Consider the following 72,089-nt stretch of genomic DNA (forward strand, 5'->3'; position numbering starts at 1 on the left):
CTATGTGCACTGCAGGGAAGGCAGATTTAACATGTGCAGAGAGAGTTAGATTTGGGTGTGGTGTGTTCAATCTGCAATCTAATTTGCAGTGTAAAAATAAAGCAGTCAGTATTTACCCTGCACAGAAACAAAATAACTCACCCAAATCTAACTCTTTCTGCACATGTTATATCTGCCTCCCCTGCAGTACACATGGTTTTGCCCAACTGCTAACAAAATTCCTGCTGCGATCATCTTGGAATTACCCCCATCGATTGATGTTTTCACACTGCTCGTGTATATAAGACATAGGGCCTAATTCAGTTTGGATCGTAATACGCGTTCCAACCGCAAAAACTATGAAGAGGATGGGGGCATATACGCAGGGTCCATCCTGTGCGTGTGCCTACATTTTCTCCGGGTGCCCCGCAGAAAATGCGAATGCCTCTGCCTGTCAATCAGTAGAGGGCGTACCTTCGCAGGTATATCGCGATCATGAGCCATGTCTCCCATTTTTGTCATTATAGGTGCTCTGTGAGCTGCTGGCCATGCCCCAGCCCCTCTGTCTCCCGTGAATAGACATTGAGGCTTATTCAGACCAGATCGCTTCAATTTATTTTCACCCAGCGGGCAATCTGGTCTGCACTGCACATGCGTATGCGCCACAATGCGTAAGTGCGACGGTCCGGAGATCACAAGAAGATTGACAAGAAGAGGGTGTTTGTGTGGGTGGCAACTGAATGTTTCTAGGGAGTGTCCGGAAAAACACTGGAGGGACCCGGCGTTTTGTGGGAGGATTTGTGACGTCACCTCAATGGCTGAGTAAGTGCTGAGCTGTGCAGCTCTTGTGCACATGTGATCACACACCTGCACAGCAAATTTTCCCTTCCGCTGTAGGCGGCAACTACCTGATTACAGGGATGCAAAAAACACACCCTAGCGATCAGGTCTGAATTACCCACAATGTGCATATTTGCAGAGCAACAAGCTACAGGGAGCCTTCCACCCCCCCCCCCTTCCCCATGGGAAGGGGGGGGGGTTGTTTGGGTTAGCTGGACATTCCCCAAAAAAGTGACTGTCCTGCAAAAATTGGGATAGTTGGGAGGTATGTTCAAATACATTTATTGTTTTGCATGCAGGGTAAATACTGGCTTCTTTGACATTTAGCCACAAATGCTGCACAGCTGAATTACAGTATTACACTGCAATTAACAGTTATGCTAGGACATTCCCCCTCCCAAATCTACCTCTCTCTGCATGTTACATCTGTCCCACAGTGGCGTGCGGTGAGGTCAGTGGCTAGTGAGGCACTACAGCCATAATGTCCGCCGAATCCTGCCGATGACCCTTAGCCAATGCCCGCTACTGCCTCTGAGCCGATACCCGCTGCCACCACCAATGGCTTACAAACTCGCCCACAATCAACTGACCCAGCCCTCCACCACTAATTTCTATCTCAGTCCAATGCCGCCAATGCCCGCTGCCTGCCTGCTCATTGTTCTCGTTATATATTATAAATTTTTAAAGAAAAAAAAAATGAGTGTTTGGGACTGGGAAGGGTGAGGGAGGAGGACATGAATGCAATTTTGTTGTCCAGGGCTTCCATTAACTTAAAGGAGAAGGGTCTGAATGGGTTAAAAAAAATGCGTGAGGTCCCCCCTCCTTAGTATAACCAGCCTCGGGCTCTTTGAGCCGGTCCTGGTTATTTAAATACTGGGGGAAAAATTGGACATGGGTTCCCCGTATTTAGACAACTAGCACCGGGCTCTTAGACCGGTCCAGGTTCCAAAAATACGTGGTACAATAGATGTAGGGGTCCCATATTTTTAAAACCAGCACCGGGCTCCACTAGCCAGAGAGATAATGCCACAGCCGGGGGATACTTTTATGTAGGTCCCTGCGGCCCTGGCATTACCCCTCCAACTAGTCACCCCTGGCCGGGATTCCCTGGAGGAGTGGGGACCCCTTAAATCAAGAGGTTCCTCCCCTCGAGGCACCCAAGGGCCAGGGGTGAAGCCCGAGGCTGTCCCCAGCACCCCTGGGTGGTGGGTGCCGGGCTGATAGCCATGTGTGTAAAAAAAGAATATTGTTTTTTCGTTGTGGAACTACAAGGCCCAGCAAGCCTCCCCCGCTTGCTGGTACTTGGAGAACCTCAAGTACCAGCAGGCGGGGAAATAACGGGCTTGCTGGTACCTGTAGTTCTACAACAACAAAAAATACCCAAATAAAAACACAAACACACACAGCGTGACAGTAAAATTATTGAGACAGGCTGTAGCATGTGGGTGCATGTAACCCTATAAAAGTGATGGATTGGGTGACTATTACAATACCCACTGTTGCTGTCTGAAAAATGATGGATTTATAGATTGCTCTGCCGAGACATGTTTTTTTCTAAAATGCACCACAGGTATGGATGGATAGTATACTTGACGACACAGAGGTAGGTAGAGCAGTGGCCTACTGTACCGTACTGCTATATATTATATTATTTATTATTATTATTATTATCCTTTATTTATATGGTGCCACAAGGGTTCCGCAGTGCCCAATTACAGAGTACATAAACAAATAATCAAACAGGAAAACAGCAACTTACAGTTGACGACAATATAGGACAAGTACAGGGTAAATAAACATAGCTACATCAGCAGATGACACTGGAATAAGTATCAGGTGGCAGAAGACTGCTGGATTTGGTGCAGCTGAAGATTATTAAAGTAAGAAAAGAGTAAGCACATGAGGGAAGAGGGCCCTGCTCGTGAGAGCTTACATTCTAAAAGGGAGGGGTAGACAGACAGGGGTGAGACAGATGGGGTACATAGAGAGCATGGAACAGAGGTTTAGGATGAGATTTGGCTGGGTTTGGTGAAGAAGTGGGTCTTGAGAGCCCGTTTGAAGTTTTGTAGAGAGGTGGAGAGTCTGAGGGGGAGAGGTAGGGAATTCCAGAGAAGTGGTGCAGCACGTGAAAAATCTTGGAGGTAGGAGTGGGAGGAAGTAATCCGTAGGCAGGAGAGTCGGTGTGCATTAGCAGAGCGAAGAGGACGGGTGGGAGTGTAAAGCGAGATAAGATCAGAGATGTAGATGGGAGAGGAGTGGGTGAGGGCTTTGTAAGCAAGTGTGAGAAGCTTGAAATGGATTCTGAAAGGGAAGGGGAGCCAGTGAAGGACTAGTAAGAGAGGAGAGGTGGACGTAGTGCGTTTGGTGAGGAAAATGAGCCGGGCAGCAGCATTGAGGAAAGATTGGAGTGGAGAGAGGTATTTGTCAGGAATGCCAGTCAGGAAGAGATTACAGCAGTCCAGTCTGGAGATGACCAGTGAGTGGATAAGAGTCTTAGTAGCATCCTGGGTCAGAAAGGGTCTGATCCTGGAAATATTTTTTAGATGAAAACGGCAGGTTTGTGAGAGGTGCTGAATGTGTGGTTTGAAGGAGAGGGAGGAGTCAAGGATTACTCCAAGACAGCGCGCTTGGGGGGTAGAGGAGATAGTAGTGCGATTGTAGGAGGTGAGATTATGCGGGAGGGAGGGAAGATGATCAGCTCGGTCTTAGACATGTTAAGTTTAAGAAAGTGCTGGGACATCCAGGAAGAGATAGCAGAGAGACAGTTGGAGATACGAGTGAGGAGAGTAGGGGAGAGGTCTGGAGAGGAAAGATAGATTTGAGTGTCATCAGCATAGAGATGATATTGGAAACCAAAAGAACTAATGAGCTTACCTAGTGAGGACGTATAGAGAGAGAAGAGAAGAGGACCAAGGACAGAACCTTGGGGTACCCCTACAGTTAGTGGAAGTGAGGGGGAGGTGGAGTCATGAGAGGAGACAGAGAATGAACGGTCAGAAAGGTAGGACGACAACCAAGAGAGGGCAGTGTTACGCAGACCAATGGAGTGAAGGATTTGCAGTAGGAGAGGATGGTCCACAGTGTCAAAAGCAGCAGAGAGATCAAGTAGAATAAGTAGAGAGTAGTGTCCCTTAGATTTAGCAGCATGGAGGTCATTGCATACTTTTGTAAGGGCAGTTTCAGTGGAGTGGAGAGGATGGAAGCCAGACTGGAATGGGTCAAGCAGTGAGTGTGAGGAAAGAAAGGAAGTAAGGCGGTTGTAGACAATACGCTCAAGGAGTTTGGAGGCAAAAGGGAGGAGAGAGATGGGTCGGTAGTTGGAGAGAGTGTTTGGATCAAGGGTAGGTTTTTTAAGAATAGGAGAGATGAGAGCGTGCTTGAAGGCAGAGGGGACAGTGCCTGATGAGAGGGAGAGATTGAGAAGATGGGAAAGATGGGAACAAGCAGAAGAAGAGAGGTGGCAAAGGAGGCGGGAGGGGATAGGGTCAAGTGGGGAGGTGGTGAGGGGACAGGAACGAATGAGGGCCATGACTTCCTCTCCAGATGCATGGGAGAAAGATGACAGAGTTGGTACGAGGGATGGGGAGGGTTGGTAAGGGATGGGAGAAGGCTGGTTACTGATAGTCTGGTGTGATGTGATGTCCTGACGTATGGAGTCAATTTTGGATGTGAAGTAAGTGGCAAAGTCAAGAGCAGAGAGTGAGGAAGGGAGACGAGGTGGAGGTGGGCAGAGGAGTGAGTTGAGAGTGGCAAAGAGGCGCCGGGGGTTGGAAGACTGGGAGGAGATGAGGTTCTTGAAGTATGACTGTTTAGCAAGAGAAAGGGCAGCACTGAAGGATGAGAGCATAAGTTTGAAATGGAGGAAGTCTGCCTTAGAGCGTGATTTCCTCCAGTGTCGCTCAGCAGTACATGAGCATTTTTGCAGATATCTGGTGCATTTGGTGTGCCAGGGTTGAGGTGTTAATTTGCAAGGGTGAATAGTGGTTGGTGGAGCAACAGAGTCAAGAGCAGAAGTAAGGGAAGCATTGTATGTGGAAGTGGCTTGTTCAGGGCATGAGAGAGAGAGAATAGGAGAGAGAAGTGAGTCAAACAGGGAGGAAAGGAATGTGGTGTCAATAGCTTCAATGTTACGCTTAGTGATGGTAGCCTTAGGAGGTAGAGATGGGGAAGTCGAGAGAGATAGGTTGAAGGAGAGCAGGTGGTGGTCAGAGAGGGGAAATGGGGAGTTGGAAAAATCAGAAATATCACAGCGGTGAGTGAAGACCAGATCCAGTGAGCTCCCATTCACATGGGAGGGTGAGGAGGTCCATTGGGAGAGACCAAGTGAAGAGGTGAGGTTAAGGAGTTTAGAGGCAGGGGATTGTGTGGGGATGTCAATAGGGATGTTGAAATCGCCTAGGATAATGGTGGGAATGTCAGAAGAGAGGAAGTGAGGAAGCCAGGAAGCAAAGTTGTCGATGAATTTGGAAGCAGTGCCAGGGGGGCGGTAAATGACAGCTACTCTAAGATGGACTGGTTGGAAGAGGCATATGGTGTGGTCCTCAAATGTAGAGAATATAAGGGATGGTTCTGGTGGTATGAGTTGGTAGGAGTAACTAGAAGGTAAAAGGACCCCAACACCACCCCCATGGCGACCCCCAGGTCGGGGTGTGTGTGTGAATGTAAGGCCCCCAGCAGAGAGAGCAGCAGCAGAAGTAGTGTCAGAGGGCGTAATCCCAGTTTCAGTAATGGCTAGTAGGTGTAGGGAGTTGGAAATGAAAAGGTCATGAGTGGGGACCAGTTTGTTACAAACAGATCTGGCATTCCAGAGGGCACAGGATAGGGGGTATGAGTTTGTGGGAGAGATGTGAATTAGATTTTCAGGGTTGCTGTAGCGATGAGGTGGGATTAACTTTGAGGGCAGGGATGATGAGAGAGTAGTGATGGTACGGGTGCCTGAGCTAGGAGGGGAAACTACAGGAGGTGGGCAGGGAGGGAGGTCAGTGTGATGTGGATGGGGGTGTGGGGAGGTGACAGGGAAGGGAGAGAGGGAGCAGGGCTGAGTTGTGGGGTAGCAGGACCATGGGGCAGAGGTGAATGAAAGTGGGGTAACAGGAAAGGTGGGGGAAGGAAACAGAGGGATGGAGGGGAGACAGAGGAGGGGAGAGAGGAGGAGGTGGAGGAGACTAGTGGGGAAGGATAAAGATACATTATTAGGTAGACACTGAGTGATGTGTGGAGTATAAGAAAACCTTGACATAGTGTTAAGTAGGTAAATAGGTTGAAGTAGTGGAAGTAGGAGAGGAGACTGTAAGGCAATCCGAGCAGAAGAATTGCAGAAATGCAGGTGAGAAAAGCAGTGTAGGCTCAAGGGGTGTAGATTTAGTATGAAATGAGTCAAAAGCGTAGATAAAGTGGGTGCAGAAATGTATTTGGAGTGTAAGAAATGAAAGGATTGTGAGAGGTTTAAGAAGCAATGGTAATTATGTTAGATGTTTTAAGTGTTTGCAGGTAAAATTGCATTGGTGCAGCTGTGCTTAAAAAACAAAATTACAATAATACAGATACAGGCATTTGTAGGTGAAATGGATGGTTTATGAAATGTCCAAGTAAGGTAGTTCTGTGCTATGTAATCAGATGCAACAATCAGGAGGTGAGTGATCTGAGGAGTAAGTGACTCACATTTGTTATTAGTTCTTCAGTTTTCTTTGTTTTGTTAGATTGGTGTGCTTCTGTTTTCCTTCTTTTTCACTTCGATTGAACGCTGATTGAACACTGCTGTTATGTGTCAATTTTATCACGCTTTGATAAAAATGCACGCTTAGATCAATAAATGCACAGCCAAATGGCTTTGCACAGCCTACACCATTGGACTTAAGTAGAAGACTATTACAAGTGAAACCAATAATTTAAATCTGTAACCACACCCCACCCCCTCAAATGCCAGGCAATAAATTACCTTAAAAACAACAACCAGGCATTCCACAAAGATTAAACTGGGACTATATCATTCAAAACTTTAAAAAAGTACTTCAAAATCACATACTATGCAATAATGTTTCAATTTGCATTGCCCAGCAGAATTAGCTTTGCATATATAGATATAGGCCCTCATTCCGAGTTGATCGGTCGCAAGGCGAATTTAGCAGAGTTACACACGCTAAGCCGCCGCCTACTGGGAGTGAATCTTAGCTTCTTAAAATTGCGACCGATGTATTCGCAATAATGCGATTACTAACTACTTAGCAGTTTCAGAGTAGCTCCAGACTTACTCTGCCTGTGCGATCATTTCAGTGCTTGTCGTTCCTGGTTGACGTCACAAACACACCCAGCGTTCGCCCAGGCACTCCCACCGTTTCTCCGGCCACTCCTGCGTTTTTTCCGGAAACGGTAGCGTTTTCAGCCACACGCCCCTGAAACGCCGTGTTTCCGCCCAGTAACACCCATTTCCTGTCAATCACATTACGATCGCTGGAGCGAAGAAAAAGCCGTGAGTAAAAATACTTTCTTCATAGTAAAGTTACTTGGCGCAGTCGCAGTGCGAACATTGCGCATGCGTACTAAGCGGATTTTCACTGCGATGCGATGAAAAATACCGAGCGAACAACTCGGAATGAGGGCCATAGTGCAGCAGAATATATTGGTGGTTGTAGTCAATTGTAATTACCTGGAGGTGACAAGAAGAGAAGAAACGTCAATTCACAATCGATATCAGCTGAAGATAAATTAATGCTGATTGAACACTGCTGTTATGTGTCAATTTTATCACGCTTTGATAAAAATGCATGCTTAGATCAATAAATGCACAGCCTACACCATTGGACTTAAGTAGAAGACTATTACAAGTGAAACCAATAATTGAAATCTGTAACCACACCCCACCCCCTCAAATGCCAGGCAATAAATTACCTTAAAAACAACAACCAGGCATTCCACAAATATTAAACTGGGTCTATATCATTCAAAACTTTAAAAAAGTACTTCAAAATCACATACTATGCAATAATGTTTCAATTTGCATTACCCAGCAGAATTAGCTTTGCATATATAGATATAGTGCAGCAGAATATATTGGTGGTTGTAGTCAATTGTAATTACCTGTAGGTGACAAGAAGAGAAGAAACGTCAATTCACAATCGATATCAGCTGAAGATAAATTAACGCTGATTGAACGCTGCTGTTATGTGTCAATTTTATCACGCTTTGATAAAAATGCACGCTTGGATCAATAAATGCACAGCCAAACGGCTTTGCACAGCCTACACCATTGGACTTAAGTAGAAGACTATTACAAGTAAAACCAATAATTGAAATCTGTAACCAAACCCCCCCCACCTCAAATGCCAGGCAATAAATTACCTTAAAAACAACAACCAGGCATTCCACAAAGATTAAACTGGGTCTTTATCATTCAAAACTTTAAAAAAGTACTTAAAAATCACATACTATGCAATAATGTTTCAATTTGCATTACCCAGCAGAATTAGCTTTGCATATATAGATATAGTGCAGCAGAATATATTGGTGGTTGTAGTCAATTGTAATTACTCAGCAGAATTAGCTTTGCATATATAGATAGAGTGCAGCAGAATATATTGGTGGTTGTAGTCAATTGTAATTACCCAGCAGAATTAGCTTTGCAAATATAGATATAGTGCAGCAGAATATATTGGTGGTTGTAGTCAATTGTAATTACCCAGCAGAATTAGATTTGCATATATATAGTGCAGCAGAATATATTGGTGGTTGTAGTAAATTGTAATTACCCAGCAGCAGCTCTACTGCACTCAACATCACCAGTGCTCACAATATATATAATGCTATATACTATGCCATAGTGGTGCTTACTATATAACACCTCCTACTGCGTTCCCCCTGGCAATGAGCATGACACCCAGAGAGTGAAACCCCTGGCAATGAGCATGACACCCAGCACGTGAAACTCTTGGCGTTGAGCAGTTTTTGTAAAAGTAATTAGAAGCTTTACTGTAGGGCATAGTGTATCACAGATATTGTGGTGTGTGACATAATATGTTCCAAAGGGCATTAATGTGTGGGGCTTAACATGGTGGAAATTACTGTACTTTTTTCCCTGTGGTGGCCGAGGTCTGTTGGTGCAGGGTCAAGAACTAGGGTGTAAGGTAGTCTTTGCCTGCAAGGCTACGCTCATTTTATGGAGACCATACCCATACATTTAAGTGTGGCATATACCTGCGCTTGCTCGCGGGGTGAGAACATCTCCCTAATTGAATTCAGCGATATGAATAGAGGTTGTGCAGCAGCCACAGAAAGGGTTAATCTCTGCAGCTTGTCACTAAATTACATTGTTGCAATTTTAGCTGGGAGCTGCAATAATTACTCTAATACATAACACAGCCAACACTTCTATATTCACACAATATACTGCATGGTGAATATAGAAGTGGTGCTTGCTAAACAGCACCTCCTACTGCATTCCACATCACCGCTGGTCACACTCATATCAGGCCCATAATGCTGTATACTATGCCATAGTGGTGCTTACTATATAACACCAGGTGCTGTGCAGTGGTCAAAACACACTAACTGGTCCCATGCTGTTGTTGAACTAAAGGCCTATACACACGATGAGATTCGGTCTATGCTAATAGGTTTAAAAAGGTTACATAAAAGCTACTTTATGTATTTATTCATTAAAGTTTTTAAGTTGTATTTTACAACCATACAATGATATGATATATAATGTATCATATAATCATTACATAATGTTGATGGCATTGAATTGTCTCTGCCTTGACAAGTGGCAGCAGCTTCAGCACTAGGTGGAAGTGGATCTTGATCTTTCCCTATTTTACCCTCCACCTTTTTGTTCTCCATTTTTTAATGTGTGGAATTATATGCCAGTAATATATCTGGAATTAGACGGTGGTAATGTCTGGAATTAGATACCACTAGATAGATACCAGATATCACTGTGACTGGAATGATGACATATGCACAGTGACAGGACACTACCACAGCACCCTACAGCAGCCATATGCGGCACAAGACACTGGAGTATTAGTAATGTACTGTAGTATACTGAGCACCACAAGACAATGAGCAGTGATACGGAGCACTGATGAGATTACTAGAACTGACACTGAGCAGCCAGATGCAGCACTGGACTATTAGTAATGTTCTGTAGTATACTGAGCACCACAATGCAGCACAAGACAATGAGCAGTGATACTGAGCACTGATGAGGATACTAGAACTGACACTGAGCAGCAAGATGCAGCACTGGACTATTAGTAATGTACTCTAGTATACTGAGCACCACATTGCAGCACAAGACAATGAGCAGTGATACTGAGCACTGATGAGGATACTACTGAGAACTGACACTGAGCAGGAGAGACACACTACAATTTCATCTTGCGCCTCTTTTTTTATTTATCTTTGCATCATGTGCTGTTTGGGGCTATTTTTTTAAGTGCCATCCTGTCTGACACTGCAGTGCCACTCCTAGATGGGCCAGGTGTTTGTGCTGCCCACTTGGGTCGCTTAGCTTAGTCATCCAGGGACCTTGGTGCAAATTTTAGGACTAAAAATAATATTGGGAGGTGTGAGGTGTTCAGAATAGACTGGAAAGGAGTAGAAATTATGGTTATTGAGCTTAATACTATAGGATCAAAATTACCCCCAAATTCTATGATTTTAGCTGTTTGAGGTTTTAAAAAAAAATCACCCGAATACAAAACTCGAAAGGGTGGTTTTGCCAAAACGCGTCCGTATCCAAAACACAACTGCGGATCCGAAACCAAAACCAAAACATGAAACACGAAAAATGCCCGCTGCACATCTCTAGTTAGGGGAGAAGCATGTAGCCTTGTAGACTATGCACAGCTATATCTAGAAAAATATACGATCTAATCTTTAACCAACCAATGCAAGAAAGTATTTAATGCGAAAATACGAAACACTAGACTAATTGGAGGTGCGCCCTAAAGCAAATTACAATGTTATGATTAGGGGGTTCGGAAAGACCTCTAGTGTAAACTAGAGATGAGCGCCTGAAATTTTTCGGGTTTTGTGTTTTGGTTTTGGGTTCGGTTCCGCGGCCGTGTTTTGGGTTCGAACGCGTTTTGGCAAAACCTCACCGAATTTTTTTTGCCGGATTCGGGTGTGTTTTGGATTCGGGTGTTTTTTTCAAAAAACACTAAAAAACAGCTTAAATCATAGAATTTGGGGGTCATTTTGATCCCAAAGTATTATTAACCTCAAAAACCATAATTTACACTCATTTTCAGTCTATTCTGAATACCTCACACCTCACAATATTATTTTTAGTCCTAAAATTTGCACCGAGGTCGCTGTGTGAGTAAGATAAGCAACCCTAGTGGCCGACACAAACACCGGGCCCATCTAGGAGTTGCACTGCAGTGTCACGCAGGATGTCCCTTCCAAAAAACCCTCCCCAAACAGCACATGACGCAAAGAAAAAAAGAGGCGCAATGAGGTAGCTGTGTGAGTAAGATTAGCGACCCTAGTGGCCGACACAAACACCGGGCCCATCTAGGAGTGGCACTGCAGTGTCACGCAGGATGGCCCTTCCAAAAAACCCTCCCCAAACAGCACATGACGCAAAGAAAAAAAGAGGCGCAATGAGGTAGCTGTGTGAGTAAGATTAGCGACCCTAGTGGCCGACACAAACACTGGGCCCATCTAGGAGTGGCACTGCAGTGTCACGCAGGATGTCCCTTCCAAAAAACCCTCCCCAAACAGCACATGACGCAAAGAAAAAAAGAGGCGCAATGAGGTAGCTGTGTGAGTAAGATTAGCGACCCTAGTGGCCGACACAAACACCGGGCCCATCTAGGAGTGGCACTGCAGTGTCACGCAGGATGTCCCTTCCAAAAAACCCTCCCCAAACAGCACATGACGCAAAGAAAAAAAGAGGCGCAATGAGGTAGCTGACTGTGTGAGTAAGATTAGCGACCCTAGTGGCCGACACAAACACCGGGCCCATTTAGGAGTGGCACTGCAGTGTCACGCAGGATGTCCCTTCCAAAAAACCCTCCCCAATCAGCACATGATGCAAAGAAAAAGAAAAGAAAAAAGAGGTGCAAGATGGAATTGTCCTTGGGCCCTCCCACCCACCCTTATGTTGTATAAACAAAACAGGACATGCACACTTTAACCAACCCATCATTTCAGTGACAGGGTCTGCCACACGACTGTGACTGATATGACGGGTTGGTTTGGACCCCCCCCAAAAAAGAAGCAATTAATCTCTCCTTGCACAAACTGGCTCTACAGAGGCAAGATGTCCACCTCATCATCACCCTCCGATATATCACCGTGTACATCCCCCTCCTCACAGATTATCAATTCGTCCCCACTGGAATCCACCATCTCAGCTCCCTGTGTACTTTGTGGAGGCAATTGCTGCTGGTCAATGTCTCCGCGGAGGAATTGATTATAATTCATTTTAATGAACATCATCTTCTCCACATTTTCTGGATGTAACCTCGTACGCCGATTGCTGACAAGGTGAGCGGCGGCACTAAACACTCTTTCGGAGTACACACTTGTGGGAGGGCAACTTAGGTAGAATAAAGCCAGTTTGTGCAAGGGCCTCCAAATTGCCTCTTTTTCCTGCCAGTATAAGTACGGACTGTGTGACGTGCCTACTTGGATGCGGTCACTCATATAATCCTCCACCATTCTATCAATGTTGAGAGAATCATATGCAGTGACAGTAGACGACATGTCCGTAATCGTTGTCAGGTCCTTCAGTCCGGACCAGATGTCAGCATCAGCAGTCGCTCCAGACTGCCCTGCATCACCGCCAGCGGGTGGGCTCGGAATTCTGAGCCTTTTCCTCGCACCCCCAGTTGCGGGAGAATGTGAAGGAGGAGATGTTGACAGGTCGCGTTCCGCTTGACTTGACAATTTTGTCACCAGCAGGTCTTTCAACCCCAGCAGACCTGTGTCTGCCGGAAAGAGAGATCCAAGGTAGGCTTTAAATCTAGGATCGAGCACGGTGGCCAAAATGTAGTGCTCTGATTTCAACAGATTGACCACCCGTGAATCCTTGTTAAGCGAATTAAGGGCTCCATCCACAAGTCCCACATGCCTAGCGGAATCGCTCCGTGTTAGCTCCTCCTTCAATGTCTCCAGCTTCTTCTGCAAAAGCCTGATGAGGGGAATGACCTGACTCAGGCTGGCAGTGTCTGAACTGACTTCACGTGTGGCAAGTTCAAAGGGCATCAGAACCTTGCACAACGTTGAAATCATTCTCCACTGCGCTTGAGACAGGTGCATTCCACCTCCTATATCGTGCTCAATTGTATAGGCTTGAATGGCCTTTTGCTGCTCCTCCAACCTCTGAAGCATATAGAGGGTTGAATTCCACCTCGTTACCACTTCTTGCTTCAGATGATGGCAGGGCAGGTTCAGTAGTTTTTGGTGGTGCTCCAGTCTTCTGTACGTGGTGCCTGTACGCCGAAAGTGTCCCGCAATTCTTCTGGCCACCGACAGCATCTCTTGCACGCCCCTGTCGTTTTTTAAAAAATTCTGCACCACCAAATTCAAGGTATGTGCAAAACATGGGACGTGCTGGAATTTGCCCATATTTAATGCACACACAATATTGCTGGCGTTGTCCGATGCCACAAATCCACAGGAGAGTCCAATTGGGGTAAGCCATTCCGCGATGATCTTCCTCAGTTGCCGTAAGAGGTTTTCAGCTGTGTGCGTATTCTGGAAAGCGGTGATACAAAGCGTAGCCTGCCTAGGAAAGAGTTGGCGTTTGCGAGATGCTGCTACTGGTGCCGCCGCTGCTGTTCTTGCGGCGGGAGTCCATACATCTACCCAGTGGGCTGTCACAGTCATATAGTCCTGACCCTGCCCTGCTCCACTTGTCCACATGTCCGTGGTTAAGTGGACATTGGGTACAACTGCATTTTTTAGGACACTGGTGAGTCTTTTTCTGACGTCCGTGTACATTCTCGGTATCGCCTGCCTAGAGAAGTGGAACCTAGATGGTATTTGGTAACGGGGGCACACTGCCTCAATAAATTGTCTAGTTCCCTGTGAACTAACGGCGGATACCGGACGCACGTCTAACACCAACATAGTTGTCAAGGCCTCAGTTATCCGCTTTGCAGCAGGATGACTGCTGTGATATTTCATCTTCCTCGCAAAGGACTGTTGAACAGTCAATTGCTTACTGGAAGTAGTACAAGTGGGCTTACGACTTCCCCTCTGGGATGACCATCGACTCCCAGCAGCAACAACAGCAGCGCCAGCAGCAGTAGGCGTTACACGCAAGGATGCATCGGAGGAATCCCAGGCAGGAGAGGAATCGTCAGAATTGCCAGTGACATGTCCTGCAGGACTATTGGCATTCCTGGGGAAGGAGGAAATTGACACTGAGGGAGTTGGTGGGGTGGTTTGCGTGAGCTTGGTTACAAGAGGAAGGGATTTACTGGTCAGTGGACTGCTTCCGCTGTCACCCAAAGTTTTTGAACTTGTCACTGACTTATTATGAATGCGCTGCAGGTGACGTATAAGGGAGGATGTTCCGAGGTGGTTAACGTCCTTACCCCTACTTATTACAGCTTGACAAAGGGAACACACGGCTTGACACCTGTTGTCCGCATTTCTGTTGAAATACCTCCACACCGAAGAGCTGATTTTTTTGGTATTTTCACCTGGCATGTCAACGGCCATATTCCTCCCACGGACAACAGGTGTCTCCCCGGGTGCCTGACTTAAACAAACCACCTCACCATCAGAATCCTCCTGGTCAATTTCCTCCCCAGCGCCAGCAACACCCATATCCTCCTCATCCTGGTGTACTTCAACACTGACATCTTCAATCTGACTATCAGGAACTGGACTGCGGGTGCTCCTTCCAGCACTTGCAGGGGGCGTGCAAATGGTGGAAGGCGCATGCTCTTCACGTCCAGTGTTGGGAAGGTCAGGCATCGCAACCGACACAATTGGACTCTCCTTGTGGATTTGGGATTTCGAAGAATGCACAGTTCTTTGCTGTGCTGCTTTTGCCAGCTTGAGTCTTTTCATTTTTCTAGCGAGAGGCTGAGTGCTTCCATCCTCATGTGAAGCTGAACCACTAGCCATGAACATAGGCCAGGGCCTCAGCCGTTCCTTGCCACTCCGTGTCGTAAATGGCATATTGGCAAGTTTACGCTTCTCCTCCGACAATTTTATTTTAGGTTTTGGAGTCCTTTTTTTTCTGATATTTGGTGTTTTGGATTTGACATGCTCTGTACTATGACATTGGGCATCGGCCTTGGCAGACGACGTTGCTGGCATTTCATCGTCTCGGCCATGACTAGTGGCAGCAGCTTCAGCACGAGGTGGAAGTGGATCTTGATCTTTCCCTAATTTTGGAACCTCAACATTTTTGTTCTCCATATTTTAATAGGCACAACTAAAAGGCACCTCAGGTAAACAATGGAGATGGATACTAGTATACAATTATGGACTGCCTGCCGAGTGCAGACACAGAGGTAGCCACAGCCGTGAACTACCGTACTGTACTGTGTCTGCTGCTAATATAGACTGGTTGATAAAGAGATGTCTATGTAACTATGTATGTATAAAGAAGAAAGAAAAAAAAACCACGGTTAGGTGGTATACAATTATGGACGGACTGCCTGCCGAGTGCAGACACAGAGGTAGCCACAGCCGTGAACTACCGTACTGTACTGTGTCTGCTGCTAATAATATAGACTGGTTGATAAAGAGATGTCGTAGTAGTATGTATGTATAAAGAAGAAAGAAAAAAAAACCACGGTTAGGTGGTATACAATTATGGACGGACTGCCTGCCGAGTGCAGACACAGAGGTAGCCACAGCCGTGAACTACCGTACTGTACTGTGTCTGCTGCTAATATAGACTGGTTGATAAAGAGATGTCTATGTAACTATGTATGTATAAAGAAGAAAGAAAAAAAACCACGGTTAGGTGGTATACAATTATGGACGGACTGCCTGCCGAGTGCAGACACAGAGGTAGCCACAGCCGTGAACTACCGTACTGTACTGTGTCTGCTGCTAATATAGACTGGTTGATAAAGAGATGTCTATGTAACTATGTATGTATAAAGAAGAAAGAAAAAAAAACCACGGTTAGGTGGTATACAATTATGGACGGACTGCCTGCCGAGTGCAGACACAGAGGTAGCCACAGCCGTGAACTACTGTACTGTACTGTGTCTGCTGCTAATATAGACTGGTTGATAAAGAGATGTCTATGTAACTATGTATGTATAAAGAAGAAAGAAAAAAAAACCACGGTTAGGTGGTATACAATTATGGACGGACTGCCTGCCGAGTGCAGACACAGAGGTAGCCACAGCCGTGAACTACCGTACTGTACTGTGTCTGCTGCTAATATAGACTGGTTGATAAAGAGATGTCTATGTAACTATGTATGTATAAAGAAGAAAGAAAAAAAAACCACGGTTAGGTGGTATACAATTATGGACGGACTGCCTGCCGAGTGCAGACACAGAGGTAGCCACAGCCGTGAACTACCGTACTGTACTGTGTCTGCTGCTAATATAGACTGGTTGATAAAGAGATGTCGTAGTACAGGTTGAGTATCCCATATCCAAATATTCCGAAATACGGAATATTCCGAAATACGGACTTTTTTGAGTGAGACTGATAGTGAAACCTTTGTTTTTTGATGGCTCAATGTACACAAACTTTGTTTAATACTCAAAGTTATTAAAAATATTGTATTAAATGACCTTCAGGCTGTGTGCATAAGGTGTATATGAAACATAAATGAATTGTGTGATTGTTCACACACTTTGTTTAATGCACAAAGTTATAAAAAATATTGGCTAAAATGACCTTCAGGCTGGGTGTATAAGGTGTATATGTAACATAAATGCATTCTGCGCTTAGATTTAGGTCCCATCAACATAATATCTCATTATGGTATGCAATTATTCCAAAATCCGGAAAAATCCGATATCCAAAATTCCTCTGGTCCCAAGCATTTTGGATAAGGGATACTCAACCTGTAGTATGTATGTATAAAGAAGAAAAAAAAACCACGGTTAGGTGGTATACAATTATGGACGGACTGCCTGCCGAGTGCAGACACAGAGGTAGCCACAGCCGTGAACTACCGTACTGTGTCTGCTGCGACTGGATGATAAATGATATAAAAAATATATATATATCACTACTGCAGCCGGACAGGTATATATTATATATTATATAATGACGGACCTGCTGGACACTGTCTGTCAGCAGAATGAGTTTTATTTTTATAGAATAAAAAAAACAACAACACACAAGTGAAGTCACACGACGAGTGTTTAACTTTTTCAGGCAATCACAATATAAGTATACTACTAACTATACTGGTGGTCAGTGTGGTCAGGTCACTGGTCAGTCACACTGGCAGTGGCACTCCTGCAGCAAAAGTGTGCACTGTTTAATTTTAATATAATATTATGTACTCCTGGCTCCTGCTATAACCTATAACTGGCACTGCAGTGCTCCCCAGTCTCCCCCACAATTATAAGCTGTGTGAGCTGAGCAGTCAGACAGATATATAATATATATATAGATGATGCAGCACACTGGGCTGAGCCTGAGCAGTGCACACAGATATGGTATGTGACTGAGTCACTGTGTGTATCGCTTTTTTCAGGCAGAGAACGGATATATTAAATAAACTGCACTGTCTGGTGGTCACTCACTATATAATATTATGTACTCCTGGCTCCTGCTATAACCTATAACTGGCACTGCAGTGCTCCCCAGTCTCCCCCACAATTATAAGCTGTGTGAGCTGAGCAGTCAGACAGATATATAATATATATAGATGATGCAGCACACTGGGCTGAGCCTGAGCAGTGCACACAGATATGGTATGTGACTGAGTCACTGTGTGTATCGCTTTTTTCAGGCAGAGAACGGATATATTAAATAAACTGCACTGTCTGGTGGTCACTCACTAGTAAACTCTCTGCACTCTCTACACTTCTACAGTACTCCTCCTAGTCCTAAGCTCCAGTAAATCTCTCTCTCTTATAATCTAAATGGAGAGGACGCCAGCCACGTCCTCTCCCTATCAATCTCAATGCACGTGTGAAAATGGCGGTGACGCGCGGCTCCTTATATAGAATCCGAGTCTCGCGAGAATCCGACAGCGTCATGATGACGTTCGGGCGCGCTCGGGTTAACCGAGCAAGGCGGGAGGATCCGAGTCTGCTCGGACCCGTGAAAAAAACCATGAAGTTCGGGCGGGTTCGGATTCAGAGAAACCGAACCCGCTCATCTCTAGTGTAAACACTACTATATACATTTTAAGATAGGAAGGTACAAATTACATATTCACATTGCATCTATGGGCTGGATTCAAATGTCCCTTTCCTCCCTCAATCGTGCCCGTCAGCAGCTATTCTAATGTTGCTGCCAACGGGTGCGACATGTTTATTTCAGCTCGCTACCCCCAGGGGAAACAAGCTGAAATGTGTGCAAAGAGACCCATTTGGGCAACCAAACGGTGTCTTTTCATGATCGCGCCCATTACTTTATTCAGGTTTAGGTGCTTTGTGCACCTAAACCAGAGTGTAATGGGCGCAATAATTGAGGGCATTTGAATTTCCCTTATATGTGTGTGTGTGTGATATACACACAGACACACATACTGTATTTCTTTATATAATGGACACCTCAGTTTCTATTCATTCATGTCCTGCCCCCTACTCTGTCAGACCCCTTCCCCTCTACTTTTCTGACCCCAAACGCCACTCATTCTTGTTGAGTGCTGGTGGGCCCATTCAGAATTTTGCTATGGGGCCCACAAAGGTCTAGTTACGCCACTGGGCAGGGTTGTAGAGGAGGCGGTGCAAGGCATCCTGGGAACAGTCAAAGCTTTAGCCTGTTGGTGCCTTGGATCAAGATCCAACTCTACACCCCGATGTTAGTGTAGTGCCTTTTGGGGTTAAGGTTTTACAGAAAGTTACAGGTTTTTTTAATTTAGTAAAATATGCCCCATTTTAAAGATAGGGCATTTACATTTGTTGCACCTGTGCAGTACATAGCAGCCTGCAGGGCATGTACAGTGGCTTCATTTGGGTGCACATACATTGCCGGCTCCTGGTCGCAAACTGAAATTATTGTGTGTAAGTGGAATTAGCGGTGTTTATGTCATACAGGGGGGTGGGGGAGGTTTGTGGTTGGTGGGGGGCACGCTGTGTGATTATTATCCTGCATCTATACATACATGCGCTAACACCTGGACATACACTGATGTACCCACACCTAATATCCATACATACACGCCCTGACACCTGGACATACACCAACATTCCCACACCTGCATCTATACATACACATGCTGACACCTGGACATACACCAACATACAAGCACCTGCATCTATATATACACGCGCTGACAAATGGACATACACCGACGTACCCACACTTGCATCTATACATACATGCACTGACATCTGGACATACAAGCACCTGCATCTATACATACACGCGCTGACACCTGAACCTACACTGACGTTCCCACACCTGCATCTATACATACACATTCTGACACCTGGACATACACAGACGTACCCACACCTGCATCTATACATACACGCGTTGACACCTGGACGTACACTGACGTACACACACCTACATCTATATATGCATGGATGCAAATGTGGGTACGTCTGTATACGTCCAGGTGTTAGCATGTGTATGTATAGATGTTAGGTGTGGGTACATCAGTGTATGTCCAGGTGTCAGCACATGTATGTATAGATTCACATGTGGGTAAGCCGGTGTACGTCCACGTGTCAGCATGTGTAGGTATAGATGCAGGTGTGGGTACGTTGGTGTACGTTTAGGGGTCAGCGTGTTTATCTATAGATGTTGGTGTGTGTATGTCGGTGTACGTACAGATATAGGTGTGTGTATGTATGTATGTATGTATGTATATGTATAGAGGAAGGTGTGATACATACATATAACACATACATGATAGATACATACATATATCACACACACGATAGATAGATAGATAGATAGAACACATACATACAAGATAGATACATACATACATACATGATAGATACATATATATACACACACATACGATAGATAGATAGATAGATAGATAGATAGATACATATATATTTATATATATATCACAAACATATATGATTCATACATATTTCACACACATATACATGATACATACATGAGAAAGACCTGGGATGGTGATGAGGCCAGGGCCCCCTGCTGATGTTGCGTTGAGGAAGGCAGTGTTCCAGGGCGGATGCCAGTCGGGGAGAGCGCCGCGCAGCCCGGGAAAAATACTGCTGAGGAGCTACATCTGGAAGAGCCCCTGGGAGGGAGAGTGCCACATGCCCCATCCTGCGTGGCAGACTCTGCAGGCCTGCACATGGGAAGGGAGGTCTCTGGCCACACATACTCACCCTTCTGCTGAAGCCCCGCTGCTGTCCCCATCAGCGCTCTCCAGCGGGGAGCGGGGCCAGGATGAACCTCAACCTGTGAGAACTATCTTCATGATCAAGAGATCTCATATGCAAGATAAGTATGTGTTGGGATAGGGCTGGGGAGGGCGGCTGCTCGGGCACACCCCCGTCAAGTTAAGGAGATTTAACTGAGGAAGCACAAGGGAACTCTCGTCTGGGGACAACAACTGCAGGGAGACCACATCTTTTCAGATGAACATGGGAGGGCGGAAGGCTGCCTAATACTGAAGCACCCTCAGACATTAAACCATATGCAACAACTATTGCAAGCATTCCTGGGGGAAGGTCTGCAGCAGACGGATTTGCATACGGTGATGTCATCCAAGCAGTGGGCCAAAGTTGGCTGGAACCCTCATCTGTATATGAAAAGAGAAAAGGGGCATGCAGGGCATGGCGGCCTTTTGCGGCGCTTGTATAACCCCAAGTTTGCATTAAACACCCCCACCCTCCTTCGGTGTGGGGCTCATGTTGGCCATGCCCAAGCCCCTGAAGCATTCAAGCTGATTTCTTGCAGCAGCTGGGCACTGTAACAGCTTCAGAGCTGCTCTACAAGACAAGTAAAAGGGTGTGGGCCCTGCAGCACCACCTGTAGTTTGCATACACACATATATAGGACAGCATCTCTTATATGCCCCAGGGTCAATAAAATAGTATCCTTGTCTAGGCTATCCATCCCCTCAGATAAGGTATTTGTCCATGCCGCTACAGCACTACACACCCAGGCCGACGCAATTGCCGGTCTGAGTAAGGTACCTGAATGTGTATAAATGGACTTCAGGGTAATCTCCTGTTTGCGGTCAGCACACTCTTTGAAGGTAGCCGTATCCTGGGACGGGAGGGCTACCTTCTTGGATAAGCGTGTTAATGCTTTGTCCACCCTAGGGGAGCATTCCCATCGTAACCTATCCGTTGATGGGAAAGGATACGCCATAAGAATCCTTTTGGAAATCTGCAGTCTTTTATCTGGAGATTCCCAAGCTTTTTCACATAACTCGTTCAGCTCGTGTGAGGGGGGAAAGGTTACCTCAGGCTTCTTTCCCTTGTACATACGTACCCTCTTGTCAGCGACAGGGGGTTCCTCTGTGATGTGCAAAACATCTTTTATTGCCATAATCATAAATCGAATGGATTTTGCCAATTTTGGCTGTAACTTTGCATCATCGTAATCGACACTGGAGTCAGAATCCGTGTCGGTATCTGTGTCAACAATCTGGGATAGTGGGCGCTTATGAGACCCTGACAGTCCCTGCAACATAGGATCAGGCATGGGTTGAAACCCTGACTGTCCCAAAGCTTCTGCCTTGTCTAATCTTTTGTGCAATGAGTTTACACTAGCATTTAAAACATTCCACATATCCATCCAATCAGCTGTCGGCGGAGACACCACATTCATTTGCTCCCGCTCCTCTCTAATATAGCCTTCTTCCTCAGACATGTCGACACACGTGTACCGACACACTACACACACAGGGAATGCTTTTTCTGAAGACAGTTTCCCCACAAGGCCCTTTGGAGAGACAGAGAGAGAGTATGCCAGCACACCCCCCAGCGCTATATAACCCAGGAATAAAACAGTAACTTAATGTTTGCCCAGTAGTGCTGCTGTATGTAATTTGCGAATTATGTGCCCCCCCCACCCCTCTTTTCAACCCTCTTGTCTAACGTGGTATAAGCAGGGTAGAGTCCGGGGAGCTTCCTCTCAGCGGTGCTGTGGAGAAAAAATGGCGCTGGTGAGTGCTGAGGGAGAAGCCCCGCCCCCTCGGAGGCGGGCTTCTGTCCCGCTTAAACTGTAAAATTGGTGGGGGCTTATACATATATAAAGTGCCCAGCTGTATATATGTTATATTTTTGCGAAAGAGGTTTATATTGCAGCCCAGGGCGCCCCCCCTGCGCCCTGCACCCTTACAGTGACCGGAGTATGTGAGGTGTATGGGAGCAAAGGCGCACAGCTGCAGTGCTATGCGTTACCTCAGTGAAGATCATGAAGTCTTCTGCCGCCTCTGAAGTCTTCTTTTCTTCTCATACTCACCCGGCTTCTATCTTCCGGCTCTGCGAGGGGGACGGCGGCGCGGCTCTGGGACGGACGGCGAGGGTGAGATCCTGCGTACCAATCCCACTGGAGCTAATGGTGTCCAGTAGCCTAAGAAGCAGGACCTTGCAACTCAGAGAGTAGGGCTGCTTCTCTCCCCTCAGTCCCTCGATGAGGGAGTCTGTTGCCAGCAGTGCTCCCTGAAAATTAAAAACCTAACAAAATACTTTCTGTCAGAAAGCTCAGGAGAGCTCCTGAAAAGCACCCAGTCTCCACTGGGTACAGTATCAAACTGAGTTCTGGAGGAGGGGCATAGAGGGAGGAGCCAGTGCACACCCAGAACTAAAGTCTTTCTTAAAGTGCCCATGTCTCCTGCGGAGCCCGTCTATCCCCATGGTCCTTACGGAGTCCACAGCATCCTCTAGGACGTTAGAGAAAATAGGATTTTAATACCTACCGGTAAATCCTTTTCTCTTAGTCCATAGAGGATGCTGGGCACCCGTCCCAGTGCGTACTGTGTCTGCAGTTATTAAATGGCCCTTAACTCCAGAACATTTATGTGGAGATGAAAACATCCAAGGAAGACTTGACCATCTTCCTTGGATGTTTTCCCCCTGTGTGACTGCTCTCCAGCCTCGGAGGGTTGCATCCGTGGTCCCTAGGATCCCGTCCTGGATCCCGAACCATCGCCCCTCTAGGTGGTGAGAACTGTGCAGCCACCAATGGAGTGAGATTCTGGTCTTGGAAGACAGGATTATCCTCCGGTGCATGTGTAGGTGGGATCCGGACCACTTGTCCAACAGGTCCCACTGGAACACTCTGGCATGGAACCTGCCAAACTGAATGGCCTCGTAGGCCGCAACCATCTTCCCCAGCAACTGAATGCATTGATGGATTAACACTCTTGCTGGTTTCAGAATTTGTTTGACCAGACTCTGGATCTCCAGAGCCTTTCCACTAGAAGAAAACCTCTTCTGTGTCCAGTATCACTCCCAAAAACAACAACCGCGTCATTGGGACCAACTGCGATTTTGGCAAGTTTAGGAGCCAACCATGTTGTTGAAGAACTGTCAGGGAGAGTAGATGTTTTGCACCAACTGGTCCCTGGATCTCGCCTTTATCAGGAGATCATCCAAGTACGGGATAATTGTGACTCCTTGCTTGCGAAGGAGAACCATCATTTCCGCCATCACCCTGGTGAAAATCCTCGGAGCCGTGGACAGACCAAACGGCAACGTCTGAAATTGGTAATGACAATCCTGAATTGCAAACCTCAGGTAGCTTGATGCAGTGGCTAAATGGGAACATATAAGTAGGCATCCTTTATGTCTACCAAAACCATGAAATCTCCTTTATCCCCCGGACTGGAGATCACTACCCTGAGAGATTCCATCTTGAAATTGAATTTCTTTAGGTAGAAATTAAGGGATTTCAGATTTAAGATTGGTCTGACTGAGCCGTCCGGCTTCGGGACCACGAAGAGGCTTGAATAAAAACCTTCTCCCTGCTGACTAAGGCTGATTTGAACAATCGGTGAGGGGGAACGTCTTGAAACCCCAGTTTGTACCCTTGGGACACTATTTGTAAAACCCACGAGTCCAGGTCCGAATGAATCCAGAACTGACTGAAGAGTTTTAGACGTGCCCCCCACTGGTGCGGGCTCCTGCAAGAGAGCCCCAGCGTCATGCAGTGGATTTGGCAGAAGCAGAGGACGATCTCTGCTCCTGCGATCTTGAAGAGGCTACAGACCTCTTCCCTCTTTTCCTTCCTCTACCTGCAAAGAAAGGGGAATCTTAACTTCTTGCATATCTATTGGGCCGAAATGACTGCGTCAGATAATGATGCGTCTTCATCCGTTGAGAGGGAACATAGGGCAAGAAGGATGACTTACCTGCGGGAGCTGCCGAGATCAAATTAACTAGGCCGTCGCCAAACAAGGCTTCACCTTCATAGGGAAGAGACTCCCTTTCTTCTTGGAGTCAGCATCAGCATTCCCTTGGTGAATCCACAATGCCCTCCTATCCGAGACTGCCATGAAATTGGCCCGTGAGCACTTGTGCCCGGTGTAGGATTTTTAAATATGTGTAGTTTACTGTATGCAAGGGTTTAAAACCTTTTAGGAACTGAGCTCTAAAGTGTATTACATGTAGTTTAAAAAAAACAAAAAAGGTTTATTTTATGGCAGTAGTTTCCAAACTGGGGTTCTTGCACTGGTAGCATAGTTTGGTGGTCCAGGACCAATTAAAATTATTTATACTTTATTAAATTGGCAAAACCATTCCCTCACAACATAACTGAACCTGAGGATGACATGCTATAAACACAATTTACTTAATTTTATATTTTTTTCTGAATTTCTCAATAAAAAAAACTTTGGCCTAGGGGTGCCGTGAAACAAATTTTGATACTCTAGGGCAGGGGTGTCAAACCCATGGGCCGCATGCCGCCCCCAATGCATCCTTTTGTGGCCCACAGGCCGGGGTCCGACAGGGGTCCGACAGGGGTCCTTTTGTGGCCCGATCACCTTGCTTAGAGCGAGGGCAGGAGAGTGCAGCCAGAGTCTTTGCTTTCTATGTGCGGCACCATCTTCCCTAAGAGATCACCGGGAAGATAGTGCCCCTTCCACTGGCTACAGCACAGGTATACTGGGGTGGGGTAGCAAACTGGGGGCCCCAATGGGCCCCTCCAGCAGTCCCTCTACCAAAACACGTCTTTTGGTGGTTTTGCGGTGTTGTTATAACTACATGGTGACGATACTGTAGCACAGAGATTTTCAACCATTTACAACTCACGTCACACAGAACAAGATTTAAATATTGACAAGGCACACTGAAATATAATGGTGATGCATGGTGCAGTATCGTGTCCTAGGATGTCATGTCGCAGCTTCTCCATAGGTAACGCCTGAACAGGCCCGGTGACAGGGGGGACAAAGGGGACACTTGTTCAGGGCTCCAAGTATTAAGAACAGAAATAATGGGGCCACAGTGCCAATATTGCTTTTTAAAGTGTATCCACCAACTGCTCAATTTAAGCAGGAAAACAATTAACAGGCCAACTAAACCCTCCCCCCTCCTTTTACCCCATCACTTTGTCCAGTCCCTGTGGTCCATACTGTATTGCCATTATTATGCATGTTGCTGTGCTGGCCCTTTTCTGAATGTCCCTGCCACCGCCACCGAAGAGCTGGATAGCCCAGTATGAAAACCACCTGCCGGCCTCACTGACGGTCCGAGTCAAAGGCTCCATTTTTTTTTAAAGATCCCTCTGCCAAGTTTAGGGGGGGTTGAGGGGGCCCCAGAGATATCAGTGTACTGGGCCCCGAGATTTCTGTTGCTGGCCCTGACCCTCAGGGGCGTATCTACCCCTTGGCCAGGATGGCACTTGCCAGGGGCACCATCCAGCTGTGCCAACCGTGGCTAAGGGATAGAGTTCTGCAGTCTCGAAAAGGGCGCTATGGCAATCAGCGTGGGACTGACCAATTAGACGGTGAGGGAAGGATACTGAAATTGTCCCAACCCTGTTACAGTTTGAAACGCCCCTCAACTGCTGTCCACTGCTTCACTCCTAGCTCTGCCCCTTTGAAATTATTAATCCCTACCCCCCGGTAGGCGGAGTTCTCCAGGCCCATACTCAGGAGTCACCACTGCTGTACATTATGTGCCGGTTGTAGAGGCAGAGCGGGGAACATCAGAGAACGCCACAAATTACACAGTGGGCAAGGAGATGGCTGGAGACAGCTGCACAGCCATGCCTTGCAAGTTCGAGAGAGCTGTTGAATTTCAGCACTTCAAGTCAGAACCTGCCCCCTGCTGCCCAAGCAGTCCGTGACAGTTAGTGTCGAGGAGGGGGGGATTTGTGCATGTGTGCTATCAGTGTGTGTGTGGGGGGGGTGGGGGGGTGGAGGATGTGTGTGACTGTGGGGGAGCTGTCAGTGTCAGTGGGGAGAGGAGCAGGAGGGAGTTGTCAGTGTGTGGAAGTGATGAGAGTTGTCATACTGGGGAAATGTGTGTGTGTGTGTACTAGATTTAGGAGTGTGTGTTTGTGAGAGGTTTCAGTTGGGGAATTAGAGTTCATACAGTAATTAAATGTTTTCATATTGAGAACTATATCTCCCAGCATATACAGTGTGCTGGGGATGCTAACAAGCTTTATTTAAAAGTTTAAAAAACATTGCTTTTATGACTGCAATGGTTAAAAAGGGAGAGCTATAAATCAATTTATCAGTGAATGATCGCAGTTTGAGCTGTTACATTTTACTGAACCACCTATCCCTCCACACTCACTACCTGTCCTCAGGATACATTTACCATCCCGGCAGACGGTATACCGGCGGTCATTTGACCGATGTTGGAATCTTGACACCACTTGGGAGACTGGTGCCGGCACACAGACAGCCAACATCCCGAAGGCGAGTATTGGAGGGAGGGTTAGGACCGGGGGAGGGGGTGTTAGGGAAGGCACTAGGAGGGGGGGGGGGTTAGTCCTAGCTGCCACCCCCTGAGGGTTAGCCCTATCCGCCACCCCCCCAGAGGGTTAGGATTAGGATTAGGTATCATGTGACTGCTGGAATCCCGAGCGCCGGATGCCATACCCAACCCCCTTTACTTTTTCAGGCATTTCTATCTCTCCTCTCTCTATGGTGTTCCGATTGCCCACTTTCCCTTGTGCTTTTCTCTCTCTCTCCTTTGTTTAGAGCATCAGTTTCTGTAGTCCACTTTATCCTTATTTTTTCCAGTGTTTCACTATCTCTCTGATGTAATGAGGATGTATGGTCTAGAGGGATCAGTAATGCATTGTACTGTATAGAGGCGTCAGGGATGTAGCGTAGGGTATAGAGGCGTCAGGGATGTAGCGTAGGTTATAGAGGCATCAGGAATGTAGCGTAGGGAATAGAGGCATCAGGGATGTAGCGTAGGGTATAGAGGCGTCAGGGATGTAGCATAGGGAATAGAGGCGTCAGGGATGTAGCGTAGGGAATAGAGGCGTCAGGGATTTAGCTTAGGGAATATAGGCATCAGGGATGTACTAGCAGGTATATAGAGGTCAGTGTACTGTATAGAGGGGTCAGTAATGCAGTGATGGTTATAGAAAGGTCAGTGATGTAGTGTAGGGTATAGAGGGGTCAGTTATGTAGTGTGGGGTAAAGAGGGGTCAGTAAAGATACTAAGCTGAAGTACTTAGAACACTTCTTGAATTAAGACACAACCTGCAAGAAAAAGTATGCAATATGGGTGAAAAGGCAAATGTCAGAGGTCTGATACAAGTGATCAGCGTTGGCTCATTCTCAGCCCCCCGCCCAGCCTCTGCTGCCAACAGACTGCTATTAGCTGGTTAACCTTCTGCCTTCCCTATCTATGACACAGACTGCTGCTAATGCTACCAGAATGTTCCCAGTGGCTTCACACCAACAGTGAATCCCAGCCGATGATGTAGGGCAGCGTGTGGGGGAGGGGGTCAGTTGCTGTGGCTCCAACATGGTAACCGCCAATGGACTGCAATGCTTTATCGAAAGGGGGGGCGCCAGTCCCTTACTTTGCCAGGGGCGCTTGGACCCCTAGCTACACCTCTGTTGACCCTAACCGATACCCCTAAACTAACCATAATTCCTGCAGTAAAAATCCATGTTTCTATGTATATAGGGGGTCATTCCGAGTTGATCGCTTGCTGCCGTTGTTCGCTGCGTAGCAATCAGTTGAAAAAAAATGGCTAATCTGTGCATGCGCATGCTCATCGTACGGGTACAAAGTCCATTGTGGTTTTGCACTAGTTCTAGCGATTATTCCAATCACAGAACAGGCCACAAGGAGATTGACAGAAAGAGGGCGTTTCTGGGTGTCAACTGACCGTTTTCAGGGAGTGCTTGGAAAAATGCAGGCGTGGCATAAGAAATGCAGACGTGGCTGGGCATTCGCTGGATGGGTGTGTGACATCAAAAGCCGTCCCTCGGTTGTTAGAATCAACGCACACGAAGTGTAACTACAGTGCTGGTCTTATTTTGAAACGATTTTGCAGGCGCTCTGCTGCTCAAGTGTTCGCACTTCTCCAAAGTGAATATACACTCTCCAGTGGGCAGCGACAATGCGTTTGCATGGCTGCTAAAAACTGCTAGCGAGCAATCAACTCAGAATGACCCCCATAGTGTATTGCAAGAAAATATCTGTAAATCCAATGGTACCGTAAGTGCGGTATATACTCGCACTTCTTTGCGGGGTGAGAACATCTCCCCTAAGTGAAGTCAGCCCTATGAATAGAGTTTGTGTGATCCCTGTGCAGCAGTCACAGAAAGGGTTCATCTCTGCAGTTTGTCACTCAAATTACATTGCTGCATTTTTTCTAGAAGTGGATCTGAGAGCTGTTACCCGCAGACCAGCTACAATAATTATCCTGGGTACTCACTAGACCAGTGGTTCTCAAACTGCACCCTGGGGTGCCTCAGGACACTTGCAGGGGTGCCTTGGATTGGTGGTCCAGGACCAATTCAAAATATTTATAGTTAGTGTTATAGGCAAAACCAGTGCTGTTGGCTGGCAATCATAACATATGTGCACAAGCAGAAGCAAATCCTGTCCCCTACCAAAGGGCCAGTGCTAGGGTGTTTGGCGCCTCCCTGCAAACTATTAATTTGGGCCCTCTCTCCAATACTTAATAAAGGGACAGTGCGCTCCTTAAAAAAAGAAGGTGTGGTATCACAAGGAAGGGGCATGGCCACACAATAGCACCCCAAATCAAAATACGCCACACAGTAGCACTATCTTATTGTCATTACACCGCATGTAATAATAATAATAATAATAATAATACCCACAGTCGCAGTGCCCTTTATACACATAACCACCATATCAGTGCAGCTTACACACATAATGCCAACAGTAGCAGTGCCCCTTCTACACATGCCCACGGTGGCAATCCTTTACATGGCAAATATCAACCTGGTTTTGCCATGTAAAGGATTGCCACTTTAAAAAACAAACAATAAAAAAAAAAAAAAAACAACAGGAAAAAACACAAAATCTCTCACTTTCTGATTCTCACACCCTATTACATTCCTCCCTATATATTTAAATGTTTCTATTACTGTATGTTCCCTCTTCCCTTCTCCAAACTATACACATAATCTTTTAGTATTTCCAGGTAAGTTTTGTGATGTAGGCCATGCACAATTTTAGTTGCCCTAATGTATTTACAGCCTTCTGGAGATATGGCTTCTGGAACTGAACACAGGATTCTAAATGTGGCTGTACCAAGGACCTATACAGTGGCATTACAGGTTGAGTATCCCTTATCCAAAATGCTTGGGACCAGAGGAATTTTGGATATCGGATTTTTCTGTATTTTGGAATAATTGCATACCATAACGAGATATCATGGTGATGGGACCTAAATCTAAGCACAGAATGCATTTATGTTTCATATACACCTTATACACACAGCCTGAAGGTCATTTTAGCCAATATTTTTTATAACTTTGTGCATTAAACAAAGTGTGTGTACATTCACAGAATTCATTCATGTGTCATATACACCTTATACACACAGTCTGAAGTTCATTTAATACAATATTTTTAATAACTTTGAGTATTAAACAAAGTTTGTGTACACTGAGCCATCAAAAAACAAAGGTTTCACTATCTCAGTCTCACTCAAAAAAGTCCGTATTTCGGAATATTCCGTATTTCGGAATATTTGCATATGGGATACTCAACCTGTATTACTTTTTTCTGCTACTGGTTCTTTAACCTATGCAAACAAGCATCTGACTTGCCTTTCCTATTGCTTTGTTACATTGCTCACCTGAAATAGTAATACTTAGATAGCTTTCCTCTTACCATTATAATGCCCTTAATATTATAGTTAGCCTTTGCATTTTTGAGACGTGTATGATTTTGCATTTTTTGGCATTAAATGTTGCCATGTTCTTGACCATTCCTCTAGTCCAGGGGCAGAACTGCCAGAGACAACGGAGTCAGTTGCCGCCGGGCTCCAGCCCTAAAGGGGCTTCCTCCATTGCCCCCCGGCTGTTACGTGCCCTTCCTACTAAATAGACAAAGGCGCTACCAGCAGGGTCTCGCAGTTTGTACATTCCATGCCGTAACACCCTTCTTTCCACCTTTTTCAAGACCCAGCCCAGCAGCCTCGCCGCTACCACCACCGCTAGCTGCAGCACTGCCAGCGGTGGGGTGCCCCTGCTTCTTCTCACACCACAGATAGCTGGGCAGCACTGCAACTGCCTGCCTGATTGCTCCGCCCCCTTCCGGCTCCCAAGCACCTCTGCTGCCCAGTGATCCAGGAGCCTGCTGCTAGGAAGAAGTGGCCGAGCTTCAGCAAGCGAGTCTGGACACTGGCGGAGGAAGCCATGATAACCAGATAATGGGGAGTGGAGAGCCAGTTCCAAGGTAATACTTTATACAGCTGGTTGAGATCCTGGTCGGTGGATATGGATTCCAAGAAAACCCTGGAGGTGCTTCCTTTCAAGGGAGACACTCTCTTTGGAGAAGACCTCAATAAGATTGTAGCTGATCTGGCTACTGCTAAAACAGCTTGCCTACCTCGTATGACTCCTACCACGCAGAAGGCTAAAAGTACTTTCCCTTAGCCCTTTCATCCCTCAGGTAAAGCGTACCCAAGGTCAGGCATACCCAAAGCAAGCTCATGCTTCCAGACCTGCCAAGCCCAGACTGAAGCAAGCCTGGGCTGCCCATCAGCCTGCTTCCAAAACGGACAAGCCTGCCGCATGACGGTGCAGGCCTCCCTCTGGGGGATCCCAGGGTGGGGGGCCCGACTTTTAGGTTTGGCATAGAAAGGTATAATTCTAAGCTAGAGAATTCTGTTTGGAGCTCACCTTGTACTTTGTGAAGAAATAATCAGCATTGTGGCTGAGCAGATACATGTAGTGTGTGGCTGCAAACTGCATGGATCTGCTGCGTTGTAATGCTGATACTTTTTTTTTTGCAAAGTACCTATAGCTTCATATAATGTTCACAATTTTTATGCAGGATCAAATAGCTCAATAGGTAGGGTGTTTGATTAGAATTCAACAGGTTATAGGTTTGAATCCTGGGTATGGTAGTTTGAGATGTGTTATTTAATAAAGTATGTTGTTCTGACTGCTGGGATATCATACTAAATAAATGGAGTTGATCAATTTTTTTTTTATTTTTTTTTTAAACTAGGGACAATTTCCAGATAATTTTCTTTATAACTGAGATTGCCCCCTGGAACTTCACATCAGTTGACAACTATGCATGAGTGGGCAGTGCTTGCTCTGGATCTGCCCACCCATTTATGTGCCATCATAAAAGAAAGCACAACTGACAGTTATCCTGGGCGTACACTACACAATTATCTGTCAGGCTATCTATCCAGTCTGGATGGATGGAATGAAAATCTGGTAATGTATAGTAGCAAATGTCAATTAACCATTTGCTCCCAAACACTAGAAAAGTGGTCAAAAATGGTCATTACACAAATTGGTTAAACCCAAAATTTAACCAATTTGTTTAGGGGACCATGTTTGTCCATTTTCTAGTGTTTGAGAGTAAATCGTTGATGGTCATTTGCTCACATAGATAACCGGATTTCTATTCCAACCAGCCAGTGTTGGAGATATGGTCTGCCAGATTACATAATGCATACCAGAGCCATAACTAGACTTTTTGGTGCCCTGTGACAGAGAATTATATGCCCCCCCCCCTCCCCTCCCCATTTTTGCAATATGGACAAAAGGCGCATGCCTTGTGGGGAAGGGGCATAACAAGATTGGTCTCAGAGAAAGCACATGAGATATGAAGATATATCTAGTATACTTGACACTCAATGGTTTGTGGTATTGCCGGGGTGCCCTCCTTAAATGCATATACAGTCACACATGGCGTGTTTGTGCAAATGGCATATCAGCAGTCAGCACTAACTGGTGACATGCCATTTGTACAAGTAAGCCATGTGTGACTAATATATAAACATACTTTATTAAATAACACCTCAAACTATCATACCCAGGATTCAAATCTATAACCTGTTGAATTCTAATCAAACACCCTACCCATTGAGCTACTTGATCCTGCATCTATTCTAACCTCCAAAAACAGATTCAGTTGCATTTTCCAGCGTGTTTTGTTTGCGCCTTTGCAAATGTCTTACATCGACAAACTTATTTAGTACTATTTTGCAAATAGGGTTACATTGTCGCAACATTGTGTTCCCTAATTGCTTGATTTTTTAAATGCAACAATTGATAAAGACACCTGATAATTGCTCTGTGGAGTGTTATTTTGTGTCTACTTCTTATCTACATTTAATTCCCTACCTCTAATCAAGGCATTTTTAAATGCTGGGGGCTGCCAGGACGTGAGGCCTACCTAGACTTTAGATCGGAATTTGAATGTACTTGTGAACTAACTTAATTTCCTACTTCTAAATTCATTCCTAAATTCACTACTTACATTAATCCTGTAGTTGGGCATTTTGAGCCTTCAATTGTGGGTATTGTTTTGTGTCCAGACCAGCAGCTGGTGGTGTGCATTTGCTGGAAAGGCATCGAAGACCTCCGATATGCTGCATCTCCTGATGTGTGTCTCCCTCAAGTGGCTGTCAGCAAATGCATGCTAGACACCCCATTCCAAGCTGATTGTGACATCACGGAACATGCATCATAGAACAGGCATGCTAGAATATGGGTCTTCAACCTGCGACCCTCCAGCTGCTGTGGAACTACATATACCAGCATGCCCTGCCTCAGTTTTAGCATACCTTAATAGCAAAACTGTGGCAGGGCATGCTGGGATGTGTAGTTTCACAGCAGCTGGAGGGCCACAGGATGAAGACCCATGTGCTAGAGCCAAGCCGCAGGTACATTGAATGCTAGCAAGCTGAATGTTTAAATCCTTTTTGTTCCGCAGCATTCCAATGCGGAAGATTCCATGGAACCAGAGATTATTCCATTGAGAAGGACATGCTGCCTGGATGACTGCACTGTGCAAATTAAATCACGGAGCCAGTTGGCTTGTGGGTGGCTCTGGTGACTGGGTGGTTGGGTGGGCGGTGTGTCAGAGGTGGAGCACATGCAAATGAATGTGTATCATCCTGCTAGTGAGAGTGAAAACTCATGCAGGAGTGTGCCTGCTTGTCAGTGGGTTATGCACCTTGCCAGGCGTCAAATCTACATGGAGCAGCTGGAGGGGACAAGAGCAGGTTTGCAAAATATAGATAGAAGAGCATATATGCTGGCGCATTCTCCATGATTGTGTCAGCTTATGTTTTGGTGCACTGCACTTTCCTCCGCTAAGTTTTAGCCATTTTGGTTAAACGCAAGTGTAGTTGCTTCTCGCCCTTTTGGCTGTGATCTTGTATCGTGGTTGAAGAGTCTGCTGGAGGGATTGTTTTCTTCATTGACGAGAGACTGAAGATATTACAGGATGGAAGGCTTGGGAACACTATCTGTTTTTCAGTTGTGGAAGAGTTGAAAGACAGCTTTTACTTGCCAATATCTCTCTTTTGCAAAGAGCTACGCATTGGAAAATTCAGGGCTATACCGTGTAGATGAAGCACTAACAGGAGGCTTTAAAATTTTCATTCTAGTTTCCTTCGTTTGGGAGAAAAATGCAAAGGTACAAGACAGCTTTTCCTTGCCAATATCTCTCTTTTGCAAAGAGCTGCACATTGGAAAATTCAGGGCTATGCCGTGTAGATGATGGCCTAACAGGAGGCTTTAAAATTTTCTTTCTAGTGTCCTTCGTTTGGGAGAAAAATGCAAAGGTACAAGACAGCTTTTCCTTGCCAATATCTCTCTTTTGCAAAGAGCTACGCATTGGAAAATTCAGGGCTATGCCGTGTAGATGATGGCCTAACAGGAGGCTTTAAAATTTTCTTTCTAGTGTCCTTCGTTTGGGAGAAAAATGCAAAGGTACAAGACAGCTTTTCCTTGCCAATATCTCTCTTTTGCAAAGAGCTACGCATTGGAAAATTCAGGGCTATACCGTGTAGATGAAGCACTAACAGGAGGCTTTAAAATTTTCATTCTAGTGTCCTTCGTTTGGGAGAAAAATGCAAAGGTAGCTTGTGCCATCGCCACTCTGCTCCTTGTGCCGCCTTGGCGGTTTACATGAGCCACTGCGGTGACGTTGTCTGACTGGATCAGAACCGGTTGGTCGCAAAGTAAGGTCTCCGCTTGACGTAGGGCATTGTATATGGCCCCTAGTTTCAGGATGTTGATGTGAAGACAAGTCTCTTGACTTGACCAAAGACCTTGGAAATTTCTTCCCTGTGTGACTGCTCCCCAACCTTGGAGGCTTGCATATGTGGTCACCAGGATCCAGTCCTGAATGCCGAATCTGCGTCACTCGAGAAGGTGAGCACTCTGCAGCCACCACAGGAGTGATACCCTGACCCTGGGGGACAGGGTGATCAACCAATGCATCTGTAAATGTGACCCAGACCACTTGTCCAGTAGGTCCCATTGGAAAGTATTCGCATGGAACCTGCCGAATGGAATGGCTTTGTATGATGCCACCATCTTTCCCAGGACTCGAGTGCAGTGATGCACTGACACAAGTTTTGGTTTCAATAGGTTCCTGACAAGAGTCATGAGTTCCTGGGCCTTTTCTATCGGGAGATAAACCCTCTTCTGGTCTGTGTCCAGAATCATGCCCAAGAAAGACAGACGAGTCGTAGGAACCAACTGCGACTTTGGGATATTGAAAATCCAGCCGTGTTGCTGTAACACTTTCAGTGAAAGTGATACGCTGTTCAGCAACTGCTCTCTTGATCTCGCTTTTATGAGATCGCTCAAGTACGGGATAATTGTGACACCTTGCTTGCGCAGGAAAACCATCATTTCCACCATTACCTTGGTGAAAATTCTCTGGGCCGTGGAGAGACCAAACAGCAACGTCTGAAATTGGCAATGACAGTCCTGTACCGCAAATCTGAGGTACGACTGATGAGATGGATAAATTTGGACATGAAGGTATGCATCCTGTACACAAATGCGGACAACAGGTGTCAAGCCGTGTGTTGCCTTTGTCAAGCTGTAATAAGTAGGGGTAAGGACGTTAACCACCTCAGAACATCCTCCCTTATACGTCACCTGCAGCGCATTAATCATAAGTCAGTGACAAGTTCAAAAACTTTGGATGACAGCGGAAGCAGTCCACTGACCACTAAATCCCTTCCTCTTGTAACCAAGCTCCTGCAAACCACACCACCAACTCCCTCAGTGTCAATTTCCTCCTTAGACTGGAGAGCCAATAGTCCTGCAGGCCATGTCACTGGCAAGTCTGACGAGTCCTCTCCTGCCTGGGATTCCTCCGATGCATCCTTGAGTGTAACGCCTACTGCTGCTGGCGCTGCTTTTGTTGCTGCTGGGAGTCGATCGTCATCCCAGAGGGGAAGTCGGAAGACCACTTGTACTACTTCCAGTAGGCAATTGACTGTCCAACAGTCCTTTGCGAGGAAGATGAAATATCACAGCAGTCATCCTGCTGCAAAGCGGATAACTCAGGTCTTGTCAGCCTGGGTGGTGAGAAACGTGGTTCCGGTATCCATCGTTAATTCAGAGGCAACTAGAGACTTGATTGAGGTACTGTGTCCCCGGTACCAAATGCCATCTAGGTTCCATTTCTCTAGGCAGGCGATACCGAAAATGTACACAGACCTCAGAAAAAGAGTCACCAGTGTCCTAAAAAATGCAGTTGTACCCAATGTCCACTAGTCCACATGTCCGTGGTTAAGTGGAGCAGGGCAGACTCAGGACTATATGACTGTGACAGCCCACTGGGTAGATGTATTGCCTCCCGCAGCAAGAACAGCAGCGGCAGCACCAGTAGCAGCATCTCGCAAATGCCAACTCGTTCCTAGGCAGGCTACGCTTTGTATCACCGCTTTCCATAAGAGGCACACAGCTGACAACCTCTTACGGAAACTGAGGAACATCATCGCAGAATGGCTTACCCCAATTTGACTCTCCTGGGGATTTGTGACATCGGACAACGCCACCAATATTGTGCGTGCATTACATCTGGGCAAATTCCAGCACGTCCCATGTTTTGCACATACATTGAATTTGGTGGTGCTGAATTATTTAAAAAACGACAGGGGCGTGCAAGAGATGCTGTCGGTGGCCCGAAGAATTGCGGGCCACTTTCTGCATTCAGCCACCGCGTGCCGAAGACTGGAGCACCACCAAACATTCCTGAACCTGCCCTGCCATCCTCTGAAGCAAGAGGTGGTAACGAGGTGGAATTCAACCCTCTATATGCTTCAGAGGATGGAGGAGCAGCAAAAGGCCATTCAAGCCTATACATCTACCCACGATATAGACAAAGGAGGGGGAATGCACCTGACTCAAGCGCAGTGGAGAATGATTTCAACGTTGTGCAAGGTTCTGCAATCCTTTGAACTTGCCACACGTGAAGTCAGTTCAGACACTGCCAGCCTGAGTCAGGTCATTCCCCTCATCAGGCTTTTGCAGAAGAAGCTGGAGACATTGATGGAGGAGCTAAAACAGAGCGATTCCGCTAGGCATGTGGGACTTGTGGATGGAGCCCTTAATTCGCTTAACCAGGATTCAATCTGTTGAAATCAGAGCAATAAATTTTGGCCACCGTGCTCGATCCTAGATTTAAAACCTACATTGTATCTCTCTTTCCTGCAGACACAAGTCTGCAAAGGTTCAAAGACCTGCTGGTGAGAAAATTGTCTAGTCAAGCGGAACGTGACCCGTCAACAGCTCCTCCTTCACATTCTCCCGCAACTGGGGGTGCGAGGAAAAGGCTAAGAATTCCGAGCCCACCCGCTGGCGGTGATGCAGGGCAGTCTGGAGTGAGTGCTGAGTCTAGAGATGAGCGGGTTCGGTTTCTCTGAATCCGAACCCGCCAGAACTTCATGTTTTTTTTCACGGGTCCGAGCGACTCGGATCTTCCCGCCTTGCTCGGTTAACCCGAGCGTGCCCGAACGTCATCATGACGCTGTCGGATTCTCGCGAGGCTCGGATTCTATCGCGAGACTCGGATTCTATATAAGGAGCCGCGCGTCGCCGCCATTTTCACACGTGCATTGAGATTGATAGGGAGAGGACGTGGCTGGCGTCCTCTCCGTTTAGAATTAGAATAGATTAGAGAGACACTTGATTTACTAATTTTGGGGAGCATTAGGAGTACTCAGTAGTGTACAGTGCAGAGTTTTGCTGATAGTGACCAGTGACCACCACTTTTATTTATAATCCGTTCTCTGCCTGAAAAAAGCGATACACAGCACACAGTGACTCAGTCACATACCATATCTGTGTGCACTGCTCAGGCTCAGGCCAGTGTGCTGCATCATCTATTATCTATCTATATATAATATTATATATATCTGTCTGACTGCTCAGCTCACACAGCTTATAATTGTGGGGGAGACTGGGGAGCACTACTGCAGTGCCAGTTATAGGTTATAGCAGGAGCCAGGAGTACATAATATATTATATAGTGAGTGACCACCAGACACACAGTGCAGTTTATTTAATATATCCGTTCTCTGCCTGAAAAAAGCGATACACACAGTGACTCAGTCAGTCACATACCATATCTGTGTGCACTGCTCAGGCTCAGGCCAGTGTGCTGCATCATCTATATATATTATATATCTGTCTGACTGCTCAGCTCACACAGCTTATAATTGTGGGGGAGACTGGGGAGCACTACTGCAGTGCCAGTTATAGGTTATAGCAGGAGCCAGGAGTACATAATATTATATTAAAATTAAACAGTGCACACTTTTGCTGCAGGAGTGCCACTGCCAGTGTGACTAGTGACCAGTGACCTGACCACCAGTATATAATATTAGTAGTATACTATCTCTTTATCAACCAGTCTATATTAGCAGCAGACACAGTACAGTGCGGTAGTTCACGGCTGTGGCTACCTCTGTGTCGGCACTCGGCAGCCCGTCCATAATTGTATATACCACCTAACCGTGGTTTTTTTTTCTTTCTTTATACATACATACTAGTTACGAGTATACTATCTCTTTATCAACCAGTCTATATATTAGCAGCAGACACAGTACAGTGCGGTAGTTCACGGCTGTGGCTACCTCTGTGTCGGCACTCGGCAGCCCGTCCATAATTGTATATACCACCTAACCGTGGTTTTTTTTTCTTTCTTTATACATACATACTAGTTACGAGTATACTATCTCTTTATCAACCAGTCTATATATTAGCAGCAGACACAGTACAGTGCGGTAGTTCACGGCTGTGGCTACCTCTGTGTCGGCACTCGGCAGCCCGTCCATAATTGTATATACCACCTAACCGTGGTTTTTTTTTCTTTCTTTATACATACATACTAGTTACGAGTATACTATCTCTTTATCAACCAGTCTATATATTAGCAGCAGACACAGTACAGTGCGGTAGTTCACGGCTGTGGCTACCTCTGTGTCGGCACTCGGCAGCCCGTCCATAATTGTATATACCACCTAACCGTGTTTTTTTTTTCTTTCTTTATACATACATACTAGTTACGAGTATACTATCTCTTTATCAACCAGTCTATATATTAGCAGCAGACACAGTACAGTGCGGTAGTTCACGGCTGTGGCTACCTCTGTGTCGGCACTCGGCAGCCCGTCCATAATTGTATATACCACCTAACCGTGTTTTTTTTTTCTTTCTTTATACATACATACTAGTTACGAGTATACTATCTCTTTATCAACCAGTCTATATATTAGCAGCAGACACAGTACAGTGCGGTAGTTCACGGCTGTGGCTACCTCTGTGTCGGCACTCGGCAGCCCGTCCATAATTGTATATACCACCTAACCGTGGTTTTTTTTTCTTTCTTTATACATACATACTAGTTACGAGTATACTATCTCTTTATCAACCAGTCTATATATTAGCAGCAGACACAGTACAGTGCGGTAGTTCACGGCTGTGGCTACCTCTGTGTCGGCACTCGGCAGCCCGTCCATAATTGTATATACCACCTAACCGTGTTTTTTTTTTCTTTCTTTATACATACATACTAGTTACGAGTATACTATCTCTTTATCAACCAGTCTATATATTAGCAGCAGACACAGTACAGTGCGGTAGTTCACGGCTGTGGCTACCTCTGTGTCGGCACTCGGCAGCCCGTCCATAATTGTATATAACACCTAACCGTGGTTTTTTTTTCTTTCTTTATACATACATACTAGTTACGAGTATACTATCTCTTTATCAACCAGTCTATATATTAGCAGCAGACACAGTACAGTGCGGTAGTTCACGGCTGTGGCTACCTCTGTGTCTGCACTCGGCAGCCCGTCCATAATTGTATATACCACCTAACCGTGGTTTTTTTTTCTTTCTTCTTACATACATACTAGTTACGAGTATACTATCTCTTTATCAACCAGTCTATATATTAGCAGCAGACACAGTACAGTGCGGTAGTTCACGGCTGTGGCTACCTCTGTGTCGGCACTCGGCAGCCCGTCCATAATTGTATATACCACCTAACCGTGGTTTTTTTTTCTTTCTTTATACATACATACTAGTTACGAGTATACTATCTCTTTATCAACCAGTCTATATATTAGCAGCAGACACAGTACAGTGCGGTAGTTCACGGCTGTGGCTACCTCTGTGTCGGCACTCGGCAGCCCGTCCATAATTGTATACTAGTATCCAATCCATCCATCTCCATTGTTTACCTGAGGTGCCTTTTAGTTGTGCCTATTAAAATATGGAGAACAAAAATGTTGAGGTTCCAAAATTAGGGAAAGATCAAGATCCACTTCCACCTCGTGCTGAAGCTGCTGCCACTAGTCATGGCCGAGACGATGAAATGCCAGCAACGTCGTCTGCCAAGGCCGATGCCCAATGGCATAGTACAGAGCATGTCAAAACCAAAACACCAAATATCAGTAAAAAAAGGACTCCAAAACCTAAAATAAAATTGTCGGAGGAGAAGCGTAAACTTGCCAATATGCCATTTACCACACGGAGTGGCAAGGAACGGCTGAGGCCCTGGCCTATGTTCATGGCTAGTGGTTCAGCTTCACATGAGGATGGAAGCACTCAGCCTCTCGCTAGAAAACTGAAAAGACTCAAGCTGGCAAAAGCACCGCAAAGAACTGTGCGTTCTTTGAAATCCCAAATCCACAAGGAGAGTCCAATTGTGTCGGTTGCGATGCCTGACCTTCCCAACACTGGACGTGAAGAGCATGCGCCTTCCACCATTTGCACGCCCCCTGCAAGTGCTGGAAGGAGCACCCGCAGTCCAGTTCCTGATATTCAGATTGAAGATGTCAGTGTTGAAGTACACCAGGATGAGGAGGATATGGGTGTTGCTGGCGCTGGGGAGGAAATTGACCAGGAGGATTCTGATGGTGAGGTGGTTTGTTTAAGTCAGGCACCCGGGGAGACACCTGTTGTCCGTGGGAGGAATATGGCCGTTGACATGCCAGGTGAAAATACCAAAAAAATCAGCTCTTCGGTGTGGAGGTATTTCACCAGAAATGCGGACAACAGGTGTCAAGCCGTGTGTTCCCTTTGTCAAGCTGTAATAAGTAGGGGTAAGGACGTTAACCACCTCGGAACATCCTCCCTTATACGTCACCTGCAGCGCATTCATAATAAGTCAGTGACAAGTTCAAAAACTTTGGGTGACAGCGGAAGCAGTCCACTGACCAGTAAATCCCTTCCTCTTGTAACCAAGCTCACGCAAACCACCCCACCAACTCCCTCAGTGTCAATTTCCTCCTTCCCCAGGAATGCCAATAGTCCTGCAGGCCATGTCACTGGCAAGTCTGACGAGTCCTCTCCTGCCTGGGATTCCTCCGATGCATCCTTGCGTGTAACGCCTACTGCTGCTGGCGCTGCTGTTGTTGCCGCTGGGAGTCGATGGTCATCCCAGAGGGGAAGTCGTAAGCCCACTTGTACTACTTCCAGTAAGCAATTGACTGTTCAACAGTCCTTTGCGAGGAAGATGAAATATCACAGCAGTCATCCTACTGCAAAGCGGATAACTGAGTCCTTGACAACTATGTTGGTGTTAGACGTGCGTCCGGTATCCGCCGTTAGTTCACAGGGAACTAGACAATTTATTGAGGCAGTGTGCCCCCGTTACCAAATACCATCTAGGTTCCACTTCTCTAGGCAGGCGATACCGAGAATGTACACGGACGTCAGAAAAAGACTCACCAGTCTCCTAAAAAATGCAGTTGTACCCAATGTCCACTTAACCACGGACATGTGGACAAGTGGAGCAGGGCAGGGTCAGGACTATATGACTGTGACAGCCCACTGGGTAGATGTATGGACTCCCGCCGCAAGAACAGCAGCGGCGGCACCAGTAGCAGCATCTCGCAAACGCCAACTCTTTCCTAGGCAGGCTACGCTTTGTATCACCGCTTTCCAGAATACGCACACAGCTGAAAACCTCTTACGGCAACTGAGGAAGATCATCGCGGAATGGCTTACCCCAATTGGACTCTCCTGTGGATTTGTGGCATCGGACAACGCCAGCAATATTGTGTGTGCATTAAATATGGGCAAATTCCAGCACGTCCCATGTTTTGCACATACCTTGAATTTGGTGGTGCAGAATTTTTTAAAAAACGACAGGGGCGTGCAAGAGATGCTGTCGGTGGCCAGAAGAATTGCGGGACACTTTCGGCGTACAGGCACCACGTACAGAAAACTGGAGCACCACCAAAAACTACTGAACCTGCCCTGCCATCATCTGAAGCAAGAAGTGGTAACGAGGTGGAATTCAACCCTCTATATGCTTCAGAGGTTGGAGGAGCAGCAAAAGGCCATTCAAGCCTATACAATTGAGCACGATATAGTAGGTGGAATGCACCTGTCTCAAGTGCAGTGGAGAATGATTTCAACGTTGTGCAAGGTTCTGATGCCCTTTGAACTTGCCACACGTGAAGTCAGTTCAGACACTGCCAGCCATTCCCCTCATCAGTCTTTTGCAGAAGAAGCTGGAGGCATTGAAGAAGGAGCTAAAAGGGAGCGATTCCGCTAGGCATGTGGGACTTGTGGATGCAGCCCTTAATTCGCTTAACAAGGATTCACGGGTGGTCAATCTGTTGAAATCAGAGCACTACATTTTGGCCACCGTGCTCGATCCTAGATTTAAAGCCTACCTTGGATCTCTCTTTCCGGCAGACACAGGTCTGCTGGGGTTGAAAGACCTGCTGGTGACAAAATTGTCAAGTCAAGCGGAACGCGACCTGTCAACATCTCCTCCTTCACATTCTCCCGCAACTGGGGGTGCGAGGAAAAGGCTCAGAATTCCGAGCCCACCCGCTGGCGGTGATGCAGGGCAGTCTGGAGCGACTGCTGATGCTGACATCTGGTCCGGACTGAAGGACCTGACAACGATTACGGACATGTCGTCTACTGTCACTGCATATGATTCTCTCAACATTGATAGAATGGTGGAGGATTATATGAGTGACCGCATCCAAGTAGGCACGTCACACAGTCCGTACTTATACTGGCAGGAAAAAGAGGCAATTTGGAGGCCCTTGCACAAACTGGCTTTATTCTACCTAAGTTGCCCTCCCACAAGTGTGTACTCCGAAAGAGTGTTTAGTGCCGCCGCTCACCTTGTCAGCAATCGGCGTACGAGGTTACATCCAGAAAATGTGGAGAAGATGATGTTCATTAAAATGAATTATAATCAATTCCTCCGCGGAGACATTGACCAGCAGCAATTGCCTCCACAAAGTACACAGGGAGCTGAGATGGTGGATTCCAGTGGGGACGAATTGATAATCTGTGAGGAGGGGGATGTACACGGTGATATATCGGAGGGTGAAGATGAGGTGGACATCTTGCCTCTGTAGAGCCAGTTTGTGCAAGGAGAGATTAATTGCTTCTTTTTTGGGGGGGGGGTCCAAACCAACCCGTCATATCAGTCACAGTCGTGTGGCAGACCCTGTCACTGAAATGATGGGTTGGTTAAAGTGTGCATGTCCTGTTTTGTTTATACAACATAAGGGTGGGTGGGAGGGCCCAAGGACAATTCCATCTTGCACCTCTTTTTTCTTTTCTTTTTCTTTGCATCATGTGCTGATTGGGGAGGTTTTTTTTGGAAGGGACATCCTGCGTGACACTGCAGTGCCACTCCTAGATGGGCCCGGTGTTTGTGTCGGCCACTAGGGTCGCTAATCTTACTCACACAGCTACCTCATTGCGCCTCTTTTTTTCTTTGCGTCATGTGCTGTTTGGGGAGGGTTTTTTGGAAGGGACATCCTGCGTGACACTGCAGTGCCACTCCTAGATGGGCCCGGTGTTTGTGTCGGCCACTAGGGTCGCTAATCTTACTCACACAGCTACCTCATTGCGCCTCTTTTTTTCTTTGCGTCATGTGCTGTTTGGGGAGGGTTTTTTGGAAGGGACATCCTGCGTGACACTGCAGTGCCACTCCTAGATGGGCCCGGTGTTTGTGTCGGCCACTAGGGTCGCTAATCTTACTCACACAGCTACCTCATTGCGCCTCTTTTTTTCTTTGCGTCATGTGCTGTTTGGGGAGGGTTTTTTGGAAGGGACATCCTGCGTGACACTGCAGTGCCACTCCTAGATGGGCCCGGTGTTTGTGTCGGCCACTAGGGTCGCTTATCTTACTCACACAGCGACCTCGGTGCAAATTTTAGGACTAAAAATAATATTGTGAGGTGTGAGGTATTCAGAATAGACTGAAAATGAGTGTAAATTATGGTTTTTGAGGTTAATAATACTTTGGGATCAAAATGACCCCCAAATTCTATGATTTAAGCTGTTTTTTAGTGTTTTTTGAAAAAAACACCCGAATCCAAAACACACCCGAATCCGACAAAAAAAATTCGGTGAGGTTTTGCCAAAACGCGTTCGAACCCAAAACACGGCCGCGGAACCGAACCCAAAACCAAAACACAAAACCCGAAAAATTTCAGGCGCTCATCTCTAGTGCTGACATCTGGTCCGGACTGAAGGACCTGGCAACGATTACTGACATGTCGTCTACTGTCACTGCATATGATTCTGTCACCTTTGAAAGAATGGTGGAGGATTATATGAGTGACCGCATCCAGGTAGGCACGTCAGACAGTCCGTATGTATACTGGCAGGAAAAAGAGGCAATTTGGAGGCCCTTGCACAAACTGGCTTTATTCTACCTAAGTTGCCCTCCCTCCAGTGTGTACTCCAAAAGAGTGTTTAGTGCAGCCGCTCACCTTGTCAGCAATCGGCGTACGAGGTTACTTCCAGAAAATGTGGAGAAGATGATGATCATCAAAATGAATTATAATCAATTCCTCCGTGGAGACATTCACCAGCAATTGCCTCCAGAAAGTACACAGGGATCTGAGATGGTGGATTCCAGTGGGGACGAATTAATAATCTGTGAGGAGGGCGATGTACACAGTGAAAGGGGTGAGGAATCGGAGGATGATGAGGTGAACATCTTGCCTCTGTAGAGCCAGTTTGTGCAAGGAGAGATTGATTGCTTCTTTTTTGGTGGGGGTCCAAACCAACCAGTCATTTCAGTCAGCCGTGTGGCAGACCCTGTTGCTGAAATGATGGGTTCGTCAATGTTTTTCTTTTCAATCTAAGCCCCTGCAGTTTTTTATAAGAATCTGCTTCGCTATGATGATCAACAAGTCACAAGGGCAAACACTCAGGGCTGGAGGCGTAGATCTTAGGACCAGCTGCTACAAGCATGGCAAAGGTGTCACTATCATTGGTGACACCCAGAGAGGCAGCGAGGGAGATTGTAATGCAGTGCGCGCAGATAAGCAGCGCAATGGTAAAATGGAGGCATGGTCTCATAGGTAGGGGTGTGGCCTGTTGGCCTGAATCTCCATTTTGTTGCTCCGGGTATCCCGGGGGTTGAGTGCTGCACCCGGGGACTAGTGTGTGAGTGGTGCTGGCTCCTGCACAGTGACAGAAACTGGGTGTTGCACGTAATGTCACAGTGAAACACCCATATTCTGTCACTGAAGAGGAGCCGGCACTTTGGTGTCACCCCCCTTGGCGGGTGACACTCGGGTGTGGGCCGCAACCCCGTTGTGATGCCACTGACCCATGGGAAGCTTTACGTGGCTTACCCATGTGTTAGTAGCCCCAAGCATCTTTTGTGTTAGTCCCTGAAGAAAAACTTCAAATATTTACAAATAAATTTTGTAATCAATGGGCCTAATTCAGTAAGGATTGCAAATTCTGCTAAGTAACAGAATTTGCAATCCTTTGGTTCGCATGCTGGGGCCACCCAGCATGCCGCCTCCCTTCTTGACCACGCTGAAATTGCAGTCGCAGTGCAGTTCAGCGTGATCATAAAAAATGGGTTAGCCTCCTGTTGGTGCAGACTGTATGTGTGCGCAGGAAGCCGCCACCATTTTTGTGATCGCAGCTGCTGCATGTGATGTCATGCAACCGCTCTGACCACGCCTCCTGTTTCTCCGTTGCCGACCCCATTTTGAAGCCCTGCCCACGCACCGCTCCATCTCCGACTTGGAAATGGAGTGTTGCTGACCCCCCCACCCAGCACCGATTGACAGTCAGAGGCGATCGCATTAACTGCGGGGTGCCGCAGAAAATGCAGGCGCATGCGTATGCTCTTAGCAATTTTTGCAGTTGGACTGCTTATTGCGATTGCAATCCAACCTGAATCAGGCTCTATTACCTATCACAATGCACTGCGGGTAGTACAAAATGGGGTTAATATAAGAGAAAACCCCCCAGAGCAGTGCTCCTTAACTGTCCCTGGTGGCTAGTGGAGCGGCTGCCCAGTAATCAGTGTCCACGCCAGTGCGCACATGGCCCGCCCCCTACAGCCACGCTGGATCACGGTATAGTGTGGGCACAGAAGTCCCTTACCTCCCTTTCATCAGCGGCCTCGTGATCCCGGAGGGCGGTGTGTGTGTGACTGACCTTAGGAAGAAACCGGAGCCTCCGCTGCAGTGACCCAGCAACCAGGGCGCGGGAGTATACTGCGCCGCTGGGAGTGATGGAGCTGCAGTAAAGATGTCTATTAGACCTAGCCTGCTGCAGCCCTTGTAGATTCTTATAAAAAAAAGTTCTTCTTTTCTTGTCAAAATTAATAGCTAAGAATAGGCTGCCTGAGGCAGCCCCCTCTTAAGTGGCCTGCTACTGAAGGCACCAACTACAAACTGAGCTCCCTGTTCATGGAAGCGAGGTTATAGAGGAGGGGGCGCTGAGCATCTTGGGAACAGTCAAAAGCTTTGAGCCTGTTGGTGCCTCAGATCAAGATCCTACTCTACACCCCAATGTGAATCCTTGTGGAGTCCAGTGTACCCCACAGAAGAAATGAATGTGTCACACCCATTGGCAGCAACATTAGAATAGCTGCTGATGGGCACAATTGAGAAAGGAAGGGGGGAAAACATTTGAATCCAGCACATATATGTAATTTGAATATGTAATTTGTACCTTCCTACTTTAAAATGTAATGGATGAACCTCACCCTGTGAGAACTATCTTCATGATCAAGAGATCTCATACGCAAGAAAAGCATGTGCTGGGATAGGGCTGTGGAGGGCGGCTGCTCGGGCACACACCCGTCAAGTTAAGGAGATTCAACTGAGGAAGCACAAGGGAACTGCAGGGAGACCACATATTTTCAGATGAACATGAGAGGGCGGAAGGCTGCCTAATACTGAAGCACCCTCAAACATCAAACCATATGCAACAACTAGTACAAGCATTCCTGGGGAAAGGTCTGCAGCAGACGGATTTGCATACGGTGATGTCATCCAAGCAATGGGCATAGTTGGCTGCAACCCTCGTCTGCATATGAAAAGAGAAAATGGTCACGCAGGGCATGGCGGCCTTTGTGGGGTTGCGCTTGGATGACCCCTAGATCGCTTTATACACCCCCATCAGTGTGGGGCTCATGTTGGCCATGCCCAAGCCCCTGAAGCATTCAAGCTGATTTCTTGCAGCAGCTGGACCCAGTAACAGCTCCAGAGTTGCTCTACAAGACAAGTAAAAGGGTGTGAGCCCTGCAGCACCACCTGTAGTTTGCATACACACATATATAGGACAGCATCTCTTATATGCCCCAGGGGCAATAAAATAGTAGCCTTATCTAGGGTATCCGTCCATGCCGCTACAGCACTACACACCCAGGCCGACGCAATTGCCGGTCTGAGTAAGGTACCTGAATGTGTATAAATGGACTTCAGGGTAATCTCCTGTTTGCGGTCAGCAGACTCTTTGAGGGTAGCCGTATCCTGGGACGGGAGGGCTACCTTCTTGGATAAGCGTGTTAATGCTTTGTCCACCCAAGGGGAGGATTCCCATCGTAACCTATCCGTTGATGGGAAAGGGGAATCCTTTTGGAAATCTGCAGGAGATTCCCAAGCTTTTTCACATAACTCGTTCAGCTCGTGTGAGGAGGGAAAGGTTACCTCAGGCTTCTTTCCCTTGTACATATGTACCCTCTTGTCAGGGATAGGGGGCTCCTCTGTGATGTGCAAAACATCTTTTATTGCCATAATCATATATCAAATGTATTTTGCCAATTTTGGCTGTAACTTTGCATCATCGTAATCGACACTGGAGTCAGAATCCGTGTCGGTATCTGTGTCAACAATCTGGATAGTGGGCGCTTATGAGACCCTGACAGTCCCTGCGACATAGGATTAGGCATTGGTTGAGACCCTGACTGTCCCAAAGCTTCTGCCTTGTCTAATCTTTTGTGCAATGAGTTTACACTAGCATTTAAAACATTCCACATATCCATCCAATCAGGTGTCGGCGGAGACACCACGTTCATTTGCTCCCGCTCCTCTCTAATATAGCCTTCTTCCTCAGACATGTCGACACACGCGTACCGACACACCACACACACAGGGAATACTTTTACTGAAGACATTTCCCCCACAAGGCCCTTTGGAGAGACAGAGAGAGAGTATGCCAGCACATACCCCAGCGCTATATAACCCAGGAATAGCACAGTAACTTAATGTTTGAACAATCGGTGAGGGGGAACATCTTGAAACCCCAGTTTGTACCCTTGGGACACTATTTGTAAAACACACGAGTCCATGTCCGATTGAATCCAGAACTGACTGAAGAGTTTTAGACGTGCCCCCACTGGTGCGGGCTCCTGCAAGAGAGCCCCAGCGTCATGCAGTGGATTTGGCAGAAGCAGAGGATGATCTCTGCTCCTGCGATCTTGAAGAGGATGCAGACCTCTTCTCTCTTCTCCTTCCTCTACCTGCAAAGAAAGGGGAATCTTAACTTCTTGCATATCTATTGGGCCGAAATGACTGCATCAGATAATGATGCGTCTTCATCCGTTGGGAGGGAACATAGGGCAAGAAGGTTGACTTACCTGCGGGAGCTGCCGAGATCAAATTAACTAGGCAGTCACCAAACAAGGCTTCACCTTCATAGGGAAGAGACTCCCTTTCTTCTTGGAGTCAGCATCAGCATTCTCTTGGTGAATCCACAATGCCCTCCTATCCGACACTGCCATGAAATTGGCCTGTGAACTCAAGAGTCCTATATCCCTTGCAGTCTCACGTAAGTATGCTGCAGTGTCCTTGATATGATACAACGTAAGGAGTATCCCATCTCTCCAGGGTATCTATATCGGATGACAAGGTATTCGACCAATTCTTGAATACTACTACTCACCCATGCACATGTAATGGCAGGTCTAAGTAATGTACCCGTGGTTACATAACTAGAAATAATGTAGCTTCCTGCATACGATCCGCTGGATTTGTGACAGGGCCCCGTGCAGAACAGGGGGTGACTCCCACTTTATTCTGTCCGCGGCGGGAAATGAATAAACAACCAGAATCCTTTTGGGGATTTGAAACCATCTTGTCGAGCTGGCCCAGACTTTCTCAAACAGAGATGGAGGAACGTTACATCAGCTTTCATTATATATCTATATATACATACATATAGACCCCTTTGTCAGGAACAGCAGGGTCTTCAGTGATTTTAATATGTCCTTAATATCCACAATCATGTACTGAATGCTCCTTGCCAATATTGGATCTAATCAGGAAACATTATGGTCGACATAAGTATCAGTATCCGTGTCAGTATCAGTGTGTAGTAACTGGGCAAAATAACATTTTTGCGACCCAGCGGGGCCTGAGGGAAAAGAAACATAGCCATGAATATCACATCTATTCTCTACGTCTGTGTCTGGGACACAGATTTATCCAACCTTACTCTGATATTACTGAAACATTTACCAAGTCAGTTATTGGTGGTGCCAACAGGGCCACCATCATATGTCTGCATTCCTAATATAGTTTCCTCTTGGGAAAAACATTCAGCCACCGACATGTTGACACACATATACCAAGTACCCACAGACACACCGGCTTATGGGGGACAGACCGTCAGTAAATCTGTCAGAGGGACACAGAGGATTTTTCAGCTCACAATCCAGCGCCAAAAGTACACAGTCTGGGAAATAATAAACTCTATAGTGATAGACTTGTAATGCTCTAAAGATGTTCTGGTGAGGTGAGGAAGAAGCCCCGCCGCTGTAATGGTGCGTATCTGTCCCGCTCAGAAATAATTAATTACGCTAGTGGGGTAAGGACAGTGCCCAGGCACTAATGTCCACTTTTTCCAGCCTTTTGTGAGGAATTTATGCTGCCCAGGGTGCCCCCCCCCCCCGTGCCCTGCACCCTGCAGTGCCTGTGTTTGTGTGTGAGCATGGCGCGCAGCGTTCCGCTCGCTGCTCGGTACCTCAGAATGCCGTCACTGAAGAAGAAGTCTCTGTTCTTCTGCTACTCACCTGTCTTCTGGCTCTGTAAGGGGGTGACGGCAGGCTGCGGGAGTGTGCATCTAGGCGTACCCAGCGATCAGCACCCTCAGGAGCTAATGGTGTCCTGTCAGCCTGAAGCAGAGCCATTGAACTCACTAGAAGTTGGTCATACTTCTCTCCCCTAAGTCCCACGAAGCAGGGAGACTGTTGCCAGCAGCCTCCCTGAAAATAAAAAAAACTAACAAGTCTTTTCAGAGAAACTCAGTAGAGCTCCCCTGTAGTGCATCCAGTATCACTGCGCACAATACTAAAACTGGAGTCTGGAGGAGGGGCATAGAGGGAGGAGACAGTTCACACCCTTTGAAAGTCTTAAAGTGCCCATGTCTCCTGCGGATCCCGTCTATACCCCATGGTTCTTAATGTGACCCCAGCATCCTCTAGGACGTATGAGAAAACAAATAACGCACACACAAGGAGGAGAGAACTAAGGAAGCTATAAGGAGAAGAGGGGAGGGAGGGGGGGTTGAAAGGTAAGGTAGTAAAGGCATATTGGATAAACTACAACCTTATACATATTCATTAATGTACCAGTAGTTAGAAGTAGAAGAGCTCTAACAGAAACCACAAAGCTTATCTAAAGCCACACCACACTGGATATGCCCAATCTCATTTGATTTTTGAAGCAAAGCAGTATTGGACTTTGTTAATACATGGATGGGAGACTGCTTGGTAGTATCAGATTCTTTAGGTGTTTTTAAACTACCAACACCATTTTCTTGGTACATTTAATTTTTACATGTATTCTTTTATGTACCAGAAGTTAGAAGTAGAAGATCTTTAACAGAAACCACCAGCTCATCTACAGCCACAGCACACTGGATTTGCCCAATCTCTCCTGATCATGGAAGCTGAGCAGTGTTGGTCCTGGTTTTAGTACTTGGATGGGAGACCACAAGGAAATACCAGGAGCTGTGTGTATTTTTTCAATACTAACACCGTTCTCTTGATGCATTCCATTTTGAAACATTGGGTCAGATCTATTAAGCCTGGTGAACTGATAAAGTGCAAGGTGATAAAGTACCAGCCAGTCAGCTCCTAACTGTCATTTTTCAAACCCAGCCTGTGACATGGCAATTAGGAGCTGATTGGCTGGTACTTTATCACCATGCAAATTATCATTTCACCAGGTTTAATAAATCGGCTGCTTACTCATTTATGTACGAGTAGTTAGAAGTAGAAGAACTCTAACAGAAACCACTAAGCTCATCTACAGCCACACCACACTGTATATGCCCAATATCACCTGATTTTAGGCCTGGTTTGTTCTTGGATGTGAGACCACCTGGGAATACCAGGTGCTGTAGGTAGTTTTATACTACCAACACCGTTCTCTTGATGCATTATATTTTGAAACTTATTCATTGATGTACCAGTAGTTAGAAGTAGAAGTTAGAAACAGCAAAAATCATCTACAGCCGCATCACACTGGATATGTCCAATCTCATCTGATGTTGGAAGCTAAGCAGTGTTGTGCCTGGTTAGTTTTTGGATTTCAGGTCCTGCCTTCTGGTTTGGCCACGGCACCTCGGAAATTCACCAAGGTCATGACCGTGATGACGACCCTTCACCATCGGTGGACCAGGGAGGAATCTCTCCTCCCGATAAACATTCTGGAATTGCGGGCAGTGTTCAATTCATTGACACTGGCCCTGCCTCTAGTACAGAACAGGCCTGTTCAAGTACAATCGGACAACGACACCACGGTAGTGTACACAAATCATCAAGGCGGCACTCGAAATTGCATGGCAAAGCTGGAAGTATCAAAAATCCTCAGTTGGGTAGAACGTCATCTACCAGCAATATCGGCAGTGTTCATTCCCGGAGTCCTCAACTGGGAAGCGGATTTCCTCAGTCGTCAGTACGTTCACGCTGGAGAGTGGAGAGGCCGCAGCAGAAATGTCTGCACTGGTGTCAGTAGGTGACTGAGGCAGGGATGACTGGGAGATAGTGGGTGACTGAAGCATGTATGACTGGGAGATAGTGGGTGACTGAGGCCGGGGTGACTGGGAGATAGTCAGTGACTAAGGCAGGGGTGATAGGGATATAGTGGATGACTGTGGCAGGGGTGACAGGGACAGTAGGAGACTGAGGCAGGGGTGACAGGGATAGTGGGTGACTGAGGCAGGGGTGATAGGGTGACAGTGGGTGACTGAGGCAGAGGTGACAGGGATAGTGGGTGACTGAGGTAGGGGTGATATGGAGATAGTGGTTGACTGAGGCAGGGGTGACAGAGATAGTGGGTGACTAAAGCAGGGGTGACTGGTATAGTGGGTGACTGAGGCAGGGGTCGCAGGTATAGTGGTTAACTGAGGCAGCGGTGACTGGGAGATAGTGGGTAACTGGGGCAGGGGTGACAGGGAAAGTGTGTGACTCAGGCAGGGGTGATAGGGAGATAGTGGGCAGCAGATCACTGCCTCGCTGACAGCAGCACATCCCTGCTTCACTGACAGCAGCACATCCCTGCCTCATTGACAGCAGCACATACCTGCCTCACTTATAGCAGCACATCCCTGCCTCACTGGCAGCAGCAGATCCCTGCCTCACTGGCAGCAGCAGATCACTGCTTCACTGACAGCAGCACATCCCTGCCTCACTGGCAGCAGCAGATCCCTGCCTTACTGACAGCTGTATTCAGACCTGATCTCTGCTGTGCATATTCACACAACAGGAGATCAGGTCTGAAGTGTGTGTGTGTGTGCTGGTGCCGCAGTGCACCGGCACATGCCAGAGATGCGATCAGCATCTCTGCCCAGTGAGCGCCTCTGCCAACACATACTTATCTGGCATATGAGATCTCTTGATCATGAAGATAGTTCTCACAGGGTGAGGTTCATCCATTACATTTTAAAGTAGGAAGGTACAAATTACATATTCAAATTACATATATGTGCTGGATTCAAATGTTTTCCCCCCTTCCTTTCTCAATTGTGCCCATCAGCAGCTATTCTAATGTTGCTGCCAATGGGTGTGACACATTCATTTCTTCTGTGGGGTACACTGGACTCCACAAGGATTCACATTGTATATGTACACCAGAGTAGGATCTTGATCTGAGGCACCAACAGGCTCAAAGCTTTTGACTGTTCCCAAGATGCTCAGCGCCCCCTGCTCTATAACCTCGCTTCCATGAACAGGGAGCTCAGTTTGTAGTTGGTGCCTTCAGTAGCAGGACACTTAACAGGGGGCTGCCTCAGGCAGCCTATACTTAGCTATTAATTTTGACAAGAAAAGAAGAACTTTTTTTATAAGAATGTACAAGGGCTGCAGCAGGCTAGGTCTAATAGACATCTTTACTGCAGCTCCGTCACTCCCAGCGGCGCAGTATACTCCCGTGCCCTGGTTGCTGGGTCACTGCAGCGGAGGCTCCGGTTTCTTCCTAAGGTCAGTCACACACACACCGCCCTCCGGGATCACGAGGCCGCTGATGAAAGGGAGGTAAGGGGCTTCTGTGCCCACACTATACCGTGATCCAGCATGGCTGTAGGGGGCGGGCCGTGTGCGCACTGGCGTGGACACTGATTACTGGGCAGCCGCTCCACTAGCCACCAGGGACAGTTAAGGAGCACAGCTCTGGGGGGTTTTCTCCTATATTAACCCCATTTTGTACTACCTGCAGTGCATTGTGATAGGTAATAGAGCCTGATTCAGGTTGGATTGCAATCACAATAAGCAATCCAACTGCAAAAATTGCTAAGAGCATACGCATGCGCCTGCATTTTCTGTGACTGTCAATCGGTGCGGGGGGGGGTCAGCAACACTCCATTTCAAAGTCGGAGATGGAGCGGTGCGGGGGCAGGGCTTCAACGGAGAAACAGGAGGCGTGGTCAGAGCGGCTGCATGACATCACATGCAGCCGTTGTGATCACAAAAATGGTGGCGGCTTCCTGCGCACACGTACAGTCTGCACCAACAGGAGGCTAACCCATTTTTTATGATCACGCTGAACTGCACTGAGACTGCAATTTCAGCGTGGTCAAGAAGGGAGGCGGCATGCTGGGTGGCCATGCCCTGTGATGGGTGGCCCCAGCATGCGAACCAAAGGATTGCAAATTCTGTTACTTAGCAGAATTTGCAATCCTTACTGAATTAGGCCATTGATTACAAAATTGTAAACAATATTTGAAGTTTTTCTTCAGGGACTAACACAAAAGATGCTTGGGGCTACTAACACATGGGTAAGCCACGTAAAGCTTCCCATGGGTCAGTGGCATCACAACGGGGTTGCGGCACACACCCGAGTGTCACCCGCCAAGTGGGGTGACACCAAAGTGCCGGCTCTTCTTCAGTGACAGAATATGGGTGTTTCACTGTGACATTACGTGCAACACCCAGTTTCTGTCACTGTGCAGGAGCCAGCACCACTCACACACTAGTCCCCGGGTACAGCCCCCAACCCCCGGGATACCCGCAGCAACAAAATGGTGATTCAGGCCACGCCCCTACCTATGAGACCATGCCTCCTTTTTACCATTGCGCTGCTTATCTGCGCGCACTGCATTACAATCTCCCTCGCCGCCTCTCTGGGTGTCACCAGTGATAGTGACACCTTTGCCATGCTTGTAGCAGCTGGTCCTAAGATCTACGCCTCCAGCCCTGAGTGTTTTCCCTTGTGACTTGTTGATCATCATAGCGAAGCAGATGCTTACAGAAAACTGCAGGGGTTTAGATTGAAAAGAAAAACATTGACGAACCCATCATTTCAGCTAGAGATGAGCGCCTGAAATTTTTCGGGTTTTGTGTTTTGGTTTTGGGTTCGGTTCCGCGGCCGTGTTTTGGGTTCGAACGCGTTTTGGCAAAACCTCACCGAATTTTTTTTGTCGGATTCGGGTGTGTTTTGGATTCGGGTGTTTTTTTCAAAAAACACTAAAAAACAGCTTAAATCATAGAATTTGGGGGTCATTTTGATCCCAAAGTATTATTAACCTCAAAAACCATAATTTACACTAATTTTCAGTCTATTCTGAATACCTCACACCTCACAATATTATTTTTAGTCCTAAAATTTGCACCGAGATCGCTGTGTGAGTAAGATAAGCGACCCTAGTGGCCGACACAAACACCGGGCCCATCTAGGAGTGGCACTGCAGTGTCACGCAGGATGTCCCTTCCAAAAAACCCTCCCCAAACAGCACGACGCAAAGAAAAAAAGAGGCGCAATGAGGTAGCTGTGTGAGTAAGATTAGCGACCCTAGTGGCCGACACAAACACCGGGCCCATCTAGGAGTGGCACTGCAGTGTCACGCAGGATGGCCCTTCCAAAAAACCCTCCCCAAACAGCACATGACGCAAAGAAAAAAAGAGGCGCAATGAGGTAGCTGTGTGAGTAAGATTAGCGACCCTAGTGGCCGACACAAACACCGGGCCCATCTAGGAGTGGCACTGCAGTGTCACGCAGGATGTCCCTTCCAAAAAACCCTCCCCAAACAGCACATGACGCAAAGAAAAAAAGAGGCGCAATGAGGTAGCTGTGTGAGTAAGATTAGCGACCCTAGTGGCCGACACAAACACCGGGCCCATCTAGGAGTGGCACTGCAGTGTCACGCAGGATGTCCCTTCCAAAAAACCCTCCCCAAACAGCACATGACGCAAAGAAAAAAAGAGGCGCAATGAGGTAGCTGACTGTGTGAGTAAGATTAGCGACCCTAGTGGCCGACACAAACACCGGGCCCATTTAGGAGTGGCACTGCAGTGTCACGCAGGATGTCCCTTCCAAAAAACCCTCCCCAATCAGCACATGATGCAAAGAAAAAGAAAAGAAAAAAGAGGTGCAAGATGGAATTGTCCTTGGGCCCTCCCACCCACCCTTATGTTGTATAAACAAAACAGGACATGCACACTTTAACCAACCCATCATTTCAGTGACAGGGTCTGCCACACGACTGTGACTGATATGACGGGTTGGTTTGGACCCCCCCCAAAAAAAGAAGCAATTAATCTCTCCTTGCACAAACTGGCTCTACAGAGGCAAGATGTCCACCTCATCATCACCCTCCGATATATCACCGTGTACATCCCCCTCCTCACAGATTATCAATTCGTCCCCACTGGAATCCACCATCTCAGCTCCCTGTGTACTTTGTGGAGGCAATTGCTGCTGGTCAATGTCTCCGCGGAGGAATTGATTATAATTCATTTTAATGAACATCATCTTCTCCACATTTTCTGGATGTAACCTCGTACGCCGATTGCTGACAAGGTGAGCGGCGGCACTAAACACTCTTTCGGAGTACACACTTGTGGGAGGGCAACTTAGGTAGAATAAAGCCAGTTTGTGCAAGGGCCTCCAAATTGCCTCTTTTTCCTGCCAGTATAAGTACGGACTGTGTGACGTGCCTACTTGGATGCGGTCACTCATATAATCCTCCACCATTCTATCAATGTTGAGAGAATCATATGCAGTGACAGTAGACGACATGTCCGTAATCGTTGTCAGGTCCTTCAGTCCGGACCAGATGTCAGCATCAGCAGTCGCTCCAGACTGCCCTGCATCACCGCCAGCGGGTGGGCTCGGAATTCTGAGCCTTTTCCTCGCACCCCCAGTTGCGGGAGAATGTAAGAATGTTTATTGCAAGGTTACCCCGGAATATAACGCTATAGTTATGATTGTGAGGAGATGTTGACAGGTCGCGTTCCGCTTGACTTGACAATTTTGTCACCAGCAGGTCTTTCAACCCCAGCAGACTTGTGTCTGCCGGAAAGAGAGATCCAAGGTAGGCTTTAAATCTAGGATCGAGCACGGTGGCCAAAATGTAGTGCTCTGATTTCAACAGATTGACCACCCGTGAATCCTTGTTAAGCGAATTAAGGGCTCCATCCACAAGTCCCACATGCCTAGCGGAATCGCTCCGTGTTAGCTCCTCCTTCAATGTCTCCAGCTTCTTCTGCAAAAGCCTGATGAGGGGAATGACCTGACTCAGGCTGGCAGTGTCTGAACTGACTTCACGTGTGGCAAGTTCAAAGGGCATCAGAACCTTGCACAACGTTGAAATCATTCTCCACTGCGCTTGAGACAGGTGCATTCCACCTACTATATCGTGCTCAATTGTATAGGCTTGAATGGCCTTTTGCTGCTCCTCCAACCTCTGAAGCATATAGAGGGTTGAATTCCACCTCGTTACCACTTCTTGCTTCAGATGATGGCAGGGCAGGTTCAGTAGTTTTTGGTGGTGCTCCAGTCTTCTGTACGTGGTGCCTGTACGCCGAAAGTGTCCCGCAATTCTTCTGGCCACCGACAGCATCTCTTGCACGCCCCTGTCGTTTTTTTTTAAATTCTGCACCACCAAATTCAAGGTATGTGCAAAACATGGGACGTGCTGGAATTTGCCCATATTTAATGCACACACAATATTGCTGGCGTTGTCCGATGCCACAAATCCACAGGAGAGTCCAATTGGGGTAAGCCATTCCGCGATGATCTTCCTCAGTTGCCGTAAGAGGTTTTCAGCTGTGTGCGTATTCTGGAAAGCGGTGATACAAAGCGTAGCCTGCCTAGGAAAGAGTTGGCGTTTGCGAGATGCTGCTACTGGTGCCGCCGCTGCTGTTCTTGCGGCGGGAGTCCATACATCTACCCAGTGGGCTGTCACAGTCATATAGTCCTGACCCTGCCCTGCTCCACTTGTCCACATGTCCGTGGTTAAGTGGACATTGGGTACAACTGCATTTTTTAGGACACTGGTGAGTCTTTTTCTGACGTCCGTGTACATTCTCGGTATCGCCTGCCTAGAGAAGTGGAACCTAGATGGTATTTGGTAACGGGGGCACACTGCCTCAATAAATTGTCTAGTTCCCTGTGAACTAACGGCGGATACCGGACGCACGTCTAACACCAACATAGTTGTCAAGGCCTCAGTTATCCGCTTTGCAGCAGGATGACTGCTGTGATATTTCATCTTCCTCGCAAAGGACTGTTGAACAGTCAATTGCTTACTGGAAGTAGTACAAGTGGGCTTACGACTTCCCCTCTGGGATGACCATCGACTCCCAGCAGCAACAACAGCAGCGCCAGCAGCAGTAGGCGTTACACGCAAGGATGCATCGGAGGAATCCCAGGCAGGAGAGGAATCGTCAGAATTGCCAGTGACATGGCCTGCAGGACTATTGGCATTCCTGGGGAAGGAGGAAATTGACACTGAGGGAGTTGGTGGGGTGGTTTGCGTGAGCTTGGTTACAAGAGGAAGGGATTTACTGGTCAGTGGACTGCTTCCGCTGTCACCCAAAGTTTTTGAACTTGTCACTGACTTATTATGAATGCGCTGCAGGTGACGTATAAGGGAGGATGTTCCGAGGTGGTTAACGTCCTTACCCCTACTTATTACAGCTTGACAAAGGGAACACACGGCTTGACACCTGTTGTCCACATTTCTGGTGAAATACCTCCACACCGAAGAGCTGATTTTTTTGGTATTTTCACCTGGCATGTCAACGGCCATATTCCTCCCACGGACAACAGGTGTCTCCCCGGGTGCCTGACTTAAACAAACCACCTCACCATCAGAATCCTCCTGGTCAATTTCCTCCCCAGCGCCAGCAACACCCATATCCTCCTCATCCTGGTGTACTTCAACACTGACATTGTTATGATTCCCGTACTCCAGACCAGAGGAGATCGTATGGCTGAGGTCAGAGTACTAGGAAGATATGCTGGTTGTGGGAGCAGGAAAGCCTAGTAACCCCTGGCGCCCTAACTCCGTTGTCTCGCCCGTGTTATCAGAAATCCCCTGCGAGACTATGGTTGCTTGAGCCCATGGCAGCCGCGTTCGAAGGGCGGATTATGTCTGCCCAACCCCGATGCCCCCTCAGGTCTTAATGGGAGACAAAGGGAAATCCGAGACAATGTGATAACAAGGGGCCCTCTGACTAAACAACCAGGCCAGGGGTTACAAGCTAACTAACTAAATCAAAAGGTATGTGCGGACTAGCCGCCAGGGAAAAGGACAACCAAAGATCCACTGATCCTTTACTCCTATCCAGCACCGCTGGATACCAGAGTGGATCAGGGAGAGCGGAATCCACCGCAAAAGCTCCAGGACACAAATATACTAAATAATAAACAGTAAGCGGACAAGCCGCAACACACGGCTGCGCCGTGACTCACGAACACCACAGGATGTTAAAGGTGCTCAGTCAGACTCCAGGAAAAGATGACAAATCTCTGAGTACAGGACCACTGAGGACAGGAACAACCGGCTTGAGCAGGACTGGATACTTTCTGCAACTGACATAGGCAAACAGGAAGCTGCCGACACCGACTTTCAGAACTGGAGGACAGGCAGAATCCACTGGAACTCAGGGTAGGACACGGGATCAGACACAGGGACTGACACAGGAATCCACACAGGGACTGACACAGGAATCCACACAGGGACTGACAGGAACCAGCTCAAACTTAAAGCAGACTGCAAACCAAGGAATATCATCAGCATCTGCTAACTGCAGTGAGCCAGCATATATCAGAGAGGCCTAATTAATTATCTCTTGCAGCTGGCCTGCTGCACGACTAAGCTGACAAGATGCAATCAGCAGCCAGATGAGGCTGAACACATGGGAACAAGCTGCAATTGCACAGACTCACCAGCGGCAGCAGACAAGAGTAATCCAAAACAGAGCAATGGGAAATCCTGGCATGCAAGACAACTAAATAAACATAAAATAGGAATGAACCACTACCTGTGGTTCATAACAGTATCCCCTCCGTAAGGGTGAGCTCCGAGCACCCCATGACACCCACGGGGAACATAAACAAAAGTATAACATGAAATACAGAACAAAACTGCAAAACAGGAATGAGCCACAGCCGTGGCTCATAACAGTACCCCCCCCCCTTGAGGAGGGGTCAAAAGACCCCAAAATTCAGACTATCCAGAACAAGGGATACAAAAAAAAACCTGACACATTGGTCTAACAGACACGAAAACAGAAACAAGCTGCAACCACAGCTTGTAACAGTGCCCTCCCCTTGATGGTGGCCACTGGACACAAGACAAGGGAAAAAAAATCTTTTTTTTTTTTTTTATCAAGGCAAGAGTCAAAAAATTATTTCTTTTTCTTCTTCTTCTTTTTACAAAGCTCTTTAGGTCTGACCAAGGTAATTCCCCAAACATTGTCTGAACTGATGGTACCACCCAGCAAGGCTGCGTTCAAATCAGAGACAGGTCTCTTACCCTTGGGAGCTGAACTTTCTGGTAAAGTACTATTATAAGAAGAAGTAGTCAGAAAAGCACATCCTGCAGTCACAACAACGGGCTGAGACTCCTGTGCCGAGTTTACAGTATTTTGTGGACTCTCAGCAGACAAGACGGGTGACTTAGAGGAACCTGAACCAATTTCTTTGGAACCATATCTTTTAATAATTGCATCACTGAATGCTGGGGGATCCTGAAGAATGGGATCTTCAGCTTTCATTAGGCAGGTCGCCCACTCAAAAGGCTCTCCTCTAAAAGAATAAATAAGATAGAGCACAAGGTTCTCTGGAGTGATGCCCAGAAATGGTCTAGACAACATAATAATGTAATAGTGTTTGTAAAGCGCCAGAAATTGGGCTAAGTCCCCATCAAAGATTATGGATGTTGAGATATCAGAGTCAGGATCTGTTTCCTTCTCATCTGACTGACTGGAGTGCTTTGCTAGGACCTGGTCACTATTGACCTTACTCGAGGCTGAGACTCTCTGAACCCCACCCGGGGCTGAGACTCTCTGAACCCCACCCGGGGCTGAGACTCTCTGAACCCCACCCGGGGCAGTGACTTTCTGAACCCCACCCGGGGCAGTGACTTTCTGAACCCCACCCGGGGCAGTGACTTTCAGAACCCCACCCGGGGCAGTGACTTTCTGAACCCCACCCGGGGCAGTGACTTTCTGAACCCCACCCGGGGCAGTGACTTTCTGAACCCCACCCGGGGGCAGTGACTTTCTGAACCCCACCCGGGGCAGTAGCCTCCGGGAACCCCGCTGGGGCAGTGGCCTCCGGGAACCCCGCTGGGGCAGTGGCCTCCGGGAACCCCGCTGGGGCAGTGGCCTCCGGGAACCCCGCTGGGGCCAGCACCTCGGATTCTTTTACTGGGACCGGGTCGTTGGCCTCCCTGACTGGGATCGGGCCATCGGCCTCCCTCTCTGAGTCGATAATAATCGAAAGTTCTCCCGGGACTATGACTTCCGGGACTTTTGCTGAAGCAATAACGTTCAGATCCTCCACTAATGCTATGCTTCTTAAGTTCTTTCCTGGGGAAGCGACTTCTAGACCCTTCTTTGGGGCTACGTCTCTCGAGACCCCACTTGGGGATATTACTTCAAAGATCCCTTCTGGGGTTTTGCTTCTCGAGTTCCCTTCAAGAACTATGGTTTTAGATACCCTTTCTGAGGTTGCGCTCCTCAAGTCCCTACCTGGGGTAACAGCTTCTGAGACCCCTTCTGGTATGGAAACCTGAGCTACAATATTTGATGTCCCTCTATAAACTTGGGCATCGGGTACCGCTCCAGCACTCTGGGCATCGGGTACCGCTCCAGCACTCTGGGCATCGGGTACCGCTCCAGCACTCTGGGCATCGGGTACCGCTCCAGCACTCTGGGCATCGGGTACCGCTCCAGCACTCTGGGCATCGGGTACCGCTCCAGCACTCTGGGCATCGGGTACCGCTCCAGGACCCTGGGCTACGGGCACCACTCCAGGACCCTGGGCTACGGGCACCACTCCAGGACCCTGGGCTACGGGCACCACTCCAGGACCCTGGGCTACGGGCACCACTCCAGGACCCTGGGCTACGGGCACCACTCCAGGACCCTGGGCTACGGGCACCACTCCAGGACCCTGGGCTACGGGCACCACTCCAGGGACTTGCAACTCCGCTTCCACAGGAACCTCAAGAGAGGAGAGAAACATTCTCTTTTGATTCCTGAATCTATAATGGGGCTCCCTTGCCCAAGGACCCCAATTATAGGACAGAGAGCTTTTTTGTGTGGGTTGTGTGACAAGTACCTCTGCCACAGTAGAGACAGGAGTAGGTCTTGTATCATGACTCAACTTGGCCAGAGGGCAAGACTCGTCACCACACTTTGGCGTGCGCAACTCACAGGTCTGCAGATAATGGCCTAAACCCCCACAATATAGGCATAAGTTTAAGTTTCTGCGACGCAGACGCTCCTCTTCTGAGAGCCTGGGCCGCAGAAAACTTTTAAACTTTTTCTCTTCAATTAAACCAGAGGATTCTCTTGTCACCATACTGTGAACAAGAGTCTCTTTAGAGATAGATGTACTCTCAACGACTTCTGGCAAAATAAGCAAGATTTTAGTCAGAAGGTTTTGCAGTTGCTTTAGGGATTGCTGCAAAACTTCTAGTCGCTCTGGTCTCAAAGCACTAAATACAGAGTTCAGGGCTGCGAGAGATGCCTGCAGGGCTTGCATAGTAGACATAGGAGGATTTAAAACTAGACAAGACAAGACAAGGCAAGACAAGGCAAGGCAAGACTAAATTTTGCTAAACAAAACAAGACTTTTTTTTTTTTTTAAAAACACCGGACTGGATTCTAAACACCGGACTGGATTCTAAACACTGGATTGGATTCTAAACACCGGACAGGATTGGATTCTAAACACCGGACTGGATTGGATTCTAAACACCGGACTGGGCCAAAAAAGAAAAAAAAAAGTTTTATTTCTTTTTTGTGGTATGGCTGATGATAATGTTATGATTCCCGTACTCCAGACCAGAGGAGATCGTATGGCTGAGGTCAGAGTACTGGGAAGATATGCTGGTTGTGGGAGCAGGAAAGCCTAGTAACCCCTGGCGCCCTAACTCCGTTGTCTCGCCCGTGTTATCAGAAATCCGCTGCGAGACTATGGTTGCTTGAGCCCATGGCAGCCGCGTTCGAAGGGCGGATTATGTCTGCCCAACCCCGATGCCCCCTCAGGTCTTAATGGGAGACAAAGGGAAATCCGAGACAGGGTGATAACAAGGGGCCCTCTGACTAAACAACCAGGCCAGGGGTTACAAGCTAACTAACTAAATCAAAAGGTATGTGCGGACTAGCCGCCAGGGAAAAGGACAACCAAAGATCCACTGATCCTTTACTCCTATCCAGCACCGCTGGATACCAGAGTGGATCAGGGAGAGCGGAATCCTCCGCAAAAGCTCCAGGACACAAATATACTAAATAATAAACAGTAAGCGGACAAGCCGCAACACACGGCTGCGCCGTGACTCACGAACACCACAGGATGTTAAAGGTGCTCAGTCAGACTCCAGGAAAAGATGACAAATCTCTGAGTACAGGACCACTGAGGACAGGAACAACCGGCTTAAGCAGGACTGGATACTTTCTGCAACTGACATAGGCAAACAGGAAGCTGCCGACACCGACTTTCAGAACTGGAGGACAGGCAGAATCCACTGGAACTCAGGGTAGGACACGGGATCAGACACAGGGACTGACACAGGAATCCACACAGGGACTGACACAGGAATCCACACAGGGACTGACAGGAACCAGCTCAAACTTAAAGCAGACTGCAAACCAAGGAATATCATCAGCATCTGCTAACTGCAGTGAGCCAGCATATATCAGAGAGGCCTAATTAATTATCTCTTGCAGCTGGCCTGCTGCACGACTAAGCTGACAAGATGCAATCAGCAGCCAGATGAGGCTGAACACATGGGAACAAGCTGCAATTGCACAGACTCACCAGCGGCAGCAGACAAGAGTAATCCAAAACAGAGCAATGGGAAATCCTGGCATGCAAGACAACTAAATAAACATAAAATAGGAATGAACCACTACCTGTGGTTCATAACAGTATCCCCTCCTTAAGGGTGAGCTCCGAGCACCCCATGACACCCACGGGGAACATAAACAAAAGTATAACATGAAATACAGAACAAAACTGCAAAACAGGAATGAGCCACAGCCGTGGCTCATAACAGACATCTTCAATCTGACTATCAGGAACTGGACTGCGGGTGCTCCTTCCAGCACTTGCAGGGGGCGTGCAAATGGTGGAAGGCGCATGCTCTTCACGTCCAGTGTTGGGAAGGTCAGGCATCGCAACCGACACAATTGGACTCTCCTTGTGGATTTGGGATTTCGAAGAATGCACAGTTCTTTGCTGTGCTGCTTTTGCCAGCTTGAGTCTTTTCATTTTTCTAGCGAGAGGCTGAGTGCTTCCATCCTCATGTGAAGCTGAACCACTAGCCATGAACATAGGCCAGGGCCTCAGCCGTTCCTTGCCACTCCGTGTCGTAAATGGCATATTGGCAAGTTTACGCTTCTTCTCCGACAATTTTATTTTAGGTTTTGGAGTCCTTTTTTTTCTGATATTTGGTGTTTTGGATTTGACATGCTCTGTACTATGACATTGGGCATCGGCCTTGGCAGACGACGTTGCTGGCATTTCATCGTCTCGGCCATGACTAGTGGCAGCAGCTTCAGCACGAGGTGGAAGTGGATCTTGATCTTTCCCTAATTTTGGAACCTCAACATTTTTGTTCTCCATATTTTAATAGGCACAACTAAAAGGCACCTCAGGTAAACAATGGAGATGGATACTAGTATACAATTATGGACTGCCTGCCGAGTGCAGACACAGAGGTAGCCACAGCCGTGAACTACCGTACTGTACTGTGTCTGCTGCTAATATAGACTGGTTGATAAAGAGATGTCTATGTAACTATGTATGTATAAAGAAGAAAGAAAAAAAAAACACGGTTAGGTGGTATACAATTATGGACGGACTGCCTGCCGAGTGCAGACACAGAGGTAGCCACAGCCGTGAACTACCGTACTGTACTGTGTCTGCTGCTAATAATATAGACTGGTTGATAAAGAGATGTCGTAGTAGTATGTATGTATAAAGAAGAAAGAAAAAAAAACCACGGTTAGGTGGTATACAATTATGGACGGACTGCCTGCCGAGTGCAGACACAGAGGTAGCCACAGCCGTGAACTACCGTACTGTACTGTGTCTGCTGCTAATATAGACTGGTTGATAAAGAGATGTCTATGTAACTATGTATGTATAAAGAAGAAAGAAAAAAAAACCACGGTTAGGTGGTATACAATTATGGACGGACTGCCTGCCGAGTGCAGACACAGAGGTAGCCACAGCCGTGAACTACCGTACTGTACTGTGTCTGCTGCTAATATAGACTGGTTGATAAAGAGATGTCTTAGTAACTATGTATGTATAAAGAAGAAAGAAAAAAAAACCACGGTTAGGTGGTATACAATTATGGACGGACTGCCTGCCGAGTGCAGACACAGAGGTAGCCACAGCCGTGAACTACCGTACTGTACTGTGTCTGCTGCTAATATAGACTGGTTGATAAAGAGATGTCTATGTAACTATGTATGTATAAAGAAGAAAGAAAAAAAAACCACGGTTAGGTGGTATACAATTATGGACGGACTGCCTGCCGAGTGCAGACACAGAGGTAGCCACAGCCGTGAACTACCGTACTGTACTGTGTCTGCTGCTAATATAGACTGGTTGATAAAGAGATGTCTATGTAACTATGTATGTATAAAGAAGAAAGAAAAAAAAAACACGGTTAGGTGGTATACAATTATGGACGGACTGCCTGCCGAGTGCAGACACAGAGGTAGCCACAGCCGTGAACTACCGTACTGTACTGTGTCTGCTGCTAATATAGACTGGTTGATAAAGAGATGTCTATGTAACTATGTATGTATAAAGAAGAAAGAAAAAAAAACCACGATCAGGTGGTATACAATTATGGACGGACTGCCTGCCGAGTGCAGACACAGAGGTAGCCACAGCCGTGAACTACCGTACTGTACTGTGTCTGCTGCTAATATAGACTGGTTGATAAAGAGATGTCGTAGTAGTATGTATGTATAAAGAAGAAAAAAAAACCACGGTTAGGTGGTATACAATTATGGACGGACTGCCTGCCGAGTGCAGACACAGAGGTAGCCACAGCCGTGAACTACCGTACTGTGTCTGCTGCGACTGGATGATAAATGATATAAAAAATATATATATATCACTACTGCAGCCGGACAGGTATATATTATATATTATATAATGACGGACCTGCTGGACACTGTCTGTCAGCAGAATGAGTTTTATTTTTATAGAATAAAAAAAACAACAACACACAAGTGAAGTCACACGACGAGTGTTTAACTTTTTCAGGCAATCACAATATAAGTATACTACTAACTATACTGGTGGTCAGTGTGGTCAGGTCACTGGTCAGTCACACTGGCAGTGGCACTCCTGCAGCAAAAGTGTGCACTGTTTAATTTTAATATAATATTATGTACTCCTGGCTCCTGCTATAACCTATAACTGGCACTGCAGTGCTCCCCAGTCTCCCCCACAATTATAAGCTGTGTGAGCTGAGCAGTCAGACAGATATATAATATATATAGATGATGCAGCACACTGGGCTGAGCCTGAGCAGTGCACACAGATATGGTATGTGACTGAGTCACTGTGTGTATCGCTTTTTTCAGGCAGAGAACGGATATATTAAATAAACTGCACTGTCTGGTGGTCACTCACTATATAATATTATGTACTCCTGGCTCCTGCTATAACCTATAACTGGCACTGCAGTGCTCCCCAGTCTCCCCCACAATTATAAGCTGTGTGAGCTGAGCAGTCAGACAGATATATAATATATATAGATGATGCAGCACACTGGGCTGAGCCTGAGCAGTGCACACAGATATGGTATGTGACTGAGTCACTGTGTGTATCGCTTTTTTCAGGCAGAGAACGGATATATTAAATAAACTGCACTGTCTGGTGGTCACTCACTAGTAAACTCTCTGCACTCTCTACACTTCTACAGTACTCCTCCTAGTCCTAAGCTCCAGTAAATCTCTCTCTCTTATAATCTAAATGGAGAGGACGCCAGCCACGTCCTCTCACTATCAATCTCAATGCACGTGTGAAAATGGCGGCGACGCGCGGCTCCTTATATAGAATCCGAGTCTCGCGATAGAATCCGAGCCTCGCGAGAATCCGACAGCATCATGATGACGTTCGGGCGCGCTCGGGTTAACCGAGCAAGGCGGGAAGATCCGAGTCTGCTCGGACCCGTGAAAAAAACCATGAAGTTCGGGCGGGTTCGGATTCAGAGAAACCGAACCCGCTCATCTCTAATTTCAGCGACAGGGTCTGCCACACGACTGACTGAAATGACTGGTTGGTTTGGGCCCCCACCAAAAAAGAATCAATCAATCTCTCCTTGCACAAACTGGCTCTACAGAGGCAAGATGTCCACCTCATCATCCTCCGATTCCTCACCCCTTTCACTGTGTACATCCCCCTCCTCACAGATTATTAATTCGTCCCCACTGGAATCCACCATCTCAGATCCCTGTGTACTTTCTGGAGGCAATTGCTGGTGAATGTCTCCACGGAGGAATTGATTATAATTAATTTTGATGATCATCATCTTCTCCACATTTTCTGGAAGTAACCTCGTACGCCGATTGCTGACAAGGTGAGCGGCCGCACTAAACACTCTTTCGGAGTACACACTGGAGGGAGGGCAACTTAGGTAGAATAAAGCCAGTTTGTGCAAGGGCCTCCAAATTGCCTCTTTTTCTCCACCATTCTTTCAAAGGTGACAGAATCATATGCAGTGACAGTAGACGACATGTCAGTAATCGTTGCCAGGTCCTTCAGTCTGGACCAGATGTCAGCACTCACTCCAGACTGCCCTGCATCACCGCCAGCGGGTGGGCTCGGAATTCTTAGCCTTTTCCTCGCACCCCCAGTTGCGGGAGAATGTGAAGGAGGAGCTGTTGACGGGTCACGTTCCGCTTGACTTGACAATTTTCTCACCAGCAGGTCTTTGAACCTCTGCAGACTTGTGTCTGCCGGAAAGAGAGATACAATGTAGGTTTTAAATCTAGGATCGAGCACGGCGGCCAAAATGTAGTGCTCTGATTTCAACAGATTGAATCCTGGTTAAGCAAATTAAGGGCTCCATCCACAAGTCCCACATGCCTAGTTGAATCGCTCTGTTTTAGCTCCTCCTTCAATGTCTCCAGCTTCTTCTGCAAAAGCCTGATGAGGGGAATGACCTGACTCAGGCTGGCAGTGTCTGAACTGACTTCACGTGTGGAAAGTTCAAAGGGTTGCAGAACCTTGCACAACGTTGAAATCATTCTCCACTGCGCTTGAGTCAGGTGCATTCCCCCTCCTTTGCCTATATCGTGGGCAGATGTATAGGCTTGAATGGCCTTTTGCTGCTCCTCCATCCTCTGAAGCATATAGAGGGTTGAATTCCACCTCGTTACCACCTCTTGCTTCAGATGATGGCAGGGCAGGTTCAGGAATGTTTGGTGGTGCTCCAGTCTTCGGCATGCGGTGGCTGAAGGCAGAAAGTGGCCCGCAATTCTTCGGGCCACCGACAACATCTCTTGCACGCCCCTGTCGTTTTTTAAATAATTCTGCACCACCAAGTTCAATGTATGTGCAAAACATGGGACGTGCTGGAATTTGCCCAGATGTAATGCACGCACAATATTGGTGGCGTTGTCCGATGTCACAAATCCCCAGGAGAGTTCAATTGGGGTAAGCCATTCTGCGATGATGTTCCTCAGTTTCCGTAAGAGGTTGTCAGCTGTGTGCCTCTTATGGAAAGCGGTGATACAAAGCGTAGCCTGCCTAGGAACGAGTTGGCAATTGCGAGATGCTGCTACTGGTGCCGCCGCTGCTGTTCTTGCTGCGGGAGGCAATACATCTACCCAGTGGGCTGTCACAGTCATATAGTCCTGAGTCTGCCCTGCTCCACTTAACCACAGACAAGTGGACATTGGGTACAACTGCATTTTTTAGGACACTGGTGACTCTTTTTCTGAGGTCTGTGTACATTTTCGGTATCGCCTGCCTAGAGAAATGGAACCTAGAGGGTATTTGGTACCGGGGACAAAGTACCTCAATCAAGTCTCTAGTTGCCTCTAAATTAACGATGGATACCGGAACCACGTTTCTCACCACCCAGACCTGAGTTATCCGCTTTGCAGCAGGATGACTGCTGTGATATTTCATCTTCCTCGCAAAGGACTGTTGGACAGTCAATTGCTTACTGGAAGAAGTACAAGTGGTCTTCCGACTTCCCCTCTGGGATGACGATCGACTCCCAGCAGCAACAAAATCAGCGCCAGCAGCAGTAGGCGTTACACTCAAGGATGCATCGGAGGAATCCCAGGCAGGAGAGGACTCGTCAGACTTGCCAGTGACATGGCCTGCAGGACTATTGGCTCTCCTGTCTAAGGAGGAAATTGACACTGAGGGAGTTGGTGGTGTGGTTTGCAGGAGCTTGGTTACAAGAGGAAGGGATTTAGTGGTTAGTGGACTGCTTCCGCTGTCATCCAAAGTTTTTGAACTTGTCACTGACTTATGATGAATGCGCTGCAGGTGACGTATAAGGGAGGATGTTCCAAGGTGGTTAACGTCCTTATCCCTACTTATTACAGCTTGACAAAGGCAACACACGGCTTGACACCTGTTGTCCGCATTTGTGTACAGGATGCATACCTTCATGTCCCCATTTATCCACCTCATCAGGCGTAACTCAGATTTGCGGTACAGGACTGTCATTGCCAATTTCAGACGTTGCTGTTTGGTCTCTCCATGGCCCTGAGAATTTTCACCAAGGTAATGGCGGAAATGATGGTGCTCCTGTGCAAGCAAGGTGTCACAATTATCCCGTACTTGGGCGATCTCATAAAAGCGAGATCAAGAGAGCAGTTGCTGAACAGCGTATCACTTTCACTGAAAGTGTTACAGCAACACGGCTGGATTTTCAATATCCCGAAGTCGCAGTTGATTCCTACTACTCGTCTGTCTTTCTTGGGCATTATTCTGGACACAGACCAGAAGAGGGTTTATCTCCTGATAGAAAAGGCCCAGGAACTCATGACTCTTGTCAGGAACCTATTGAAACCAAAACAGGTGTCAGTGCATCACTGCACTCGAGTCCTGTGAAAGATGGTGGCATCATACGAGGCCATTCCATTCGGCAGGTTCCATGCGAGGACTTTCCAATGGGACCTACTGGACAAGTGGTCCGGGTCACATTTACAGATGCATTGGTTGATCACCCTGTCCCCCAGGGTCAGGGTATCACTCTTGTGGTGGCTGCAGAGTGCTCACCTTCTCGAGGGACGCAGATTCAGCATTCAGGGCTGGATCCTGGTGACCACTAGAGATGAGCGCCTGAAATTTTTCGGGTTTTGTGTTTTGGTTTTGGGTTCGGTTCCGCGGCCGTGTTTTGGGTTCGACCGCGTTTTGGCAAAACCTCACCGAATTTTTTTTGTCGGATTCGGGTGTGTTTTGGATTCGGGTGTTTTTTTAAAAAAACACTAAAAAACAGCTTAAATCATAGAATTTGGGGGTCATTTTGATCCCATATTATTTTTAACCTCAAAAACCATAATTTCCACTCATTTTCAGTCTATTCTGAATACCTCACACCTCACAATATTATTTTTAGTCCTAAAATTTGCACCAAGGTCGCTGGATGACTAAGCTAAGCGACACTAGTGGCCGACACAAACACCTGGCCCATCTAGGAGTGGACATATAGATTGGTAAATGCTCAATTAGCTTAGTGATATCATTCAGGTGCTCGAAAGGAAGGGGTATTTCTGAGCAAGAAAAAAAGCAATTGTTTCCCCAGCACACTGAATGGATAACAGTAACCAGATATAAATCCCACATGATAATAGAATTCAGAGATCTTCGTTACACATATTTGCGCAAATGTGTGGTTAAGCCCCAAAGCCGCATCAAGGCCTCTCTGTATATTTGGGGTCCCTAGCGCTATATCTAGGTGCAGGGTGTGGCACCCCAAAACACCAGAAAGAGCCAGAAAGCACAGCGTGACATACCAGTGTAAAAAACTATAGTGTTAATAAATTAGTATTTAGGAAGCCGAAGCTATAGAGGGGGTGATACAAACATGAAATGTAATTAAAATAGAGAAATAGTGTTAGAAAATTAATAAGTGAAAAGTGTTAATAGAATGTAAAGGTATGCCACACTAAAGCCATCCAGCTCAGCCAGTCCAGAGGCACCACACCTCACACCTCCATTACCCCAATCTGGGTCTAATATTAACCAGCAAGGAGTCACGTGATAATGGCTCCTTACTAAAATATGTCTAAGCTAAGAGCTACTTACCTTGGAGCAACCCCATAATGCTCCATGTGGCATGTCAGGGCCTGCACCTCCTCCTAGTGCAGAAACCTCTCTGCCTCTCACAACAGACATATAGATTGGTAAATGCTCAATTAGCTTAGTGATATCATTCAGGTGCTCGAAAGGAAGGGGTATTTCTGAGCAAGAAAAAAAGCAATTGTTTCCCCAGCACACTGAATGGATAACAGTAACCAGATATAAATCCCACATGATAATAGAATTCAGAGATCTTCGTTACACATATTTGCGCAAATGTGTGGTTAAGCCCCAAAGCCGCATCAAGGCCTCTCTGTATATTTGGGGTCCCTAGCGCTATATCTAGGTGCAGGGTGTGGCACCCCAAAACACCAGAAAGAGCCAGAAAGCACAGCGTGACATACCAGTGTAAAAAACTATAGTGTTAATAAATTAGTATTTAGGAAGCCGAAGCTATAGAGGGGGTGATACAAACATGAAATGTAATTAAAATAGAGAAATAGTGTTAGAAAATTAATAAGTGAAAAGTGTTAATAGAATGTAAAGGTATGCCACACTAAAGCCATCCAGCTCAGCCAGTCCAGAGGCACCACACCTCACACCTCCATTACCCCAATCTGGGTCTAATATTAACCAGCAAGGAGTCACGTGATAATGGCTCCTTACTAAAATATGTCTAAGCTAAGAGCTACTTACCTTGGAGCAACCCCATAATGCTCCATGTGGCATGTCAGGGCCTGCACCTCCTCCTAGTGCAGAAACCTCTCTGCCTCTCACAACAGACATATAGATTGGTAAATGCT

This window comes from Pseudophryne corroboree, unplaced genomic scaffold, assembly GCF_028390025.1.
Source record: "Pseudophryne corroboree isolate aPseCor3 unplaced genomic scaffold, aPseCor3.hap2 scaffold_1339, whole genome shotgun sequence".
NCBI classification, from domain to species: Eukaryota; Metazoa; Chordata; class Amphibia; order Anura; family Myobatrachidae; genus Pseudophryne; species Pseudophryne corroboree.